The sequence below is a fragment of the Heteronotia binoei genome, chromosome 12 (assembly GCF_032191835.1).
Source record: "Heteronotia binoei isolate CCM8104 ecotype False Entrance Well chromosome 12, APGP_CSIRO_Hbin_v1, whole genome shotgun sequence".
Lineage (NCBI taxonomy): Eukaryota > Metazoa > Chordata > Lepidosauria > Squamata > Gekkonidae > Heteronotia > Heteronotia binoei.
Window position 1 is genome coordinate 79,187,882 of NC_083234.1, and position 65,966 is coordinate 79,253,847.

The following is a 65,966-nucleotide window of genomic DNA, read 5'->3' on the forward strand; positions in this document are numbered from 1 at the left end:
AATAATTCAGGAGGGGTCGCAATGTTGGTCTGAAGCTGCAGAACAAATTCAAATCCAGGCAGCCACCTTCAAGACCAACGAAGTTTTATGTAAAGTCTGAACTTTCATGTGCATGCACACTTCTTCAGATACATTGAAATGGAAGTTCCCAGGCCATACATATAAGCAGAGGGTGCCCATATATGTATGGCCTGTTATCTGAAGAAGTGTGCACCCGCTCAAAGGTTGGTCTGCCACTGGACTCAAACATGAATAATTGTGATTGTGGTTCCAAACGGATGGCACAGATTGAAAAAGTGGAAATTAGGGCCCCATAAGGCTCAGCATTCAGACCAGTGCTATTTAATTTGTTCACAAGTGATCAGGAATTGGGGATAGTCAAGCTTATGGGTGACGCAGAATTGTTCAGGATGCTGAAAAGCAAAGTGGATTGTGAAGAGCTCCAAGAGGATCTTGGCAAAGTGGATGAACGGACCACAAACATGGCAAATGAAGTTCATCATGGGGAGGAGGAAGGTGATACATATTAGGATTTTAAAATGCTACCTTTAAAGAAATGCTGATACTGGTTGAAAGAGATTTGGGGGTTACAGTGGATAACTCAAGGAGCATTTCAACTTTGTGTGCAGCAGAGATGAAAAATGCAAACCTTGCTTTGAATCAGTAGGAAAGGAACTGGAAATAAAACAGCCAATATCGTAAGTGGCCAGGCCTGCAGCCTCTATGTCCAGAGGCAGTCTGCTTCCGATTACGAATGCATGGAGGTAACATCAGGGGATCCATCAAGTCATCAGGGGAATTTAATTAAATTGAAAAGGCAATAAAATTTGCCCCAACTCTGCAGTCGCTTGCAGGCTGTGAAAGCTTATGCACAAATAAAAACTTCTTAGGCTTTAAAGGTAAAGGTAGTCCCCTGTGCAGGCACCAGTCATTTTTTACTCTGGGGTGACGTTGCTTTCACAAGGTTTTCACGGCAGACTTTTTACAGGGTGGTTTGCCATTGCCTTCCCCAGTCCTCTACCCACAGCAAGCTGGGTACTAATTTTACCGACCTCAGAAGGACAGAAGGCTGAGTCAACCTGGAGCCGGCTACCTGAACGCAGCTTCTGCTGGAATCGAACTCAGGTCGATTTACCACGCTGCGCCATGGGGCTCTCTTAGGCTTTAAGGTGCAGCAAAACTCCTTGTTATATTTGATCATTTTGGTTGCCCCTTTCTCCTACTTTCTGAGCCCTACAGCCTTTCTGGGGATAGGATCATCAGAACTGAACTCCAGTTTATAATATTCTGGGGGCAATCTCTGTTATCTTTCACGTCCTCTTCTGCCTTTGCCACTTTGCCAAAGGTGCTCTCTGTTACTTTTGCTCCCCCTCAGCCTTTCTTTGGACTTCCCTCCTAGTGTTCTAAGCAAAGTAAACAAGGGTCAGAGAAAAGAAAACAGGTGCATAAAAGAGCGAATCTCCCTGGTGTACTCTTGAAAATGTCACAGGCTGAAAGGAGACACTGAACTACTCAAGTGTCATTATTATTACTGAACAAAGTTGGAGCCCAGGAGCACTTTTAAGACCAACAAAGTTTTATTCAGAATATAAGCTTTCATGCGCATGCACACTTCTGGCCCCGCCTTAAGTAACTATAGAGCAAGGATGGCCAAACTTGCTTAACATAAGAGCATCAGATGTTTGAGAGCTGCAAGACATGAATGTCAGATGTTTGAGAGCCACAACAGAAGGAAGGAAGGAAGGAAGGAAGGAAGGAAGGAAGGAAGGAAGGAAGGAAGGAAGGAAGGAAGGAAGGAAGGAAGGAAGGAAAATAAATGGGAGAGGGAAGAGAGAGGGAGAGGTGGGAAAAAAGCAACTTTAAATGTATTCACCAAGCCGATTTCTCTAAGCCAGCAAATGGGACAGGGGGGGCTTTGAGAGCCACACAGTAGGTTTGAAAGAGCCACATTTGGCTCCTGAGCCTCAGTTTGGCCACCCCTGCTATAGAGCGATTAACAGACTCTGTTAAGTGGAACAGGCTTCCTCCTTGGGAGGTGGTGGGCTCTCCTTCCTTGGAGGTTTTTCAACGGAGGCTAGAGGGCCATTCCACAGCAATGAAGTTCCTGTGAATTTAGGGGGAGGTATTTGTGAGTTTCCTGCATTGTGCAGGTGGTTGGACTAGATGACCCTGGAGGTCCCTTCCAACGCTATGATTCTATGATTTATCGCCTGTGACACTCTCACCACCACTCTTCAATTTTGACATGTTTATTGACTTTGCTGTTTTCCAACACAACAAATGGAATTTAAGCCGAGCTGGTTGTTCTTTCAGTTTGTTAATTGTACTATTTTGGCATAGATTCTGACTGAATATTATTTTGCATGCTTAACCACTGCCCACCAGCTATATGTAGCTCTGCTCACTGCACACCATTCCTTCATCTGATGAAGTGTGCGTGCACATCAAAGCTGACATTCTGAATAAAATTTTGTTCATCTTAAAGGTGCTCCTGAACTCCAACTTTGTTGCTTCAGACCAACATGGCTGCCTGCTTGGATTTATTATTACTGCGTGAGCTGTTCCACTTCCTATTCCCTAAGAGACTCCTGCTAAGCCATGATAACTGTGGTGATTCCATTTTTGCAAAGTGGCTCTTTGGGATTGTAAAGCAAACTGCTCTTGTCTCCCATTTAGAAATCCAGGAATACTTTTCTTGAAAATGTATTGGACTTTTCCTCCTCTGCCCCTCTCCCTCTCCCTCCCTCCCTCCCCCTCCCTCCCCCTCCCTCTCCTTCCTTCCTTCCTTCCTTCCTTCCTTCCTTCCTTCCTTCCTTCCTTCCGTCCATTTGGTATAGTGGTTAAGTGTGCGGACTCTTATCTGAGAGGACCAGGTTTGATTCCCCACTCCTCCACATGCACCTGCTGGAATGGCCTTGGGTCAGCCATAGCTATTGCAGAAGTTGTCCTTGAAAGGGCAGCTGCTGTGAGAGCCCTCTCCAGCCCCACCCACCTCACAGGGTGTCTGTTGTGGGGGAGGAAGATATAGGAGATTGTAAGCCACTCTGAGTCTCTGATTCAGAGAGAAGGGCGGGGTATAAATCTGGAGTCTTCTCCTTCCTTTCTTCCTTCCTTCCCCTCCCTCCCCCTCTCCTTCCTTCCTTCCTCCCTCCCTGGATGTCTTTCTTTTTGTCCAGACATAATTAATGTAAACCAAATGCTTGGCAAACTGCTGCTGGCATTCTGGAATCATTGTGCGTGTGGTCTTTGTCTGACCAGAGCGGGAGCAGAGCTCTCCAACTTCTATTCCAGGCCTTGGTTGCAAAACAAGAGCCTGCAGCCGGTGGGGGGGGACAGGGGGGGGGGAACAGCCTGGGGTCAACCCTGGGCAAACTGGGTCAGATTTAATAGGGCAGAAGTTTTGTGCTTTGGCCCAGTGGTATTTACGCATTTGGTTTTATGAGGCCTCTGGAACACCAGGCTGCGGTGGCCGGGTAAAACGGGCCAAAAGGGAGGAGAATTCAGAGGCTGGTCCATCCTCAGAACAAAAGGGAATGGCATCATGCACTGCATTGTTGGGACACCTCCAAGGAGCCAAAGTGAAACTTGCACCCCAGGGTTTGATGCTGATTGTTTTCTAGACATTCACCAGGTTCACAGACAGCCAGATAGTCCCCAAACTGTAGACAGCTGTGTTTTACATCCAGTGATGTTTTAATTCAACAGCTGATGTGCAATGACATTTAAGATTTGATGTGTTTAAGATGACGTATTTGAAGTGTTGCTAGAAGCCAAAATATTGGACAGCTCAGTTCTAGACCCTGGGATAGAGCCCATCACCAGTGCTGGTGCAGCATGAGACAGGAAGGCTCTGGGCTCTGTCGGCAGAGAAAAGCAATTCCAAAAAAGACCTGGCTCAAAGGAACTGAGACCATAAGCGATGCTCTGTGACTGTAGAGAGCAGCATCCACATCCACCAATCAGGGATCAGCATGCTGACCAGGCCTCCATCGCATCCTTATATGGAAGCAGCTAGTACTGCTAGCAAGCCTCCCTGTCATCCTCTTCTCTCTTAGCAGCAGATCTCAGCAATGGAAGGAATACAGCGGCCTCTGCTGGATGGAGGACCGCAGGAATCTTGCAGTGGACAGGCTTCTGAGAATCCCACAGTGGTCACTCAGGGAAGGGAGCATGGACTCTCCCCCCACCTCTTGCAGACACCTCCACAGCTCAAGAGGCAGAGGAGACCTCCATGGGATGCCATGGCCTCTTCCAAATTTTAGTCCAGTGGGGCACCTTTAAGACCAACAAAGTTTTATTCACCTGTGCCCCCCCCATGCTTTTTAAAATGCCCAGGAGGGAGGGGGCAGCAGAGGCAAGGCAGCATCTGGGGGAGACCAGGGGTAGGGGTGCCTTGCCTGGGGTGCCTAATAGCCTAATGCCAGCACTGCACCTGCACAATCCAGAAAATTCACAAGTATCTCTTCCCCCCTCCCACCTCTACCCCAGTGACCCCTTCTCCATGCCCAGAAGATGCCAAAATCAGAAGAAGAAAAAACCCTCCAGAATCCCTGGCCAAACTGGCCTGGAGAAAAATTGCTGACTGATCCCAAAGTGACAGTCAGCATTTCCCTGGGCACATAAGAAGCGTCCAGGAGAACTCAGCACTGATGCTGCCCCTCCTGCCCTCGCTCTCACGATTTGCCTAATTCACAGAATCCTTTTCTTTCCTTTCCTTTTGTACCCTTGGAAGCTCATTGATTCACAAAACTTGAGCAGCAGAAGACCTTTCTTTCTTTCTTTCTTTCTTTCTTTCTTTCTTTCTTTCTTTCTTTCTTTCTTTCTTTCTTTCTTTCTTTCTTTCTTTCTTTCTTTCTTTCTTTCTTTCTTTCTTTCAGATGGCCAACTTGCCTTTATTTAAAAACCTCCAAAAAACTTCCATTTCCTGAGGAAGACCGTTCCATTGAGCAACTGTTCTAGCTGTCAGGAAGTTCTTCCTAGTGTTTAGCTGAAAACTTTTGATTTAATTTCAACCTGTTGCTTCTGGTCCAACGTTCTGGGCAATAGAAAACAACTCCACAACATGACAGCCCTTCAAGTGCATATCGCCTCTCAGTCGTCTCTTCTCCAGGCTAAATGTGCCCAGCTCCTTCAACCTTTCCTCATAGGACTTGGTCTCCAGACCCCTCACCATCTTTGTTGCCCTCCTCTGGACACTTTCCAGCTTGTCTACATCCTTCTTAAATTGTGGTGCCCAAAACTGAACACAATACTCCAGATGAGGTTTAACCAGAGCAAAGTGATACCATCACTTGGAGTGATCTGGACACTATTCTTCTCTTGATACAGCCCAAAATCATATTTGCTTTTTTAGCTACCACATTACACTGCTGACTCATGTTCAGTGTACAGTCCACTAAACCCCTAGACCCTTTTTGTGCATACTAGCAACAAAACAAGTTTCCCCCATCCTATAATGATGCATTGGATTTTTCCTACCTAAATGCAGAACTTTACATTTATTCTGATTAAAACTAATTTTATTTGTTTGGCGAGCCAGTTTGGTGTAGTGATTGTGTGGACTCTTATCTGGGAGAATTGGGTTTGATTCCCCACTTGCAGCTGCAGGAATTGTCAAGTCGGCTGAATTCAATAACGAGTCTCTTGATAAAGTAGCAAGTTTATTGTAATCAGAACTGTGGACCATGGCAGAGATTGAAGGACTGAAACACATATGCACTAATCCAGTATTTAAAGTATGAATCTAAAGGATTCCTACGGGGGGCAATCTATGCAACACATCTTCACACTAGGATGCTACTTCTTTCGTTCCCAGACCGAAGTCTTGACACCCCATACTCCCCACAGAGAACAAGGCTGGGAAGGCGCCACTATCTTGTTCACAGGTTAGCATTTCAAAGCAGGTTACACAACAAAGGCATTTCTAGAGAGGGGGCAGGAGAGTGAGCTAGCAGCCCCCGGTGTACACTGTAAAGTACCCAGACTCCTTCACTTCAGAACCAACCTTAATACAGATATTGAGTAACCCATAGCAGACTTGACATACTGCCCCCCCTAGGATCCCCCTCCTGCCGGGCGGCCTTGCAAGGAGGGCGAGTCACATTTATGGCTCCGGAACTCGGGCCCCGAGAGGCTCCGGCACTCCCCCTTCGAGGGGAGGGTTGGTGAATCTTGTGAATGCCATTTGGACGGCCCCGGAGATCTGCGCAGTAGGCTGCAATGAAAAACAGGGTGGACTTTACCAAGAGCAGGGGGGAGGTCTAACTCTACTGTCACCGGGTTGATTACCCGCTTGATTTTGAATGGCCCTAAGAACTTAAAAGCCAATTTCCTAGACGGTTGTGCCAGGGGCAGGTTTTTTGTTGACAGGTACACGGAGTCCCCCACCTTCAAGTCCCAGACTGGCACATGGCTTTTATCGTACTGTTTCTTATACGCCTCCTTGGCCAGCTTCAGGTTTTCTTGAATGGCTGGCCAACATTGGCTGGGACCTTGCCACCATTGCTCGAAACTTGAGCCCGTCAATCCCTCCCCCCCTGGCAGCATGGGAATCGGCTTTCCCTCATACCCGAACACTGTTGCAAAGGGAGATGCTTTTGTGGAACTGTGAGCGCTGTTGTTGTAAGCGTATTCAGCGAAGGGGAGGAGGTCCACCCAGTCCGACTGGCGTAGGCTCACAAAGCACCGTAGGTACTGCTCTAGCACCCCGTTCACTCTCTCAGTCTGTCCGTCCGTCTGGGGGTGATAGGCAGAACTTAGCCCCTGTTCCATCCCTAGTAACTTACAAAACTCCCGCCAGAAGGTGGCAACGAACTGAGGCCCCCTGTCACTTATGACCTTGTCAGGGATGGAGTGATGTTTGGCCACGTGGTCGAAAAATAAAGTCGCTAGTTTCTTGGCCGTGGGTAATTGGCTGCAGGGGATGAAGTGGGCTTGTTTTGAAAACGTGTCCACCACCACCAGTATGACTGTTTTCCCCCGGGAGGGGGGTAGCTCGACTATGAAGTCCATGGACACCATGGCCCATGGCCGTTTTGCTGTTTCCAGAGGCTGTAGGAGTCCCGGGGGTTTCCCCCCCCCTCCTTTTTGCCATCACACACACCGGGCAACCAGCTACAAAGTCCGACACATCCTTCTTTAGGGACGGCCACCAGAACTGCCGGTGCACCAAGTGCAAGGTTTTTACATAGCCGAAGTGCCCAGCTAATTTGGAGCAGTGACATAGTTGGAGAATTTCTTTCCTTAATATTTCCGGGATGTACAGTTTCTCCCCCTTGTACCAAAGAGCGTCTTTTCTTTTCTGCAACCCCTCCGGCCGCCCACCTCCCTCCCGTTCGGCCTCTAGGGTGATTCGTTCTTTGCTTAGCCCGCTCAATTCCTTTTTCCTCTGCGAGCGGGTAGTGACCATAGCCGCCACTTGTGTGGGGGGGATCAGGGAATCTACCACTTCCTCTCTCTGGCTCTCATGCTGTGGGAGCCTGGACAGGGCGTCTGCTAGGAAATTGCGGGTCCCCGGGATGTGTTTCAGGGTGAAGTCGAATCTGGAGAAGAAGCCCGCCCACCTGATTTGCTTTTCACTCAATTTTCTTTTCCCTGTTAGTGCCTCTAGATTTTTGTGGTCCGTCCATATCTCAAAGGGCACCCTGGCTCCCTCCAACCAGGACCTCCAAGTTTTCAGTGCAAACATGACAGCGAAAGCCTCTTTGTCCCACACTGACCAGTTCCTCTGCTCCTCCGAGAACTTTCGCGAAATGTAAGCGCAGGGTCTCAGCTTCCCCTCCTCATCCCTCTGCATGAGAATGGCTCCTACGGCGACGTCGGAGGCGTCGCATTGGACCACAAACCCCTTCCGCTCATCTGGGTGGCTTAAGACCGGCTCGCTTGTGAACAGTTGTTTAAGCCGGTCGAAAGCCGCCTGACAAGTCGGTGTCCAATTCAGCCTGGCCCCTGGTCGCTTTGCCTCCTCCCCCTTCCCCTTCGTCTTCAGGAGGTCTGTTAGGGGCAGAGCGATCTGGGCGAACCCCTCAATGAATGTCCTATAGAAATTGGAGAATCCGAGGAAACTTTGGAGCTGTCTACGTGTCCTCGGGGGGGCCCACTCTAGAACTGCCTGAACTTTGGCTGGATCCATGGCCAGCCCGTCCCCAGACACCCGGAAGCCCAAATAGTCTAGTTCCGTGCGGTGGAACTCGCATTTAGACAGCTTGGCGTAGAGCTGGTGCTTCAGCAGGGTGGCCAGCACTTCCCTCACTAGTTTCACATGGGATTGTTTGTCTTGCGAATAAATAATGATGTCATCAAGGTACACCACCACCCCCTTGTACAGAAATTCCCGCAATACATCATTTATGAAATTCATGAACACCCCCGGTGCCCCTTGCAATCCAAACGGCATGACTAAATATTCAAATTGCCCCATCGGGGTGTTGAACGCCGTTTTCCACTCATCCCCCTCCTTGATGCGCACTCGGAAGTACGCGTCCCGCAGGTCAAGCTTTGTGAAAATCTTCCCCCCCGCCACCGTGCTTAGCAAATCTTTGATGAGGGGGATGGGGTAGGCGTTTGACATGGAAATCGCGTTAATCCCACGAAAATCCGTGCAAAGCCTAAGACTGTGGTCCTTTTTCTTTCTAAACAACACGGGGGCCGCGTGGGGGGCCGTCGCGGGTCTGATGAACCCCCTTTTCAAGTTCAAGTCTAGGAATTTTCGCAGCTCCTTCTTCTCAGCCCACCCCATTTGGTAGAGCTTGGCCCTGGGAAGGCTTTCCCCGGGGATTAGTTCTATCGCACAGTCTGTGCTCCTGTGGGGGGGTAGCTGGTTGGCCTCCCGCTCACTAAATACCTCCATCAGGTCGCGGTAGGCGTCCGGGACATGGTGCACCTCTTCCACCAGGACGCACGCCCTCTCCCGAGCGGCTGGCGCTCGTGGCCCCCATGCTGCCTGCCAAAGGTGCTGGTTGCAACTTGGGTCGGGAAATCTGATGGTCTGGGCTCTCCAGCGGATGAGGGGCTCGTGCTTTTCCAACCACCCCACTCCCAGGACCACGGGGTAGCCGCAGGCGGGCGCGATCACAAACGTCTCTGAGTCCCAGTGATCCTCAATCCCCAGGGGGCACGGCTCAGTCTCTTGCGTGCAGGGTTCCCCCCCCATTACTGACTCATCCATCTGTTCAAAGTGCATGGGGTGGGGCAGTTGTAAGCGTTTCAATCCCAGAGCCTCCACCACCTTGGGGGAAATCAGCTCTCTATTACAGCCCGAGTCTATGAGGGCCCGGATCTGTAGGAACCTTTTTAGCTTTGGGTTCAACAATTTGACCACTATAAAGTACAACCTTCCCGTGGGTCTCACCGTGAGCGGTGCCTCCTCTCGGTCGACCTGCTGGTTGGCACCGTTCAAAGCAGGTCGGCGTCGTTTCCCGCCGGCTCCTCTTCCCACGCCAGCTCGGCCAGCTCCTCTGACAGACGCACCTCCTCCTCTTGTAGGTCGTCTTGCACCAGGAGCGCGCTGCTCTTCGCCGCGTCCTTAGGGCGGCCGGTGGTTTTCTTGGGGCCGGGGGTGCCCGGGCGGGTGGCTCCCTGCGGTGGGGCGGCCCCGGTGGCTGATTGGGGGCAGCCGGAGGCTAGATGGTTGGGGTCCCCACACCGAAAACAACGTCGGGGCCCCCCCGGGGCAGCCACCGCCTGCTTCTTGACTTTAGGTGGCTCAGCCTTCCCGGGGCTTGCTTTCGGCGTTCCCCTGCCGGCGGCCAGTGCTTGGCGCAGCATCGCCACTCGTTTCAGGTTGGTCTCCACCTCCCCTGCCAGCTGAATCCACCCCACCAGGGTATCGGGGCGGGCTTGCGTGAGCGCTCTATCCAGGATGCTCGGGTTCAGCCCATTGGTGAAGTGCTCGATCTTCATCACCTCGTTCCAGTTCCGAGCCCGGGCGGCGTTGGCCTGGAAGTCGGCCGCGTACTCCCGGATGGATCGGGCCCCTTGCTTCATGTTCCGCAGCGCCGCCAGCGCTCGGGTTTCTTGCAGGGGGTCCTCGTACTGGGTCAGCAGGGCCTGCACGAAAGTGTTTACGAAATGGAGGACCGGGCTGTTGGTTTCGCATAGGCTCACATACCACTTCTTCGCTGCGCCCCGTAGCTTCGACCCGAGGTAGTCCACGCGGCTCATCTCATCGGGGAATGAGTCCCCCCAGTAGTGCATGTAGCTGTTTGCTTGGATCGCGAAGTAGTTCACTTCCTCCGGGTCCCCGTCGAACGTGGCGTCCAGCTCCCGGCCCCCCCCCAGGTCTCTTTGTCTGACCGGGGCAGGGGGGGGCGCCGCTGGGGCTTGCGGGGCCGCTCCGGGTGGAGGAGCGGCGGGGCCCTGTCGAGCCGGGGGTCCCCGCGGGCCCGCCGGGGCTGGCTGTTGCTGGCGAGCCCCGGTCACCCCCAGCGCTCTGCCCAGCTGCGCGGTCAGGGTCTGCATCTGGTCCTTTAGGTCTCTCACCGCCCCGTCGATCTCCCTGCGGACCATCGCGCGAAACGTCTCGTACTCCTCATCGGTCTGGTCCTTGGGGCTCGCCCCTCCGTCCTCCGCTCCGCACTCGGCCCCTTCGCTTCCACTCTCGAGGTCCTGCGCCCCCGCGGCGCTGGCGCCTTCGCTCGCCTCGCCCGGGTGGACGGCGGCGGCCTCGGCCAGTTGGACCCGCTTGGTGTGGCGGGTCATGATCGCCTCCCGACGGACCGGGGCTTGATCCATCAGCGTAGTGGAGGTTCTTGGCTGGTATTGCCGTGGGGTCGCCACCAGCTGAAACTGTGGAGGGGAGGCCGCGGTCCTTCTGGCAGTATGGATGTGCCAGGGTGTCTCGGCCCCCTCCACTCTGGTTGGGAATCCTCCATTCTCCGGAGACTGTTCGGACATCGCCTTTTCAGTTGCCGGAAAGGTTGAACTCCAAGATAGGGAGTCCTTCAAAATGTCAAGTCGGCTGAATTCAATAACGAGTCTCTTGATAAAGTAGCAAGTTTATTGTAATCAGAACTGTGGACCATGGCAGAGATTGAAGGACTGAAACACATATGCACTAATCCAGTATTTAAAGTATGAATCTAAAGGATTCCTACGGGGGGCAATCTATGCAACACATCTTCACACTAGGATGCTACTTCTTTCGTTCCCAGACCGAAGTCTTGACACCCCATACTCCCCACAGAGAACAAGGCTGGGAAGGCGCCACTATCTTGTTCACAGGTTAGCATTTCAAAGCAGGTTACACAACAAAGGCATTTCTAGAGAGGGGGCAGGAGAGTGAGCTAGCAGCCCCCGGTGTACACTGTAAAGTACCCAGACTCCTTCACTTCAGAACCAACCTTAATACAGATATTGAGTAACCCATAGCAGACTTGACAGGAATGGCCTTGGGTTAGCCATAGCTATTGCAGGAGTTGTCCTTGAAAGGGCAGCTGCTGTGAGAGCCCTCTCAGCCCCCCCCACCTCACAGGGTGTCTATTGTAGGGGGAGAAGATATAGGAGATTGTAAGCCACTTTGAATCTCTGATTCAGAGAGAATCTGCAGTATAAATCTGCAGTCTTCTTCTTAGTCCAGTTTTCCAGCCTGTCAAGATCACCCTGTATCCTGACTCTGTTTTCTACTCTATTTGCTACCCCTCCCAATTTAGTATCATCTGCAAATTTAATAAGCATTCCTTCTATTCCTTCATCCAAGTCATTCATACAGATGCTGAACAAAACAGGTCCCAGGACAGATCCTTGAGGCACTCTACTTGTCACTCCTCTCCAAGAGGATGAGGAACCATTCACAAACACTCTTTGGGTGCAATCTGTCACCAGTTATAGATCCACCTAATGGTAACAGGATCCAAACCACATTTTACCAGTTTGTTAATAAGAATATGATGTCCCATGAAATCTCCCATGACTACTATGTCCCATCTCTTTGAGAACTTTTTTTATCTGTTCTAGAACCTGTTTTGTTTTATATCTAAACATTAGGGGAAACTTCCTGACAGAGTGGTTCCTCAGTGGAACAGGCTTCCTCGAGAGGTGGTGGGCTCTCCTTCTTTGGAAGTTTTCCAACAGAGGCTCAATGGCCACCTGACAGCAATGAAGATCCTGTGAACATAGGCAGATTATGAGAGGGAGGGCAAGATGAGTTCCATCTGTGCTTAGTTCGCATGGTCCTTTCTTACATGCCCAGGGGATGCTGTTCTGCCCTTTGGGGTCAGGCAGCAATTTTTCTCCAAGCCAGTTTGGCCAGGGATCCTTTTTTTCCCCCCTGCCATCTTCTGGGTGTGGAGCAGGGGCCACTTGAGGGGTGTGTGTGTGTGAGAGAGAGGTGTTTGTGAATTCCCTGCATTGTGCAGGGAGTTGGACTAGATGGCCCTGGAGGTCCCTTCCAGCTCTGTGATTCTGTTATTCTACCTCACTGGTTATGAGTAGAAAGTGAGGCAGAGAGAACAACGTACATTGCCAAGGAAGGGATGAAGGTGAAACAGAATCCTTTCTTCCTTTTGGTTAGAAAACTTGCATCCTTGCAGTTGGAAGGAGAGTTGGATGGAGAGGACAGGGCATTGGTAGCTTGTGTGGTGGGTAGAAACATAAATCTTGCTTAAATCTCGCATTCCCTTTCCCTCTTGTTGGGAGCCTTGGCTCGTGAAAGCCTGTGCCCCGGGAAATGTTGTTGTCTTTGAAGGCGCTACAGGACTTCAGTTTTGTTCTTCCACTACACACTGACACAGCTGCCTACCTGAAACAATGTGATTAGCCTTAGCAATTCTGCCATTGGGTTCTTCAAGCCTCAATTGTTTCTGAACATTTGGTTCCTTTGTCAATTTACAGAAGAATCTTATGGTTGTCAGATCTGGCACTTAAAAAAAAAAAAGCCAACAGCCAGTTATCATCTGTAATAGTAGGAGTGAATTTGCCACCAAATCCCTTCCAGATGTGGCTACTTGATACCTTAATAAGTTGATAAAAGAGCAGATTTCCTCCTCAACCCTGCATTTATAGTAGGGTAGTTTCCCCTTCCCCCTTTGAGTCTTATATATATATATATATAGCAGTTTTGCCCAGACAGCTGAAGCACAGCACACATTCCCCACCCCAAAATCAAATTTGGAGGCCCTCTTACAGTTAAGAAGGTTGGCTGTGAGTGAGGGCCCACTGACAGATTGCAAATTCCTGGTGTAGGCTGGGAAACAACACTAGGGCTTTGTGTCCTGTAGGCAGGGAGAGTTTTCTATTTGCCACCATGGCACACAGGGAGAAGCAGCTTTAGCCCCCCCCCCCCAAAAAAAACATCCCATGGAGCTGCCATTGGCTCCCCAGCAAAACTAATGCACACGTGATTTTTACATGGGGTGGTTTGTAAATGCAAGATCTCAAACAGAAAAGAGCCAGCGTGGGTCTTGGAGGTACAAAAGTCCCATTGCACATGTGATATACAAAGTCATCATGTTTTCCCACAACAAACCTGAAGAATTTGTACTGCAAGAAAGCAGCATGTGATGCAGCATGCACGGCTGAAGGGTACATGATGAAGCTCAGCAGGATGGGCTCTGGTTGGGAGACTCTAATTGCGTTATGGATGCTGCTGTGAGTTCCATAGCGGAAGAAAGAGGGGCTATAATCGCATATTGCAAACATAAGTAGCCGTGACTTAGATGGCCCAGGCTCACCCAATCCTGCCAGATCTTGGAAGCTACAAAATACAAATGGGACCATGGGGTAGAATATCAAGAAAAAACAAATAAACTCACCAGGTAAAGGATATCAAAAGAAAGTAGGTATCCAAATAAATTCTTTATAATCCTATATATACAAGCCCTTTTGTGGTGGCAAAATGGAGCACCCTGATTGGTTGGGACTCTGCTGCATCAAGCTTTGGCCCGTCAAACCATCAATCAAGGTCTGTTGCATTCCATTGGCTGAGGATTGAGGCCCTGCTTCACAGAGGAGAGGAAAAAAGTCTTCCCTCAGTTGGCTGAGGGTGGGAGAAGGAGGGAAACAGCACCAGAAAGCCTTCCTCCAATTGGCTGAGGGCTCTTGGGTCTCCCTGCTGAGTGTGTAAAAGACAGAACCCCCTCTGTTTGTCTGGAGATGCTCTGCTTTCATTTTCCTGTTAGTCTTAATTTATTTTATTTGATTTATATCCCACCCTCCCTGCTGAAGCAGGCTTAAGAAGTTGGTTGAAATATAGCAGATGGTTACATTCAGCAGTTCTGGTGAGTAAATTGCTCCAGTGAGATCACAAAAGTGTGTGCTTAAAAATGGTGTTTGTTTGGCTGCTTTGTGTGTGTGTGTTCACTTTCATTTAGTGGAAGTGCAGTAAGCTGCTGGGGGTGTGTGAAGAAATGAAGACTGTATCCAAGGGAATGGCATTATTGTATTTTTGGGGGGAGGGAGTCTCCTGGCTCCACCCCCAAAGTCAGTTTTGTTGCGCAGATCAAAATGGGGAAGAGGAGAATTATGTAAGTTGCTTTGGTCCCCACTGCAGAGAAAGACTGCACTTTTCCTAGATAGATGCTGCAGGGAAGGGGGAGGAGATGGAAAGCAATCTACCCCCATCTCTTTTGCCCCCATCCTTTCTCAAGATAACCCCCTTCTCTGATAACCTACCCCACATATCCCCACTTTCTCCATTTCCCTTCCCAACAGCTGCCTTCTTGACACACCTTGCCTCCTTCTATCTTTTCCTTCCCTCCCCAGCCCCCCCCCCCCCGAGTCTCCTCAGCTGTGCTCTGCTTCCTGACATGCCCAGACTCACTCAACTCCGCCCCCTGCCCAATGCAAAAGTCATCACTGGCTCTGCCTGCTGATCCCATGGGTGAGCAAATCTACTTAAAACAGGTCTCCCAGAATTGCAAGTGATCTCCAGACTACAGGGATCAGGTCCCTCCTGGCCCCAAACCCCACCCTCCCAGGCTCCAACCCCAAATTTCCAGGAATGTCCCAACCTGATGTTGGCAACCACACCAGAAAGGCAAGCCAGGGCCCTCCTTAACAATGCAGAAAAATGAATTTGTGCTTAATGTTGCATTACGAATTTGAAAAAGTGGTGATTCTTGCTGCTGCTGTCCTAGGCAAAGGCCTAAAAGAACGACAGCAGAGAATGTGTGGAGGGGGGGAAGCCCTTGTGAGCCTGAGGGTGAAGGACGTGCTGATTCTGCAAGCACCATATGTGGTCAGCCATGGGCTCTGCTGGGCTTCCATTTGCACTCCTCTTCGTACGGTGATGCGTAGATAAGTGTAGATGACTGGGGAAGGCAATGGCAAACCACCCCGTAAAAAAGTCTGCCGTGAAAACATCACGATGCGACATCATCCCAGAGTCGAAAACGATCGTGCTCGCACAGGGGACCTTTCCTTTCCTTTCATACGTTGCAGATGCAGTCCTACGCTACATGGTGCTTTGCTTTCCCTTGGCACTCTGATTTTGGCACATTGAAAAAAAGCTAGTCTTGCAAACGTTTCTAGCACTGAAGGACAAGCGCCACAGAATAAGACCCCCTCTGCAAATGGAAGGCAGCCTTAGGGTCCAGAGCTGCCCTGTTGTACCGGTTTTACTGTTGCGGAAGATACAAGTGAGAAAGATGGGCCTTAACACCAGATCCACTCCTGCTGCCCCAGAAACTGTGTGTGTAGATCGTTCTATCAGCTGCCCTTGTGGGGAATCAAGAGGCAGAATTTCTTGCACTCCCCCCCCCCAACCCCCACTACCCTGTTAATCTTTTTGAAGGCTGTGACAGACGTCCCCCACCTTCTCTTCTGTTCCTTTTTTTTTTAAAGACTCTGCTGAGACTCCAATGCCTTTTGCAGCCCTGCATGCAGATTCTCCTAAGTAATATTACAGCTCTGGAGAATCAGGCAGTATATGAAGTAGACGGGGAACTATAAAGCGGCTTTAAAGGGGCAATAAAAGTTTTGGGTTTCATCTCATCTTACCAAAGAGGAGAATAACAGAGAGGCAGGAAATTTCAGTAGCAGACCCGGGGAAGGTCACCGGTCTCAGACAGCACCTTAGACAAAAACATCTCCTCTTATGAAAACAGCCCGGGTTGCTGGCAGGCAATCAAAACCCTCTCGCAGGCAGAGCTCCCAGCAGTGCTGAAAGGTGAGAAGAGGCTGTTTTGTCTACGTTCCCTATAAATGTTTAGAATTATTCTTTGGCATTAGCTGCCAAAGGCTGCTTGGCCAGCAGCAGTGCCCAATCCCGCTACCATGACATTGCTTGGAGCCAGCATTCACATCTGGCATAGCACCCACGTGAAGGCTGGAGTGCATTTGGAGGGGCAGCCGACTTGGGGGAGCTGCATGCTCAGGAGCCAGGCTGCTTTGGGGGCTCAGCTTGTTCCAAAGGAGCACAGGAAGAAGGGCAGAAGGTGATTGGGGGGGGGGGGGACGCAAGCAGCAGCTTCTGGAGAATCTCAGCTTTCTTTCTTCTTTTTTCTAGCAAGTTCCTGTTTTTTCAGCCCTGCAGAATTCTCAGAACAATATTTCCAGTCGCCAGAGCCTGGCCTAGGCCACAGCTTGGCAAAATCAGAATCTTGGGCAAAAAAAAAAGGTTTGATTTTTTTTTTTTCAAAACGAGACCTGATGCTTGGGCTTTAGAGGATGCAGAATCCTGCTTTCCTTGTAGCAGTGTGCCTTCCCTGGGCAATAGGGTTGCCAATCCCCAGGTAAGGGCAGGGGATTTCCTGGTTTGGAGGTCCTGCCCCCGCTTCAGGGTCATTAGAAAGCAGGGGGAGGGGAGGGAAATGTCTGCTGGGCACTCTGTTATTCCCTGTGCAGACCGATTCCCATAGGGAATAATAGAAAGTTGATCTGCAGGTATCTAGGGCTCTGGAAGGGCTGTTTTTGAGTGTAGCATTCAATGCCTCTTCTTAAAAGTCCCTCCAAGTTTCAAAAAGATTGGACCAAGGGGTCCAATTCTATGAGTCCCAAAAGAACCCTAACCCCATCCTTCATTATTTCCAGTGGAGGGAAAGAATTTAAAAAGGTGTGCAATCCTTTTAAATGTGATGGCCAGAACTCCCTTCAGAGTTCAATCGTGCTTGCCACACCCTTGCTCCTGGCTCCACCCTCAGTGTCTCCTGGGTCCACCCCCAAAGTCCCCAGATATTTCTTGAATTGGATTTGGCCACCCTACTGGCCAGTCTAAGCCCCAACACAACCCAGAAGGCTGGGCAATGCTCAGTTCTCTTGGATAGGGGCAGGCAATGAGCAAACCCTGTGCACCATTGTTGTGCTCTTGTGCAGGAGTTCACTGGTCCTGGATTGGCTTAAGAGCTCCAGGTTGCGGGTTTTGTTTTGTTTTTTGCTTTTGCCAGTCCTGCACAATGCACGTGGCTTTTTAAGCATTTCATTTTGCTCTTTTCCAAAATGACAGACGTTAGCGCACTGTGCACTCTGAGTAATGACTTGCCACAGGACCCAGCCCTCCTCCCATTAGCAAAACCTTCCCTGCCTTGTTCCCAGCAAGCAGTTCTTTTTTTGCCACAGGGACCAAGGCCAGAGTCTCCTTCTTAGCCTAGCCTAGCCAAAGGCCTTCTCTGCAAGCAACTGGACTGGACCATTTCAGTTTCAGTTACAGTTTCAGCTGATGCCCTTGGAGCCTGAGCCAGAATTAGGAACATAAAAACATTAAAAAGTTGAAAGGGAGCTCAAGGGTCATCTAACCCAACCCCCTGCAAACACAGGGAATTCACAACTACCTCCCACCCACCCCCAGTGGATCCTGCCCTAAGCCTGATGGAAGGCAAAAAAAAAGTCTCCAGGATCCCTGGGCAAGCTGGCCTGTAGGAAACTCCTCTGCAGTTGGCTGATTACCTGCTGTAGCCCTTTCCCATCATTGCATTCCAAGCACTCCTTCCACATTTGCTGATAAAGCATGCTGTATGCGATTGTGTCTATAACATACAACCATCATTTTGTCTGAATAGGATAACACCCATATAGGCTGACTGTGGTTCCCTGATTTCTTATGGTGTTCTTCTGCAAGTACTGAAGCTGGAAAATCTGCATGTTGCTGAATGGGGGAAAAACCAGCAATCTCAAATATCAAGATGATCATGCACAGCTCACTCGCCAGGTGCATGCATTATGAAAAACAATGTCCTGAAAGGGATGGTCACTCTTACATATGATTTTGTGTGCCATTGTGAATGTGCAAACCCTGGTTCCTTCCCCCCTCTGCTGCCCTCACAGCTAGGGTGGCCATAATGTCTGAAGGCCAGCCAGGGACACCTTGGGGGGGGGAAGGAAGCGCGTGCGCCGCCGGAAACAGGAAGTGACGTCACTTCCGGCGACGTCGCTTCCGGCGACGTCATACCACCGCCGGAAACAGGAAGTGACATCACTTCCTGTGACATCATTTCCCCCGCGCCACCTGCCGGAAACGGGAAGTGACATCACTTCCTGTGACATCATTTCCCCCGCGCCACCTGCCGGAAGCAGGAAGTGACATCACTTCCTGTGACATCATTTCCCCCAAATGGCATCATTTCCCCCAAATGCCACTGCCGGAAACAGGAAGTGACTTCACAGCACTTCCTGTGACGTCCCCAAAAATCCCCCAAATATCACCGCCGGAAACAATTTTGTTCTCAAATCCTGTATATACTTCATCAGTATATGGGATAAGGCACTTTCTCAACTGTGCTGCATAATGCAGCCTATTTATTTTGTCCTGTTGGCTCTGTTGGCTCTATCTGCGCCACCTTCATCACTTTCGGGGTGTGGATCCCCCAGTGGGGTGGGCTCCCGACTCCCTCCGCCGGCTGTTTCTGATAGCCCTGCGCCCCCTCTTTCATTTGATATGTGTCCCGTGCGGGTGCCACCCTCCTGCCGGGAGATGCCGCAAAATGAGCCCCCTTGAGGCTTATGGCGGCAGGGCTCGGGGGAAGCAAGCTAGACTGCTGTTCTTTTGAGGGGTTATAGAGTGTTTCGAGCCCCTCCCTGTGGCATTGGTCCCATCGTCGTGGGACCCAGGGGGCCGGCGCAGCAGCCTGCCGAAGCAGCCTGTCACTAATAACACAGGTCGAGATGCGGAAGTGACTGACAGGCTGTATTGTCACATAAGAACATAACAGAAGCCCTGTTGGATCAGGCCAGTGGCCCATCCAGTCCAACACTCTGCGTCACATAAGAACATAAGAGAAGCCCTGTTGGATCAGGCCAGTGGCCCATCCAGTCCAACACTCTGCGTCACATAAGAACATAAGAGAAGCCCTGTTGGATCAGGCCAGTGGCCCATCCAGTCCAACACTCTGCGTCACATAAGAACATAACAGAAGCCCTGTTGGATCAGGCCAGTGGCCCATCCAGTCCAACACTCTGCGTCACATAAGAACATAACAGAAGCCCTGTTGGATCAGGCCAGTGGCCCATCCAGTCCAACACTCTGTGTCACATAAGAGAAGCCCTGTTGCATCAGGCCAGTGGCCCCTCCAGTCCAACACTCTGCGCCACATAAGAACATAAGGAGGGAAGGAAGGGAGGAGGGAAGGGAGGAGGGAATGGAAGGGAAGGGAAGGGAAGGGAAGGGAAGGGAAGGGAAGGGAGGAAGGAAGGAAGGAAGGAAGGAAGGAAGGAAGGAAGGAAGGAAGGAAGGAAGGAAGGAAGGAAGGAAGGGAGGGAGGGAGGGAGGGAAGGAAGAAAGAAAGGAAGGGGGGAGGGAGGGAGGGAAGGAAGGAAGGGAAGGGAGGGAGGGAGGGAAGGAAGGGAGGGAAGGAAGGGAGGAAGAAAGGAAAGAAGGGAAGAGGGAGGGAAGAAAGGAAGGCCGCCCCCCCCCCCCGCTTTCGGCCCCCTTACCTGCGGTGGCGGTCGGCGGCGAGTCGGGCGGCGGCGGCGGGTCGGGCGGCGGGTCGGGCGGCGGCGGCGAGTCCAGCGGCGGGGGCGGCGGCGAGGCCAGGGAGGCGTCGGAGAGGCCTTCCTTGGCCGGCGCTGGCCCGGGAAGGCCTTCCAGAGGCTCTGGAAGGCCTTCCCGGACCAGCGCCGGGTGCTCCGCGGCCTCCCCGCGGCCTCCGCTGGTCGCTGGGGGCCTTCCAGACACTCTGGAAGGCCCCCAGCGACCAGCGGAGGCCGCGGGGAGGCCTTCGCTGGCCGGCGCTGGCCCGGGAAGGCCTTCCAGAGGCTCTGGAAGGCCTTCCCGGACCAGCGCCGGGTGCTCCGCGGCCTCCCCGCGGCCTCCGCTGGTCGCTGGGGGCCTTCCAGACACTCTGGAAGGCCCCCAGCGACCAGCGGAGGCCGCGGGGAGGCCTTCCCGGACCAGGCCTTCCCGGACCAGCGCCGGGTGCTCCGCGGCCTCCCCGCGGCCTCCGCTGGTCGCTGGGGGCCTTCCAGAGTGTCTGGAAGGCCCCCAGAGACCAGCGGAGGCCGCGGGGAGGCCTTCGCTGGCCGGCGCTGGCCCGGGAAGGCCTTCCAGAGGCTCTGGAAGGCCTTCCCGGACCAGCGCCGGGTGCTCCGCGGCCTCCCCGCGGCCTCCGCTGGTCGCTGGGGGCCTTCCAGACACTCTGGAAGGCCCCCAGCGACCAGCGGAGGCCGCGGGGAGGCCTTCGCTGGCCGGCGCTGGCCCGGGAAGGCCTTCCAGAGGCTCTGGAAGGCCTTCCCGGACCAGCGCCGGGTGCTCCGCGGCCTCCCCGCGGCCTCCGCTGGTCGCTGGGGGCCTTCCAGACACTCTGGAAGGCCCCCAACGACCAGCGGAGGCCGCGGAGAGGCCTCCCCCACCGCTGCCGGCCCCGCGCGCGGGCGGGGAAGGCGGGGAGTGAGGGAGGGAGCGTCCCTGCGCGTGCGCAGGGGCCCTGCGCAGGCGCAGGGACGCTCCCTCCCTCACTCCCCGCCTTCCCCGCCCGCGGCCCACCGGCTCCTGGGCTGCCTAAACCGGGACCTTTAATGGTCCCGGTATAGGCAGCCCGGGATCCGGGATTGGGTGGCCAGATCCGGGAATGTCCCGGGAGACCGGGACGGTCTGGCCACCCTACTCACAGCAATGCAGGTTGGGATACCAAATGGGTTGCCAACACTGGCTTGACACACTCCTTGAGATTTGGGGGCTGCGCCTGTGAAGGACAGAGTTGGGGGAAGGAATTCAGCAAGATGGGCTTCCGTAAAGTTCAAAGCTATGACTTGTTCTGGGGGAACTGACCTCTTCAGTCTGGAGGCCAGCTATAATTCTGGAAGAACTCCAGGTGGAGCCTGGAGGTTATGACAAAACTCAGAAGACCACTGTGTATTTAAGTGTTGATGTGGGGTGTGGTACATGAGAACCTTACTGCCGACATCAATGAAAGGACAATTTGTGTTGCACGATTATTTATTGGAGCAGTGGATAAGATCTATAATGATTATTGAATTATTGGCTCCAAGAACATACAGCTGTGTATATTCTAGTGCTACGATGTTGTTTTGTCTTTCTCTGACAGTTCCGCATTAAACAAAGCAGGAGTCAAGTCACACCTTTAAGACGAACAAAGTTTTATTCAGAATGCAAGCTTTCATGTGCTAGAAGCTTCTCTATAAAAGCACCCCAATGGTGGAACCAGCTGCCGGAAGAGGTGCGGGCCCTATGGGACATTAGCCAATTCCGTAGGATGTGCAAAACCGCCCTCTTCCGGCTAGCCTTCCAAGATGAAACCTGAAATGAACACTATGCCATCACTAACATCAACAATCGAGTTAGCAATAAGATAAGATTATTTTAGATTGATTTTAGATTTTTATATTATGTAAATTTAATGGTAATTTTAAATGGTACTGAAATGTATAATTGTTTTATTGTTTAACATGGCTTTTGCCACACTCTGTAAGCCGCCCTGAGCCTGCCTCGGTGGGGAGGGCGTATAAATAAAATTTTATTATTATTATTATTATATTATAAGCACACTTCATCAGACAATAGGGTGGAATGGCAAACAGTCCTAAATATAGAGAAGGTGGGCAGTGAATTAGTATGCAAAATCATGGAAATGTTTTTTAGCAGATTAAAAGAGTCACAAATTGGGGTCTGGTGATTGTTAGTTTGTGTTGACTGGGCTAAAACAACAACAAAGGCAATATAAGTCGGAATAGCAGATTGATGCCTATGTCATTAGGTATGAACTATGTGCAATAAATAAGAGTCTGTTGTAATGTTAGCTCTGGGTTAAAACAAGGGCATTAGTTTCTCAGAGGTATAATTTAAACATGTAACACACATATAAACCATTCTAGTTTGCCATTAAAAAAAAAGAATACACTAAAATATACTGGAAGATGGGTATGTAATGAGATAAACAGCCAATATCCCTTATTTGAGTATGTTAATTAAAAAAACCCCATTATTCTGATACACTATTCTAAAAGAGAAATACATTGGAATACTGTGGATATATAGATATACTTGGTGAAAGTGGGTTTAGTATATGAAATGAGATAAAAACCCCCCAATATCTCTGTTCAGTTTTGGAGAGGTGTTTGTTCCAAGTTTCATAATAATTTGTAATTCAGCAATTTCCCTCTCCATTTTGTTCTTGAAGTTCCTTTGCAGCAAAACAGTTACTTCCTTGTTTACCTATCTCTTTTAAATAAGTCATATCCCTCAATCCTAATATTCCAGTTGTGAGTGTCATCCCACCAAGTTTCAGCAATGCTTATAAGGTCATAGTCCCCTTCCCGTATTAGGATTTTCAGTTCCTCCTGCTTGTTTCCCATACTCAGTGTGCATTAGTGTAGAGACATTGGAATTCATGTTTTACATTCCCTGAGGTTCTGACTTCTGTAACTTGAGAATTAATGTTACTTAGCCTATGTGCCACTCCCTGAAAAACTTCACCGTTCTTATCTTCAGTGTCCCCACACTGGAAAGCCAGTTTGGTGTAGTGGTTAAGTGTGCGGACTCTTATCTGGGAGAACCGGGTTTGATTCCCCACTCCTCCACTTGCAGCTGCTGGAATGGCCTTGGGTTAGCCATAGCTATTGCAGTTGTCCTTGGAAGGGCAGCTGCTGTGAGAGCCCTCTCCAGCCCCACCCACCTCACAGGGTGTCTGTTGTGGGGGGAGAAGTTAGAGGAGATTGTAAGCCACTCTGAGTCTCTGATACAGAGAGAAGGGCGGGGTATAAATCTGCAGTCTTCTTCTTCACGAGCTTCTAGGAGAAAAACAGGAGATGTGGCAATGCGGTATTGCCTGCAAACAGTAACACAAGATTGTCTGCAAATCCATCCAACAGGAAATACTCCCCGATGTGCTGATAGTGGCAGTTGGTACCCAGATTAATTTTGTTATTCCCCAAGCTATAAAGCACCCCGGTGAGGCCCCCCCACCCTCCCTCATTCAAGAGAAATGCACACCCCCACCCCCCTGGTCTCCCCCTACAGTCACTCAGCCAGCCTTGCCTCACCTCAGCCACCTTACCTGAGAGGCGGGGTGGAGCTCCCTTCCTGGTTGCATGCGCTGCAACCCGGACACATGCAAACATGCTGTCTTCACCTCTGCTGCCCTCTCCCTCCTGCGTGATTTAAAATGTGTGGGAGGGCCCAGGTGAAAGGGTCCGCGGATCGGCTGATTGGCAGGGCCTTTGCAATTAGGAAAGGCAGCAGCCCTCCCTCGCTTACTCTCCCCACCCACTGCCTGGGAGAGGGGGCACCCAATTCAGTGCCCAGGAGTAAGGGAAAGGGGCAGCAGCACCTGAGGGGGGACTTGGGATGGTTGTGGGGCTTTCTGACCACTCAGCCCCCAAAGGAAGACAACTCCGAAGCCTCTTCTTCCACCCTGATACTCCTAATTTGTAGGGATTTGGTGACCTAACTGGAATCTGCCCAGAACTCTCGTGCAAACATGTTCCAGGCTGAAGGGGGATTAGTGCAGGCCTTGTGAGATGACTTGCCGTGGACGCCCGTCCTGCTGCAGTCGTCCCTGACACAGAGACCCCCTGGCTTTCTTCCCAGACAGTATAGGTAAACCGCACACTCCTGCAACACGAAGTAGTCTGTCTGAGCTGCGATGGGGCTTTCAGGCTGCCCCTTTGGGGAGCTCACATCTTTCCTTCTCTGTTTTCTGTGAACTGGCAGGCTAATGAGGTCACCTGCCAAAGGTGGGGGGCACAAACTGGCTGATATTGCTGGTAAACCAGAAGCACGGGAGGGAATACATATCAGGATGGGTAGCTCAGTGTGCGGCAGTTAAAAAGGGCAAGAACAAAAGTTGTGGCAGGGGAGGAGCTTTTGTGAGTCATTGCTCAAGTCTTCAGGTACCCTTAGGCAGGGCAATTTTTTGTAGCAGGAACTCCTTTGCACATTAGGCCACACAGCCCTGATGTAGCCAATCCTCCAAGAGCTTACAGGAGGCCCTGTAATAAGAACCCTGTAAACTCTTGGAGGATTGGCTACATAAGAGGGGTGTGGTCTAATATGCAAAGGAGTTCCTGCTACAATAAAAGCCCTTCGCCTTAGAGAACATCTCCTTGGGGAACACTCAAGGAGTTCTGTTCAAGCCAACACTGCTTGAAAACAGCTTTACTCATTTGACGTTTTGCTCCTTCTAGAGACTGAACTTTCCCGGAAGCCCCTCTTTTAGCTGAAGACTGCCCCCCACCACAATTCCATGTGAGTGTGAGTGGGAAGACCGGCACACACACACACACACACACACACAGCCCTTGTCATCAGTTCTAGATTTGCTTTCTGGTCATTTTGTGATTTGGCCTGTTTATGCTGACATTAACTTCTTTTTTTTACATAATAACTTTTATTTCTATCCCGCCCTCCCCGCCTTTGAATGTTGTCGAATGGAACTCTATTGCTGTGTGTCGTCTCAGGCACTGTTTCTGGAGGCAGTAGCAGCACATAAATATTTTGAAATAATCAAAATGAATATTCTTACTTTACATAATTGTTGTTGCTGTTCAGTCGCACAGTCAAGTCCAACTCTTTGCGACCCCGTGGACAAAGTCACGCCAGGCCCTCCTGTCTTCTACCATCCTCCGAAGTGTTACATAATTACATAACTTGAGGGCAGTGTAAATAGGTCCAGGAGCCCGATATAGGGGGCAGTCAGACAGGCAGGTTGACATGGTAGAATCTCAGTTTTAAATAAGGCGCTTGAGTTTGGGGCAGTTTCTGTTGATCAGACAGCACCCCCTAAACTGGCATTGTTGTGCTGTGGGCCCATGGTTAGTCATTCACATTGCTGACGTGCCACACCCATGGGCCCACAGCCGAGTTGGGTTTTTTCAAATTCTGCTTTGTGTGCACAGAAACTGACAAACGCACATGGGTTCCTGGCTGCATTCTATGGTGGCGCTAAAGTGTATGCTGGAGTGGGGTTTGGGGGAAAGGACATGCCAGAAATGGAGTGGAACAATCACACTGCTCATGTGTTTCCATGGTGTGCCTGGAACCCCACTGCGGAAGTGCTTTGGCGAGGTAGCCATCAGAATGTGCTGGTAGCTATTTAAACCTCAGGGGAGTTGTTTTAGCGTGAGGTAGGGCCGAGTGGGGCATGAGAGCCAGAGGGGAGGGGTGGCTCATGCTATGTCAGCACCCATAAAGTGCGCTGCTTGCCTGAACCAACGTTGGGTGAATTGACCTTGCTTTGGCATCTTGTCTTTTAAAGATTTTACAGCATTAAGCACCCCCTCCCTCCCCTACAAAAGGGATTTTTCATTTTGGATTCAAAACTTGCACATTTTTTCTTGGAAAAATGTCTGGATTGCACAAACGTTCATTTTTATTTGAAACATGTTTGGCACCATCATTTTCTTGGTCTCATCCCTCTCTTCCTTGAATTAACAGGATGTGACTGCTGCATTTGTGTTGATGATATTCTGACACATCAGTTGTTAAAATCCCGTGGGGTCATTACAGCTCATCTGATCAGGTTACAGGACGACACCCCTAAAGGCAATTTGGGGATGGGGAGGGGGACACATTTGAACCAGAATTGTCCAGGCTGGGCAAGTGAAGGCACAAAACATCAATCCCAAATAGGTCTGCTCAGAATCCTGTTTGAGTTTCTTCGGTGGGGCTCACCCCCTGCAAAGTCTCTCTAGGAGTGCCGTGTCAGACAAAGAAGCAATTTTTTTCCGAAACAGTGCATAAAATTGTGGTAAACGGGATGTGTTTTTGAGCTCTGCTGAAAATGTTCCATCAAACAATGTTGATTGGTTTGGCTCTGCCCTGCTTGGTTTTAAAACATTTTAAAAACTGGCAGTTCTTTTATTAAGCCTGTTTCCCCATAAACAGTTTTTAAAAGCTGAGTCTGTTCTCTGGGTCTTTTCTCTATTTCAAAAGATCCTTTTCCTTACCATTGTTTTCCCCTTCCTTCTGAAATCCACCCTCTTCTTAACAGCTATCTTGTCCTATGTTGGTTTTGCCTTATTTAGAGAGCAAAGCGATCTCCAGTTTCCTCCACAAGATGGCCAGAACTCCCCAACGCTTTGTAAAACTTTGGAATAAAGGCCCAGGCAGCTGTGAGACTCCAAGGTCTATCTTAGTTGTTGAGTGTGAGTGTGCTTGTGTGTGCGAGACTTGAGGTTTGTGTGTCATTTCCATAAATCTGTGACTCAAAAGATGTTTATTTAGGTGAGGGGTTATAAATAAGACGGAATAATAAAAAATACAAACTGTTGTTTTTTTCCTTACTGTACAAAAAGAGAATAAAGCCCTGTCCCACTGCAGTTGTCCTCACAGTAAAGACATTGCTGTGTCCTCAGACAGACGGAGGGAGACACACTCCAATTGAGTTTAATTCCAGAGTGCAAAACTGTAGTAACTTCTACAAAGCTGACTATTGAGGGGGGGGGGGGGGCGGGCAGCAACTCTTGGCATTTCAGTCTTGTTTCTATATAAGTCCTTGGAATCTAATCCAGCTAGGGTTGCCAAGTCCAATTTAAGAAATATCTGGGGACTTTGGGGGTGGAGCCAGGAGTATTTGGGGGTGGAGCCAGGAGACATTGGGGCGGAGCCGAGAGCAAGGGTGTGACAAGCATAATTGAACTTCAAGAGAGTTCTGGCCATCACATTTAAAGGGACTGCACAAATTTTTAAATGCCTTCCTTCCATAGGAAATAATGAAGGATAGGGGCACCTTCTTTTGGGGCTCATAGAATTGGACCCCCTGGTCCAATCTTTTCGAAACTTGGGAGGTGTTTTGGGGAGAGGCACTAGATGCTATACTGAAAATTTGGTGCCTCTATCTCAAAAAACAGCCCCCCCAGAGCCCCCGATACCCGCGGATCAATTCCCCATCATTCCCTATGGGAATCGTTCATAGAGGTGCATGATGGCTCCGGGGTGGGGCTTCCCCGCCGGCCAGCTGGCTAGGGGAGGGGGGAAGCCTGTAAAACCGGGGGATCCCCCTCTGGGACCTGGGGACTGGGAAGCCTAAATCCAGCCCCCAAAGGCTTGACTGATGGAACAGGCTCTTGGGTTGTCAACTCCAGGTTGGGAAATTCCTGGAGATTGGGGTTGAGGAGGGCAGGGTTTGGGGAGGGGAGTGGAGGGGCCTTGGCAGGAGCCCGCCCTCCAAAGCAGCCATCTTCTCCAGGGGAACTGACCTCTGAAAAGTGGAGATCAGTTGTAATTCTCAGAGATCTCCATCTGGAGGTTGGCAGCTCAACTGATCCCAAGCCTTCCTTAAAAATATACTCCATTTACATTCTCCCCAAATATCTTTGAAATCTTGCCTGTGAGGTCCTGACTATCACTTCCTTGAGGCACTCTGCTGGCTTTGCCAAGCCCTGGAGATCTTCCGGAATTACAACAGGCCTCCAGAGGGCAGAAATCAGTTCCTCCGGAGAAAATGGCTGCTTTGAGGGGTGGAGACTGTGGCATTAGACCTGCCCCAAACCCTGCCCTCTCCAGGTAGTCTAGAGGTCAATTGTAATTCTGGGAGATCGATCACCAGGCCACATATGGAGGTTGGCAGCCATACGTTCCACTGGGAATATTATTAACATCACTCAGCTGACCCATTACTGGCAGTTTGGAGTTGGGTTGATATGATTAATTTCTGCAGAGCTACAGAACATCTGGGGGGGCTGGGCCAGATGTGACACAATCCTCTCTGCTTGTGGGTTCTTCTCAGTTCCCCCACGTATGATGCCCAGGACCAGAACCATCATGGCACATGCAGAGAAGGCCCTTCAGCCTTTCCTTCTGCACCGTTTCCCTAATCCCAAAGAGTCTGTTTGGCTGGCTTGGGGAAATGGAGTTTTTCTGTCGCTCATTTTTGTTGTTGCCATTTGCAATTTGTTCATCTCTTTTCGACTGTTTTTTCCCTCTCTGTTTTTAATATTTCATATGTTCTGTGCCAAGTTGCATGCCACTTATATGCAACTGAAGTGAAAATAATATTAAAATTGCATAAATCTAGCTGGAACAATTCTGCCCTGGGCAATACAAATGTAATGGCAGCCAATGCAGCCTCGGGGGTTCACTCTGCAGAAAAGGGAAGCGTGGGTATGGGGGGGGGGGGCTGAGTGGAACCCTCCTGGTTTTGCCTGTGCCATGGGAATGGGGAGGAGGCTCTGGTTCAGCCATGCTTTCAGTTCCAGTGGGGTCTCTTCAGTGCCCCCCTCCAACAAGGGCAGCTGGAATCAAACACAGCAGCAAAGCATCGAGCAGTCCAGTTTGGCCGGGGCTCCCCCATTGCCTGCTTTCTTGTTCACTTTGGGCAGCAGGAGGACGAAGGACATGGCCAAGGCACAGTGGTAGAAGCTGTGGACATAGGTGTAGTCCCACTCCTAGGAGAAAAGACAGCAGCAGCAGCACTTAGTGGGGAAATGAAGCAGGGTCTGCCAGAGCTCCCGGGAGCCCCCCTCCCCTTAGTGCTGGGTTGGTGGGGAGGAGTGGAAGGGAAAGAGATGTAGCGGATCTGGGTTCAAATCCCTGGCCAACCACCAGGCCACGGATTCAGCAGGAGCTCACAGGAGCACAGCTCCTGAACCTTTCTGAAGGTTTCCCCTCTTCCTCCCCACCTACCTTGTCCATTGAATAGTAGGTGCAGCTGCATTAAGAGAGTGGACAGCCAGCCAGCCACCAGGGGCTTTGCCACACACCCAGCAGCCCTCATTAACCTCTGGAGAAGCCCACGCCACCCTTTCTCCACTTCTTATGTGATTTTGGGTGGCAGGTGGCTTGCTGACCTTTTGGCTGGGGAAGGGGGTGGCCCAGGAGAGCCCCAGGCAAGCGAGGCCTGCTTGGGCTGGCTGGATCTCTAGCCAGCCCATGCATGCCTCGCTCGCCTGGGGGTCTCCCTTCTTGCTTTTGGCTGGGGGGGATATGCTAATGAGTTATGCTAATGAGCTCCTCCCCCTATTTTCCCACAAAACAACCTCTGCCAACCACCAAGCGGCCTTGGAGCCATCATAACCTTCCTCACAGATTCAGGTGGGGAAGCCATGTTGGTTGGAAACAGCAGGACAAAGTAAGAGTCCAGGGGCCCCTGGAAGACCAGCCGTGTTTCGTTTGAGGCGTGCGCTTTCGTGTTCCGGTGTCTGAAGAAGTGTGCACGGACCTGAAAGCTGCACTCGAGTCCTGGAGCACCTCAGAGACTGACAAGACTTTTGGGGGGTGGGGTGGGGGGTGGGGGTGAGCGAAAGCTGTCTGGCAAAGGGAGCTTTGACTCCTCAAAACTCCTGCTGCACAAACCTTGTTGGTCTCTGAGGTGTTGCTGGACTTGAATGCAGCTCTTCTGTTGGGTTGAGGGGAGTGTCTGGATCAAGGCCCGTTTCTCAGGATCTAGAAGAAGACAACTTTATCCAGCTAATTGCTGGTGAAACATAGCTGCTAAGAGTTGAGTCCCAGATTCAAATCTCGCTTCAGCCACTCCCCCTGTAGCTGCAGTTCCCCATCTGCAATATAGGGGTGTACTAATATCAGCCTATGAAGAGCCCCGTGGCACAGAGTGGTAAAGCTGCAGTACTGCAGTCCAAGCTCTCTGATCATGACCTGAGTTCAATCCTGGCAGAAGCTGGGTTCAGGTAGCCAGCTCAAGGTTGATGCAGCCTTCCATTCTTCCGAGGTCGGTCAAAGCAGTCCCCAGCTTGCTGGGGGGAAAGTGTAGATGACTGGGGAAGGCAATGGCAAACCACCCCTTAACAAAAAGTCTGCCACGAAAACGTCATGATGCAACATCACCCCAGAGTCGGAAACAACTGATGCTTGCCCAGGGGACTACCTTTACCTTTTACCTTTAATATCAGCCTACCTTACAGGGCTGTTGGCAGACTTGCAGTATGTATGGGAACTCAGAAAGCACTAGATGAGTGCTAAGCGCAATTTTCATTTGGGGCCAGCAATGGTGGATTGGTGACTCTGATACCACCACGGCCCTGCTGAAAAGGCCCCCCTCCAATTTCAGCTGGCCACTTGGCAGCTCAGGGGTGTGGTGGGCTGAGAAGACGCTTCTCTGGCTGGGCTTCTTCCCTCATATTTTCTCTTATAGTCAGAAGCATCCTGAAAATGTATTTGTGCGGAGAGCTTGGGCAGATGCAGGTGGGGAGGGGAGGGGACATAAATTTGGTGGGCGCAGTTCTCTCAGCTGCAGTCTGAGCGCCAGGATCGGAGTCTGCAGCCCCAAAGCTGCCGCTGAGCAGATAAGTGAACTCTCTTGCACTGCGAGTGACTCAGTCACAAAGCACTTTCAAACCATCCCTCCAAGTGAGGAATTTCAGGACCTAAAATGGTATCGTTGCTGCTAACCCACTGAGGATAGAAGAAGGTTCATCCAGGAATTGGAAGACTGCTACCCTCCCTTTCCTTCCTCTCCCCCCCGCCCCCAGCCCCGGTGTGGAATGTGTTCTCGCTGGGACTCGTCTCTTGTGAGTGTTTGCTACATGGGGGTCAGCCACAGAACTGGATTATTCATAAAGCTGGACCCAAGTATCATTTCCCTGTGTTGCATCACTAACAATGCACGCTCTCTCTCTCTCTCTCTCTCTGACTGAAATTATTCCAGGATTGCCATGTTCTGTTCACAAAACCAGGGACTTCAGCAGAGTGCCTTTTCCCTCAAAGGGAGAAGAGATGTTTCCAAAAGACACCCCCCCACCCCCGCAGCATGGCTGAGAGACAGCCAGGATGGCAGGATGGCTGTTGCAGAGGGGGCTCCTCCAGGTGAGCGGGTTCAGCTGCAGGGCAGTTTGCCTGTGGCACCAACAGCACTGTGCATGGGCTCTGGCTTTCAGGGCACACCCCAGTTCAATACACTCCCAGATTCAATCACTTGTTTTACCTAAACACAATATCTGCTCGAGGAAAGCAGAAACAGGTTGGCTAGAAGGCAGGGCAGAGGATAAAAGCCTGGCCACCTGGAATTCTTAAGCCATCGCGAACTTTGATTCTCTGTCCCACTGGTGCCTCTGCTGATGTGAGAAAATCCAGGTGAGGTAGTTCTGAGTTCCTCCTTTATACTGATTTAGATCCAAAATGTCGACAACTGTTCCTCTGCCTTCCTGATTTTCATTCTGCCCTTTGTACAGCTCTGCTCAGAGCACCTGCCCACAGGGCTCACTTCCTGCTAGGCCCTTGTAAGCAGGGAGCCAATCATTCATCAAGCTGTCTGGATACATCTGAGAAAATCTGGACACATCTGATTTGCACAGTCAAACTCCTTTCTTGCAACTGCCACCCTGACATCTGTCTGACAGCCACACAGTAAAAAAGGAGAAAATCTGTTTTTTCCTATTGAACCTTGCTACTTAGGTGTCTCTGTGTGCTTTAGATGACTACCCATGAGCCCAGCTAAAAGTCTTGTGATAACTTCTCAAACTGATGCTGCTTTCTGCACGTGCAACACAATTTATCCAGTGCTGGTCATTTAAGTCAGTGTTCCCCCAACCTTTTTGGCACCCGGGACCGGTTTTGTGGAAGACAATTTTCCCACAGACTGGGGATGGTGGGGGAGTGATGGTTTTGGGATGATACAATTGTGCACTTTATTTCTATTAGTTTGGTGTGGTGGTTAAGTGTGCATACTCTTATCTGGGAGAACCAGGTTTGATTCCCCACTCCTCCACTTGCACCTACTGGAATGGCCTTGGGTCAGTCATAGCTCTCGCAGAGCTGTCCTTGAAAAGGCAGCTTCTGAGGAGAGCTCTCTCAGCCCCACCTACCTACCTCACAGGGTGTCTGTTGTGGGAGAGGAAGGTAAAGGAGATTGTGAGCCGCTCTGAGACTCTGAAATTCAAAGTGGAGGGCAGGATATAAATCCAATGTTGTTGTCTTATTATTATTACACTGTAATATATAATGAAATAATTATACAACCGGAGGTTGGGGACCCCTGATTTATGTGATACACAGGCGCCAAATTAGATCATTCTGTGCCTATGGGTTGGTCAGCTTAACAGCTGTCTCAGACATAATCTTGGGGAATACTGCCTCTTTTCCAGTGGATTAAATGATCTATTTCTTGGGCTGGGCAAAATCAGCCTCAGGTTTCAGTGGCCTACCCTGCCCTCTAGCGTGAGGGGTAACTGCACTGGCACAAAGCTGATTGATTGATATGAGAAAAATGTTGACATGGAAGTGATCCAATCGGGAGCTCCCCTCATGAGAAAGTGAAGAAGTTTGGTGGTGGAAAGTGCTATCAACTTGCAATTGATTTATGGTGACCCAGTAGGGTTTTTCAAGGTAACTGCAATAAAATGGCAAATACTATGCTGGGGATTATTAGGAAAGGGACTGAAGAAAAATCAGCCAGTATTATAATGCCTCTGTATAAATCTACGGTGTGGCCTTATTTGGAATACTGTGTACAGTTCTGGTCACCACACTTTGAAAAAGATATTTTAACATTGGTTATAGAGGTTTACAAAATTGTGCATGGGATAGAGAAGGTAGAGAAGGAAGTACTTTTCTCCCCTTCTCACCATGCAAGGACTTGTGGGCACTGAAAAGAAGTCCTTCACCCGAAGAGAAATTAACACGTAGAATTCACTGTTGCAAGAAGTGGTGGCGGCTATAAGCACAGGCAGCTTCAGGATGGGATTGGATAAACATATGGAGCAGAGGTCCATCAATGGCTCTTAGCCACAAGGTCTAGAAGATGGGATACTCCGTCTGGGGCAGTGATACTCTGTATTCTTGCTGCTTGGGGGGTTTCTGGAGTTCTGGTCCTGCTGCTGGACTTCCTGATGGCACCTGCTGTTTGACCATAGTGTGGCATTGAGTATTGGACTGGTCTGATCCAAGATGAATCCTCTTAAGCTCAACAGACATTCAGAGGTGGTTAGCTATTGCCTTCCTCTGCATAGTGATCCCGGACTTGCTTGGTTGTCTCCCATCCAAGTACTAACCAGGGCTGACCCTGCTTAAAGATCTGATGAGATCGGGCTACCCTGGGCTGTCCTTACAGGTTCCTTTACAGGTGTGTTTATACTATGTTCTCAACGTTTATCTTTATGGCAGGAGTCTCCTCGCCAACCTTTTTGAGCTTGCAGGCCCCCTTGGAATTGTTGGGAGCCATAAAATGGCTTCCAGGTGGGCTATGGTCAGACTGGCAGCTTGGGGCACTTAGGAAGCAGGGCATATCTCTCTGTTTCAATCGGGAATGGAGAATCTCCATCACACATTGCAGCCCAAGGCACCTTATAATGCATGAGGGCTGTAGTGGATCATTCACAGTGTTGCAGTGCACCATCCACATAGTGCAGTTTGGGTTTTTAAAATTTCCTGCGGCACATATCATAGAATCATAGAGTAGGAAGGGACCTCCAGGATCATCAACCCCCTGCACAATGCAGGAAACTCACAAATACCTCCCTCTAAATTCACAGGATCTTCATTGCTGTCAGATGGCCATCTAGCCTCTATTTCAAAACCTCCAAGGAAGGAGAGCCCACCACCTCCCGAGGGAGCCTGTTCCACTGAGGAATCGCTCTAACGGTCAGGAAGTTCTTCCTAATGTTGAGCCAGAAACTCTTTTGATTTAATTTCAACCCATTGGTTCTGGTCCTACCTTCCAGGGCCACAGAAAACAATTCCACACCACCCCCTATATGGCAGCCCTTCAAGGATTTGAAGATGGTGATCCTATCACCTCTCAGCCACCTCCTCTCCAGGCTAAACATACCCAGCACCTTCAACCTTCACTCGATGCCTATGGGGGCACCTGGGTGCTTATGCACACCATTGAGCAAAAAATCCCCCACCTGGAATGGATTGGTGTGTTCGCACTGTCAATCTGTTTTGTATGCACTCCCCCACATCCAAATGTCAGGCAATGTGGGGTGCATGCATGGGGATCTGTCAGCACCAGAATTCACCTGGTGGCTATTTACTCCAACTTGTTTTATGACAAGGTGAATGTGACTGGGGAGCAGCTGCCAGATGTGGCTGTGGGTCCGAGCCCTTTTAAACCATTAGGGAAAAGCAACTATATCAGGCCAAAATGCCTGTCTGACCGCAGCCACAGAATGGCTCCTGCAGATCACCTTCTGTTGTGAAGAGCTGTGTGCTGTGGCGGCAGCTGCTGCCAAAGCAACATTTTTTAAAAAATCTGTACAGCCAATAAGAAGCCTGGCTGGAGAAAAGAGCTACCTGGCCCTGCCCACTTTGTGAAATCACATGATGGGCACCCTGAAAGGTTTCAGCAGATGCCTGAGAGGCAGCAGCCGACTGGTGGCCGTTGGCTACAGGAAGTGCAGGATTGCTGACGCATTTCGGGTCTGGCCAAGCAAGGCGGCAGCAGAGGATTCCCGGGTCTCCTGCAAAGATTCAGACCATTTGCCGTGCCTGAGTGAAGTCTGCCATTTCCTCATGGAGGACCAGCACATGCATGTTGCCAAAATGCCAAAGAAGGAGAGCACGGGCTTCTACTAAGTGACACTTTTATGTTCTGTTAGGACATGCAATTATTTTCTGCTTTGAAAACTAATCCTCATGGATCCCTGTGAAGCCGTATCTGCTTCCAAGGCACATGGCAGAGACCATGTGAGAGCTGAGCGCATACATGGATAAATGCTGGAGCCAGTCCATTCTTCTGACTTCTTCCACCTTTCTTTCAGCAAAATTGGAATATTGTCTATTTTTCATGCCTGTAATTTCTGAAAAACTAATCTGTCTGTACCTAAGAAAACGCAGTTTTAAATGATCAGATACATTTTGCTGGAAAGATCTACTCTCCCCCCCCCCAACTGAAAACCTCATGGGACGTGTTACTTAGTTTCCACCCCTCTTAGAAAGCAGAACTTATTTGCAGAGGTTTCCTAAACCAGATGTGCAGCACAATCTTCTCATTTATATTTTTATTTTATATTGGGATCTCAGACGCAGACCAGAAGCAGGGGTGTCCAGAGATCACCCATGTTCAAAGATCTCCTGCTCTGTTTGGGGAGCAGCCAGTTCTGCCTTTGCTGCCTGCAGCTCTTTCCGAGAGGACTGCTGTGCTTCCCCCTCCCCCCTTCAAATCCTTCTGCAGAGCCCTCTCTTGGAAGCCTGTTGCTTAACGCTTAATCCTCATTAATGATGTGCTCAGATGGCAATTTGATGGCAAAATGAGAGCAATTCCTTTGAACACTTGGGGGAAAGTTGCTTTTTATTGAGACTGTTCTAAATTGTATTGCAATTTTTTTTTTTTTTTTGCACATGGACTTTCTCTTGCTGCTTTTCCACGGCTGCCCCTTTCCCTCACCTATCATCTTCCTGAATCCTCCCAAAAGAAAAAAAGACTGACTTGCAAAAAAGAGGGATTTTACTGTGGCACATATTCTAGAGCAAAGGAGCATTCCCAGCCTGAAGTTTCCTGTTTGGGCTGTGCTGAGGTCCCTGTAAAGAAGGATCCAAAAAGGATCACAAATTCAGCTATCAGTACAGAGAAAGGGGTCAGACATAATGTCAAACCAATCACGTATTCAATAAATGGAAGATCTCACACACACACACATATAAAAAAGTACAGAGAAAGGAGCCCAGAGATGGATGGCTCAGGCTAGCCTGATATTGTCAGACCTCAGAAGCGAAGCAGGCTGGCCCCGGTTCACAGCTTGGATGGGAGGCCACCAAAGCAGAGTTGCTCTGCAGAGGCAGGCAATGGCCAGCCACCTCTGTTCGCCTCTTGCCTTGAAAACTCTGTATGGTTGCCTTGCTGTGACTCAGCTGTGATTTGTCAGCATTTCCCACCACCACAGAGAGAGGGAGCTATATTAGCAGAAATGGAGGTCACGCAAGCAAACTGGCTTGTGATAGAACAGACCCGGCACATCATGTAACTGGTGGGATTTGTTGCCACCAACTGCACCAATTATTTAAGATTACTTTGTGAAATCGGACAGATCTTTGGAAGAACTTCCTAGGAGTTATTAGTCATGATACCTCTGTAACCAAAGGCACTTTACCTTTGAATAGTAGGTGCTGGAGGCTGATAATTTTCATGTCCCATTTATGATCTTCCAGGAGTGCATAACTGGAAGCCATTTTGGATGAGGAGGATGGTTGCTCTTATACCATGGGCAGACCTACCTCGAAAAAAAACCTCAGCATCAGTGCCAGAGCGCCAAAGCAGAAGCCGGGTCCAATCTGCTGGGTGTAGATGCTTCTGTCAGGATACAGACCTTTCTTCTCTTTCATCTTTCGCAGCTGGAAGGAAAGAGACCAGCTGGTGGTGGATACCTGTAGTGGCTTCACTAGCAAGTGCTTTTTCAAAAGAAAGCCCATAGGGATGCATGAACTCTTCCACTCACCCCAGAGATATTTTCTTTTTCTTATGGAAACTGTTTCTGCTTAGTGCCTTACATTGCAGCAGGAACACGGACCTTGCATATTGTACTGGGTGAGAACAGCTATAATTATTCATGGCCTTACCCATTTTATGGTTATCACCAGAACAGCTGTCCCGATTGGTCCTGAGTAAACACCGTATCCACACCGGTCGTGGTAGATCCTGACGGCAATGGTGAGCACGCCAAACATCAGGAAAGTGGACCTTTTGGGCTCATCAAACTCTGCCAGGGCTGAGGAAAGGAAGCCAGAGATGAGGATTTGGGGCTCTGTTGGGGCATAATGCAAAACCAGGGTACACTTTAACAACCCTGCTTGATTTGTGATTTGGCTTATACATATTCCTTCAAACCTGAAATTTTAATCTGATATTTAGACCTGCAGTGATTGAATAAGCCGCCATTGAGACTGAAATTGCTTTTATCTGAAATCTGGTTTTATTTATTGTTTTATCTACTGTTGTACATTGCCCAGAACCCAGCTTCAGTCAGGATGGGGTGATTAAGTCAAATAAATAAATTTAAAAACCCTAATTTGTCTTGACAATGGCTGGTTTTGTCACTTTCTTTTTTCTGTCTTCCCCACAAAGGCCTGGCAGGCATCCTAACTGTCAGATACAATCCCTGACAAGGACCTGTTTTAAATTTGTGGTCCAGAAACAGTCTGTTGATATTCCTAGTGGTATTGTCATTGCTGATGAGTGGTCAATTATCCAAAGCATATTCATATATCCATAACTATATTGTTTTATGTATTCACTAGGCCCATTGTGAAGAAAAATACAACAGGCTCTAGAAGGAGGCTCTGGGGGAGTGCCTCTCCCCACTTGCTCTCTTCCCACTCATCAAGGTGAAGGCATTCACCCCCCCCCCACCTCAAGGGGAGTTGATTTCTGTCATCTGGAGAGCAGCTGTAATTCTGAGTGATCTCCAGCACTCACCTGGAGACTGGCAACAGTGGTTCCCTTGGAGGAAATGGCATTATACCTGTCTGAGGTCCCATTCCTCCTCAAACCCCACCCTCTCCAGGACCCACCCCTTAAATCTCCAGGAATCTTCCAACCTGGAGCTGGCAACCCTATCTCCTTCCCTTTATCTGCCCCTCTGAGTTCAGCTTGCCATCGTTCCCCCCTTTCTGCAGCCTCTACATAAGAAAAGCACAGTCTTTCTCCACAGAGTATGTTGGGGGAACCGAGGCAGCTTACATCATTCTCCTCTTCCCCTTTGACCTGAACAACAGCACTGTGAGGCAGATTAGGCTGGAAGTGTGTGACTGGTCCAAAATCACCCAGTCAGCTTCCACAGCAAGAACCTGTGTCTGGCAGACTCCATTCTGAAGCTCTAACTCGCATGCCCTCCTCAAAATCTACAACAGAACCTTCAGGGATTTCCCACCAATCAGGAAGGGTATCACTAAAGGCCTCTGGGTGAGTTTCCCCCCTTGCTGTCTTCCTACCCATCCAAGTGAAGGCATTCACTCCTCCACCCCTCAAGGGGAGATGATCTCTGCCATCTGGACTCCAGACAACAGATCTATCTCCCCATATTGGAGAAAATAACTGATTTGGAGAGTGGACTATTCCCCCGAGGCCTCTTCCTTTCTGACAAAAGCAGCCTGAATTGCCTAGCAACAGCCTCTGGCTAGCACTTCCCAGGGGGCAGCCATGGGCTCTAAGGAAGCACTCCCAGCAGGGTCTGGCCTCCCTGGCTATTTCTGTGGCCCTTGGTGGCTGTGTGTGCTGGGAGGCCTTTCGTGAGGCCACAGTAGCTCTGCAGCCCTTTCTGAGGCCCTTTCTGACAGAGAAGGCTTCTAGCCTCATTGGTGGACCTCCTGATGGCACCTGGTTTTTTTGGCCACTGTGTGACACAGTGTTGGACTGGATGGGCCATTCGCATGATCCAACATGGCTTCTCTTATGTTCTTAGGGCACAGAGAAGAGTTGGAGATGTGGCTGTCTCTGAGGTAAGACTGCTTTTGGCAGTGTGTTCAACATTCCTAGGCAGGGGAAAGGGGAGGGGAGTCAGGCAATGGGAGAAGAAGAAGACTGCAGATTTATACCCTGCCCTTCTCTCTGAATCAGAGACTTGGAGCAATTTACAATCTGCTATATCTTCTCCCCCCACAACAGACACCCTGTGAGGTGGGTGGGGCTGAGAGGGCTCTCACAGCAGCTGCCCTTTCAAGGACAACTCCTGTGATAGCTATGGCTAACCCAAGGCCATTCCAGCAGCTGCAAGTGGAGGTGTGGGGGAATCAAACCCAGTTCTCCCAGATAAGAGTCCACACGTTTAACCACTACACCAAACTGGCTCTCTGGCCAGAGACAGTGACTGACGTGTGATGAGTCAATAGTGTGTTCCCACAGTAACTGCCAGAACTAAGGTTGTGTTTTGCTGACAGAATCAGCTTTGCTGGCTAGCAAAAGCCACTCGGGCAGGAGAGAGGAGCAGACTCAACCAATAGCACGCAAGTATTCTTGACTGATAGTTTGATGGGCCAAAGGCAGATACCCCACAGTCCCACCAAGCCCCAACCAATCAGGATGGTCAGTTTTGCAACAGGAGAATTATTACTAAAAGATATATGCATTTATATATATCATGCCTATATTAATAATATCATTATATCAATGTTATTGTATTATAATATCGATATTTACTAACCTTCATATATATTCATTATATTCTTTTATGGATTTATATGTAGAATAGTGTTGGTAACAAATGAGGCCACAGTAGGGGGTAGATCATTGTGGGAAACTAAGGCCTAATCTTGTCTCCCTGGTAACAGAAGATAGGTACCGATGGAAGATGCCTACAAAGCTGGAATGCGACCTTGGAGAAAAGCAACACTGGGGTCTGGGAACGAATTCAAAGACTTTCAGGCAAGAGATTTTAGGTGGGAGAAATGACGAGCCGTTAACCTGTAACCTGTATTTGGGCTGTACCTTTTACTTGTCAGCTTGGAAGTCTTGCGTGCACCTGCTACAAGTGTTTGCTACCTGATTCTTCATTAAAAGCTTTTTTTCCATTTACTCAAGAAACCTTATGATAGATTCTAGACAAAACCTTACACTAGCCTGCACAGCACTGAGTCAGGATTGACAGGATGTTTGCATTTGTATGTCATTTAATTAGCTGTGGCTAATAAACCAACTTCAAACCGTGGCTTCAGGTCCTGGTTGATGTGCCCTAACCACAGTTAGTGGAGTGGCCTGAGCTTGAATGATTACACTAACTATAGCTAGCTTGATTAAAGCACAGTTTCATGTGATTTCCAAACTGAGCCATGGAAGAATGCTTGTTATGCTTTTTTGAGGCTTCTTTGTATTGGCTGGGGATCTGGGACTTTCAGATTGGTGTGTGGTGTATCAAGACCCTCGTTATACTTCAGGCAGCTCCAAATATTGTTTTCTTTCACTGTCTGGGGAGGAACAATGACAAAGTCTGCTTTTGCACAGAGGTCTTGCCCTGGTTTGTCAACCAAACTGGAGTGGGTTATTTTTTTTTTAAAGCATCCGCAAGATGTCCTCTTTTCATCCGCTTCTGCATCTGTCATGACTCAGGGGGAGTCTTACCAAGTGCTGCCACCACTCTGGATTAAGGGTTCCCCTTGAGAAGGCCCAGAGTTCCCTCCCAAGCCCTTCAGGCCTCCTGTAGCTTAGGCCAAATAACAGGCGTGGGGACCAGGCACAGTGAACAACATAGGCTTCCCACCCCCCCCCAACCTGGCGGGGGACCCCCGAATTTGCAGCCTCCTCCCCCGCTCTCAAAAAATCTGGAGGCGAGAGGGGGGCGGGGGGGAGAGCGAGAACATACCTGTAGGCATCATGTTGTTGTACAGCTTTTGATCCATTTTTAAAATGTGTGCCCCTTTAAGGCTGTACAGGAAACAGGAAGGGATTCATGGGAAAGGGTCAGTAACAGTTTCCATAGAGAACAGCCCCTCCCTTTCTTTTCCTGTGCAGCCTTGCTTTCGTTTTCACAGTAAGCAAAGTTCTGCAGGAAGGAGACCCAGTAAGTATTTGTGTGTGTGAGAGAGGGAGGGGGCAGGGGATTCCCTGGTTTGGGGGGTGGCAGCATATGCTAATGAGTTATGCTAATGAGCTCCACCACCTATTTTTCTACAAAACGACCCCTGTGGAGGAGGTCTAGGTTCTTCCCTTCCCTTCTGTCCCTCTCTCCAGTTGTCTGAAGATGATTTCAGCCATGGTACTTTGGCCAGGGTTTCTTTTCAGAAACCTCCAGGTGGGCAGCCGTGTTGGTCTGAAGCAGCAGAACAACTTTTGAATCCAGGGGCACCTTGAAGACCAACAAAAGTTGGTCTGAAGAAGAAACGTGCTTGGACACGAAAGCTCATCCCTTGAATAAACTTTTGTTGGCCTTCAAGGTGCCCCTGGACTCAAACTTTGCTCTTCAGAAACCTGCCTGTAGTCTGCACACTCCACACTTCTGTCAATGAGGCTGTGAAATACTGGAGGTCATTCTCAATCAAGCACAGAACGGGGTCATTGCTGATCAAAGTTACGGCTCCCAAAGGGCTCCCCTCCGTATGCTTCCAGCTCACACAGCTGGATCATGGCTGTCCTGGATTTGCAGTCCTGGGAAGTGTGCCTGCAGGGACTGTGCGCACACACGGATGCATTCAAGACTCTGCAAGCTACATGGGGAGAGGGTTGCTTCACGTCTCAAGCACCACACCTTCACTGTCCTTGGATCACATTTTTATTAGGGTTTTGGGGGTTTTTTGGCTAAGGCATAACATCCAGTTTTTAATTTCTACTGCATGCCTTCTGAATTGACATTTTCAAATAAGTCTGGAGTTGAATGGCTTGCAGAGCCAATTAACAGAAAGGTTGAGATTTTGGGTCACCTAACTCAGTGGGGTCAAAGGCACATCTGTTAGATGCTGGGAAAGGGGTGGGGCAGGCAGCACGTTTCTTTGTTTAGAGTATTTCTAGGCCACCTCTTCAGAGACCTGCTTGAGGCAATTTACAATTAAAAACTCAGTATAAAATATAAGTCATAAAACCCCCAAATCATTAACAATGGGAAGGGAATGTTGGGAACTTGAGGTTACCTGTATTAAACCAAGATTATCAGATTCATTATCTATATTAAACAGTGCCAAGCATGATATTTCTGAGTGTTGAATCAATGTATGTAATGGAAGCCATTTCCTCTCTGCCTCTAAATTCTTCTCTCGTAGTTGCATTTCAAAGCTTGCCTCTTTCTCCCCCCCCCCCTTTTCTCTCCTCTCCTCTCTTTCTCACCTCTGGATAAAAGATTTAGAATATGCAAATAACCTTGATGCTAGAAGTGAGGCGCCTCCCCCGACCAGTTTCCAGCCATACATCTTATCAGAAAGACAGGAATGTCTGGGAACCGGGAGAAGTTGTAGTAACATAATGGTAGTTGATAGTACCCTTTGAACCTTCACTGCAATTTACATCTGCATGTTATGTTTTGAAGCTATCTTTTCCAATGCCTTTGAAGTAGCCTTTAAGAGTCTATACCGTGTGAAACTGTATCACTTCCAAGGTATCGCACCTTGGAGCAAGTACCGGATTATCAATAAAATGAGTCTTTGTATTAAACAATCGCTTGCTTATTCGAAATACCAATGCTTGACAAACAGAGATTAACAAATTATCAAGGAACAAAAGTTTACTTGTACTAAACAGAAGTTATCAGTTGTCTTGATCATCTCCCTTTGGTTATATATTAGTAACCACACACTTATGTTTGTACTTATTAGTAACCACACGTTTATGTTTGCACTTATGTTTATTCATCACTAGGAATAAAGTCCATCGTGAGGAAAAATACAACAGGCTCTAGAAAGAGGCTCTGGGAGAGTGCCCCCCACTGCTGTTATCCCACCCACCAACCCAAGTGAAGGCATTCACTCCCCTCCACCATTTTCTCCAGGGGAGCTGATCTCCGCCAACTGGAGAGCTGTTGTAATTCTGAGTGATCTCCAGCCCTTGCCTGGAGATTGGCAACAATGGTTCTTCAGGAGAAAATGTCTGGTTTGGAGGGTGGAGTCTATGGTATTGTACCTGTTTGAAGTCCCACCCCTCCTCAAATTCCACCATCTCCAACCTCCACCCCTCAAATCTCCAGCAATTTCCCAACCTGGAGTTGGCAACCCTATCTCCTTCCCAGCCAACCATTAACCTGGGTCTCCCAATACTTAGTCCAACCACCACCCCACACTGGCTCTTTCTTTTGCTTCAAAGATATAATAATAATGATAATGATGATGATGATAATAATAATAATAATAATAAGCTTTTATTTCTATCCTGCCCTCCAAGGTACAGCAGCTTTCGAATCCTCAAATAAAGGCAAGTCCTTACCCATCAGTGACACCCACATAGATAACGCCGTCCCATAGATGCTGAAGTACTCGAGGATGTCGTATTGCATGAAACAGAGGATGGACAATCCTGGGCCATCACATGCATGGTAGATCTGTGGGAGAACAGGGTTATGCAAAGGCCTCATGAAACAGCAACTGGAGCCTGTGAATTGCTGGAGCATGCCAGCTGTCGCCTCCACTAATCTCTTTGTTTGGATCTCTGCCCTGAGCAGCTTCCATTCCTCAGAGATGTCCTCCTGTGCAGGCACATCACATGTTGTGACCTAAAGCTGGTGCAAATGTTGAAAAGGGCACAGTGAGGTTGGGAACTCCAGTGGTTCTCTCTTGTGATGGCTCTACCTTCACCTCTCAAAACATATCCCACAGAGATGTCATGGTATTTGGCCTCACCCAGGTCCTCGTGAAGAAGAAGATGATGACGATGATGATGACTGCAGATTTATACCCCGCCCTTCTCTCTGAATCAGAGATTCAGAGCAGCTCACAATCTCCTATATCTTCTCTCCCCACAACAGACACCCTGTGAGGTGGGTGGGGCTGAGAGGGCTCTCACAGCAGCTGCCCTTTCAAGGACAACCTCTGCCAGAGCTGTGGCTGACCCACGGCCATTGCAGCAGGTGCAAGTGGAGGAGTGGGGAATCAAACCCGGTTCTCCCAGATAAGAGAGCTCTGGCTGACCCAAGGCCATCCCAGCAGCTGCAAGTGGAGGAGTGGGGAATCAAACCTGGTTCTCCCAGATAAGAGTTCGCACACTTAACCACTACACCAAACTGGCCACAAGGGTCCTTTGACAGGCTATTATCAATCAGTAGGGGTTAATATTGAATCCATTTTTGAAGCTAAAAGTTGTGGATTTGAAGGCTGTTTTGGTTTTGGAATGAATCTTAAGGAACAACAATGCACATACTCAAGACAACCTTCCCCTGACCTGCATGGCCCAGGTGAGGCAGGCCATGGCAAACCACCTCTGAACGTCTCTTTCCTTGAACCGTCGACGGCTTGACAGTGCTTCCCATCTCCCAAGACAGAATGAGAAGCTGGCCAGGGAAGCCTTCCCAAGGCTGGTCTGGGCAGGGCCAAGAAGGAAGGGCTCCACCACTCTCTGGACAGCACAAGGGGAGGACAAAGGCTTCCACCAGTGCTGGACTGGGGAATACCTGGAGATTTGGGGAGCGAAGCCTGAAGAGGGCAGGGCTGGGGGGGGAGGGGACTGTAATGGGCATAAAGCCGGAAAGTCCGCCTTCCAAAGTGGCCACTTTCTCCAGGTGAACTGATCTCTGTTGCCTGGAGAGCAGCTGTAATACTAGGTGATCTCCAGCCACTACCTGGAGGTTGGCAGCCCTACGTGACAAGCAGGCCTGAGAGGGAGGGAGCTGGGTGCGAGTGAAACATCCTCTCCTCTAGGCCTGTCTGAGGCTCCTGCAGGAAAGAGGGCATCACCAGCCAGAGGCACTGGACAAGGGGGCTTTGTGGAGGTCTCTGGACTGGAGTCTTCTGAGTGTGCAGACACAGCTGTCCTCCCTGCTTGTGCCCCTGGGCAAAGCTCCAGACAGGTAAGGCCTGTTTGAGGCATGCCCGCCTACCTCAGCCAGGGCAGCGGCAAAGCTGTCTCGGGAAGGGATCTGTGCCTCACGCACACTTGACTAGCCTGCCTTGCCTGTGCTGTGTGGCCACGTCTCCCTGCAGTGGAAATCTGGGCAGGCAGTGGAGTCGGTCGGCATGTGTGCAGATGTTTCTGGCCGTCACTGGCACCCTTGTCTGAGATGGCCGCATGCTTTTACAGGTCTGAAGCATTTCCTGTTGGGGAGGAGGAGGAGGAGGAGCAGGGCTGCAGACCGCTGAGGCCGCCCTGGCTGCCGCGTCCTCCCCCTCCTCCTCCTCGGCTCAGCCAAAGGGCCTGCAACAGCTGCGCGGCTCTTGTTCTTGCTTCTCGTCCGGAGATGCGGATCCTGCCAAAATCCACTGGATGCCCCACCAGCACGGAGGGCAGGTTTCCTGCAGGATCCCAGCAGGGTAAGAGATGGCAGCAATGGAAGCAAAACGGGGCAAGTGGCTGTCATTTGGATCTGGGAACCTGAGCCAGGTTTGAGGGTCACCTCTGCCTTGACGGAAACCCCCCACAAAGAAATGTTTGTGTGTGGGGGGGGCGGTAGATGACTGTTATAAGTGTTAACATAGGTAAAACACTTTGAATATTCAGAAGTGCTGCCTGGATGCTCGGGGTCTATAACAGGGATCCCTGAGACGGTGCCCATGGGCACCGTGGTGCCTGACACCTTTCCCGTTGCCCCCCCCCCCAACCAAGCTCTTTTAGAAAGTGGGCAGGGCCAGGGGAGGCTTCTGCTTGATTGGCTGTGCCGCTCTTGCTTGGGGAACAGCTGCCCCCGCAGCACCAGGGTCTTTACTGCATGGCCGCAGGTAAGCTGTGCCAGCCTCTGGCTCTGTCCCCTGCAGCAGCCATTTTGTCAGATTTCTCAAGGGGCCTGCAGGCTCAAAATGGCTGGGGATCTCTGGTCTATAAGAATGCAGAACGTGATTATTTAGAATCATAACAGAGTGGGAAGGGACCCCCAGGGTCATCGAGTCCTACCAATTCACAAATAAAGTAGTTGGTGTTCAAAGGAGATGCTGAAAAGAAGGCTACTGCAGTGGAACTGGTTTTTGGCACAAGGCAGCCACCTGATAGATAATGTGTACTCACTTGGCCAGCTCCTTTCACCTTTCCAGTGAAACACCTGCACCTTGGGTGCCTTTTGTGACACCTTGACAAGAAGTGTTAAGAGGAGAAAGCTGCTGTGCACTGGCAGAAGCAGAAAAGATTTGCTTTTTGCTCCCTGCTGCAGGGACCTTTCCCCTCCCCTGGGTGGCCCCAGCCAGCCCAATCTCATCAGATCTCGGAAGCTAAGCTGAGTCAGCCGCACTTAGGACTTGGGTGGCAGAGGCAGGCTGTGCCAAACCGCCTCTGGCCTTGAGAGGGCTGCAATTGAATGGCACTCTCCGCCACTATATGGACCCATCGAGCCCCTCACCTTTGGCCCATTGATGAAAAGTGGCCTCCTTTGAGAAGTCAGAAAACACCCCTGAGGCTGTGGGGACTTCCCCTGCCTTTCAACAGAGTCCTACAGTGCCCGTGCTTTCCTTATTTCAAAGCTTCTGCTTCATCTCACTCAGAGGACACCAAACACCAGAGGATGGAAGGACTGCAGGATTAGAAAGCGTTCGGCTCCTTCCCCCTCTCTGTGGAGGACTTGCTTCTTCCCCGTCTTTGCAGGCTTCTTCGACCCTTTCAAGTAAGCCACACTTTCTGACAACCAGCGGCTCATTCCAGGAAGCCCAGCCAGAAGCTGCCTTATGTCACCCTCGACATTGCCCAGTCTTTTGACTGACAGCAGTTCCCCAGGAACTGGTATGGGAAGCAGGTGCGAGGCCTCGGAGCTCTGGCCTACCCAATGGAGACTCAGCAGAGGTCTCCTGAGTCCAAGTAGGATTGCCGGTCGGGGGCGGGGGGCTGAGATCTCGGGGATACTTTGGAGGATGGCTTTTGTGTCATGATTCCCCACGGAGGTCCTTCCCCTCCCCAAACCATGTCCTCCTCATCCCCACATTCCCAGGAATTTCTCAACTCAGAGTTTGCAACCTGAAGTTGAAGGCTAAGAAAGCTCCTGGAATTTTAAAAAACAACAACACCTGGATAGTCTTTAAAATGCCCTCTGAGACCGACTGACTCTCTCTCTCCACACAGGCCCTGCAGATGAGAGTTCAGACCGAACTCCCTGGAAACATGCAAAACGGAAAGGAGGTTCTTACCGACACAAAGAACATGGTGAAGAAATAGACCATCGCCTCCATGTGGAACTGCCTCTTGGCTGCGATGCTGATGGTTGGAAGAAAAGCCAGGCTGCTGAGAGTTGGCAGAAGCAGCTTGGCAACCAAAGAACCCATTGGAAGGAGGAGGGAAGCTTGCCCAGGAACGGACCGTTCAGGGGAAGACAATCCCAGAGACAGCAGAGCTGGGAGCTGCGTGCTCCTCCAGGGCCATGAATCGGTGTGGTGAAGACAGCTGGGGCAAAGGGGCTGTCCAGCTTAAAGGCCTCAATGCTGGTTTAACTCCCCTGTGACATCAGCAGATGACAGGTGGCAGAAGGCCAGGGGCATGTTGGGCACAGCTGACGGCTGGGGCTGAGAACAGCCTTCGCTTGTGGCATTTTGAGCCATTCTGGGCCCCTCTGGAACAAATGGCCTGGCGTGAAAGGCAGCATGAGGACTGAAGCTGAGGTCAGTTCACCTATGGCTCACTATCAACAGTGGCCAAGGTGAGTGCCGGAGTTCTGGACAAAGAGGAGGTGCAGCCAGGTTAAAGGCCTCACTCGGCTAGCTTTGCGCCAGTCACTTTCTTGTGGCCAAAGCTCCCTCCCTCAGAGGGGGAGGAGGAGGGACCCGGTTGGGCGGGGGGGAGGGCAGGAGGAATACATGAAACACACACAGGAGGAAGCTGTTCCTGAGGCCTCCTGGGAATTCTGCATTCAGAGCATCCAAGAAGGGAGGCAGCAGGACACCTTCCCACTCCGAGGTCCTGATCAGAACAGAGGCCTCCCATTCCTGGATAGGGTTGCCAATCCCCAGGTGGGGGCAGGGGATCCCCCCGTTTGGAGGCCCTCCCCCCGCTTCAGGGTCGTCAGAAAGCAGGGGGAGGGGAGGGAAATGTCTGCTGGGAACTCTGTTATTCCCTATGGAGATTTATTCCCATAGAAAATCATGGAGAATTGATCTGCGGGTATCTGGGGCTCTGGGGGGGGCTGTTTTTTTGGGTAGAGGCACCAAACTTTCAGTATCGCATCTAGTGCCTCTCCCCAAAATACCCCCCAAGTTTCAAAAAGATTGGACCAGGGGGTCCAATTCTATGAGCCCAAAAAGAAGGTGCCCCTATCCTTCATTATTTCCTATAGAAGGAAGGCGTTGAAAAGGTGTGCCGTCCCTTTAAATGTGATGGCCAGAACTCCCTTTGGAGTTCAATGATGCTTGTCACAGCCTTGATATTGGCTCCACCCCTAATGTCTCCTGACTCCACCCCCAAAGTCTCCTGGGTCCACCCCCAAAGTCCCCAGATATTTCTTAAATTGGACTTGGCAACCCTATTCCTGGAGCAGGAAGCATAAATAAAATAAATAACAGAATATATTAAAGTTTAACAATTGCCATGGAATAACATTCCCGGCATGTCCACTACATCCCTTCAGCATTCAGCCTGTGGGTGTAGCGCAGGATGGAGCCAAAACTGTGGAATTCTCTCCTTAGAGCATCAGTCTCCAACATGGTGCCCATGGGCAATGTGCTCTGTCAGCTGGGTGGTGCCAGATGGGGAGATCTGGTTGGTTGCGCTGCGTTGCCAGCAGCTGCCACCAGACCACAAGGATCTTCACTGTGTGACTGAAGGTAAGCTGTGGCAGCCATTTTTTTTTACTTGGCTCCATTTCCTTTAGTGGCCATTTTGTGGCTGTGCCCATCATGCTGTGTCAGAGTTCCAAAGGTGCCCCCACGCTGACAAAGGCTGGGTTGTAAAAGGCAGGGGCTTCTGCATTTTCAGAGAACATCCCAGGTATGCAGGAAAACATGACCTAAATTAATCAACAGGGAATCTGAAAAAAACAACCAGCACCTCCAACAAGTATCCCGATGAGGGCCTGTTTCAGCAGGCCGGGCATGGTGAGAGCAATTGAGAGCAGTTCCAGGTTGGGAAAATGGTGTCGCTGCAGATGGTTGCCCACAGGGTTACGGCTGTTCTCCAGACCACAGAGCTGGAGAAAGGACTGCTTTAGAGGGTAGTCTCTCTGGCCTTGCACCCCCCAGAGGTCCTGGCCTTCCTCAAGACTTGCCCTCCCCAGGCTTGGCCCCCAAATCTCAGGAACTTTCCCAGCCGTGGCACTAACCTCTGAAGGCCTCTGCTCTCACCACGGCGGTGCCCTCAGCCTGGCTCTAGATGCGAAGTAAAATTTTACCTCAGGGCTGTAGGCCCTTTTGACCCACAAGCACAGAGGTCTCAGAGGAGTGAGTCTGTCACTTTTTGCACACGGAGGGACTGACTGGGGAAGCATTCTGTGCTTGGATTGTCTCTGCACTGGGAAATTTCTGGGAGGGGGAGACTGGAGCCTGGAGGGAGGGGGTTTTGGAGAGGGAAGAGACTTCAGCAGGTGATAATGCCCTCCAAAGCAGCCCTTTTCTCCAGGGGAAATGACTTCTCTAGTCTGGAGATCAGCTGTAATTCCAGGAGATCTCCAGGCCCCACCTGGAGGTTAGCAAAAAAGAGGAGGGGAGGGGCGGTTTGGCCTGAAATAATGTCTCTCTCTCTCTCTCTCTCTCGGCTTGGCTTTGTGAACGAAGATTTAAGAAGGGTGCAGTAGTCCACGTCTGCTGCAGGCTCGCTGGTGGCTGACAAGACCAATGTGGGACAGGCAGGTCCGGCCATAGTGGCTGCAGGGAAAAGTCTGATTTAGGGTTGGTGCTGTAGCAGTGCGATTCTTCCTCAATCTCCTTTTGTCCTCAAGGCCAGCTATGCGTGCGTTCTCAAAGGAAGAGACAGCCTGGTGGATGGTGTGTCTCCATGCTTTGCGATCTGAGGCTAGGTCAGACCACTGGTGATGGTTGATGCAACAGGTGCCAAGGGATTTCTTCAAGGAGTCCTTGTACCTCTTCTTTGGTGCCCCTCTATTTCGATGGCCGGTGGAGAGTTCACCATACAGGGCAATCTTGGGAAGGCGGTGGTTTTCCATCCTAGAAATATGCCCTGCCCAGCGCAGCTGCGTCTTCAGCAGCAGTGCCTCGATACTGGTAACCTCCGCCCACTTGAGGACTTCAGTGTTGGTCACAAAGTCACTCCAGTGGATGTTGAGGATGGTGCGAAGGCAGCGCTGATGAAAGCGCTCGAGGAGTCGCAGGTGATGACAGTATAAAACCCACGATTTGGAGCCGTAGATGAGGGTTGTCATCACAACCGCTTTGTAAACATTGATCTTTGTGCCTTTTTTCAGATGCTTGTTGCTCCACACTCTTTTGTGCAGTCGGCCAAATGCACGGTTTGCCTTTGCCAGCCTGTTGTCAATCTCCTTGTCGATCTTGGCATCTGAGGAGATGATGCACCCCAGGTAGCTGAACTGCTGGACTGTCTTCAGAACTGATTCACCCACAGTGATGCAGGGAGGGTGATAATCTTCCTGGGGTGCAGGCTGGTGGAGAACTTCTGTCTTCTTCAGACTAACTTCTAGGCCGAATAGCTTGGCAGCCTCTGCAAAGCAGGACGTCATATGCTGCAGAGCTGATACCGAGTGGGAGACGAGTGCAGCATCATCAGCAAACAGTAGCTCTCGGATGAGTTTTTCCATCGTCTTGGAGTGGGCCTTTAGTCGCCTCAGGTTGAACAGGCTGCCATCGGTGCGATAGCAGATGTAGACACCATCGTCATCATCTAGATCTACTGCGGCTCTTTGAAGCATCATGCTAAAGAAGATCGTAAAGAGAGTTGGCGCGAGAACGCAGCCTTGCTTTACACCTGTGCCTATTGGGAAGGGCTCCGAGAGGTCGTTGCAGTGTCTGACTTGGCCTCGCTGGTCTTCGTGTAGCTGGATGATCATGCTGAGGAACCATGCTCAGGAACCCCTGAAATAATGACAACAACAAGAACACACAAGAGTATGTGTTCTTGTTTTTGTCATCCCAGCTGAAGGTTGGCAACTGTTCTGAAGGGGAAGGAAGAAAACAAGAATGAGTGGGTTCACCCTTTAGGACCTAGATGTTGGGTTGGGGTTCCACAAACCAGCTTATTGACAAACCCTGGGAGGTGAATGTTCCTAAGCACTGCTGACCCCAATCCATTTGGAGAGCGCAATGTGCGGAAAGAGGGATTTCTGCCTCATTTTCTATAATATAGAGGGTTCGATGCATTGAAGAGGCAAAGAGATAGTGAACATCAGCTCTTTATTAGATACAGCATTAGGTAGGCTGTGCTCAAAAGACTGAAGAACTGGGCCAGTGGGGCCAACCTCAGGGTTCCCGCACAGGCACGTTATTGGGTCATTCAAACCAGCAGGGGGCTCATGATTGGGGCAGGGCAGCAGGGATTTGTTCCCGAGTCCCCAAGCTCCGTTCTTATGGCTTCTATGAGCCAGGCGGGAACACCCATTACAGTCTTCACTTTGGTCCACAAACACAACATTTCCCCAGGTGACATGGCTGCAGAGGGGCTTGGTTCACTCAGCTGTGGGCGCCCGTGTGCACCAAGATCATGGCAGAGATCAGGCCTGGGCGGGCCTTCGACTGACGCCTCTCCAGGAGGAGGGCTGCCAGGAGGGCCAGGACATGAAAAGTTATCACCTGCAGCCTGCCTTCTGCAGGGTCCTCTGGCACACAGGTAGGGTTGCCAAGTCTGGGTTGAGGAATGCCTGGAGATTTGGGAGGTAGATCATGGGGAAAGCCGCCGCCCCCCCCCCCAGCCTGGAGAGCAGCTGTCAGTCTGGGAGACTGCAGGCCCCACCTGGAGGGTTAGCAGCCTTGGTGCAGTCCATGAAAATGTCAAAATCCCCATCCAGCATCAGGGCAACAGGGAGTCTGCTGGCCAACAGCCTCTCGGTTGACTTTATGATGCTTCGAGCAAACAAGCCAGCCTTTGTAGCCGACCTCCTGCCTTTCCCCTTCCTTGGGATTAATATCTTTTCCTTGGAAGCTCCCGCAGATTCTTCGCGTCTTTTTGAAGACAGCTGTTCCGATGAAGCAAGGCGAAGGAATGCGAGACAGGAGGGACCAGCAGCTGGCCCTGTGGTCTGGGCCCTGGGAGGGTCACGGTGATCGCAGCTACTGGCGGGGCAGAGTCCGTCTCCCCTCCTGGAATAGCCTTGGGTGCTTCTCTTCCCATATTAGGAGAGCAGAGGCCATAGAAAGATCTGCGGCTCTGGACTGTCAGGAACATGCCATTTGCTCCTCCTCCTCAGAATCCCTAGTGCAACCTTCTGCCTTTATAGAGGGCTTCAGAACGTCCAGAACTCTTCATGCTCATCCTTGTAGCAGTCTTCCCAACAGCCCTGCAAGGTAGGGCCACTGCCATTTCCCCTATCCTTCAAACCAGGGGATGGAGTTGAGTAAGAGCAGCTTCTCAGCGGCCACATCTGGAATTCATGGCAGAGGAGGCATTTGAACCAGCAGTGCCTTGATTCGCTTCACAGAAGTATAATACCATTTATATAACAGGATCAACACAAACTGTTGCAGCCTTTCCTTTTGGAGGCAAAGGGGCATCTCAGGAATGATCCAGGAGTGGTCCAACATATCAGGGCAACAACTGTCCCCTGGCATCTACCTTGGGGACCCGGATTGGGTGAAAAGGTGGCATGAAAGTGTTTCAAAGCACTAAATGGCTCCCTTGCATGTGCCACAGTATGGGTATCAGGAATGAAAACTCAACAGGACTTTTCATTCCTGTGCCTGCACACTGGCTCCCCTCCCCCCCCCTTTTTTTTTTTGCTGATTCACGGTACGGGTATCAAGCAGGGCGCATAAGCCCAGCGGCAGGTCACACACTACCGAGAGCATAGCTGTGCTTGGCTTCCTCACCTCTCTTTCTGCCACTTGTGTGGTGTTCAGTTTGGATCAGGACCACAACGCACAGGGCTTCAGCCCACTCCCCCCCACCCCACAAGCAATTATCTTGACTGGGGACGATTGGGGGAGGGAGACTTTCTGCTTGCTGCCCATCAGGAAGGCCTGCCTGCTGTGGCCCCAATCCAGATCAGACAGCACGTGTACAGGGACAAGCAGGGCTGCCAGCTGCAGGCTGGGAAATACTTTGAGCATTTGGGGCTGGGGCCTGAGGAGGGTGGGGCTTGGGGAGGGGAGAGACGTCTGTGGGGAATTATGCCATTCAGCCCACCTTCCAACGTGGCCATTTCCTGCAGGAGAGCTGATCTCTGTCACCTGAATCAGAGAATCACAGAGTTGGAAAGGACCTCCAGGGTCATCCAGTCCAACCCCCTGCACAATGCAGGAAATTCACAAACACCTCCCCCTAAGTTCACAGGATCTTCATTGCTGTCAGATGGCCAACTAGCCTCTGTTTAAAAACCTTCAAGGAAGGAGAGCCCACCACCTCCAGAGGAAGCCTGTTCCACTGAGGAACCACTCTAACGGTCAGGAAGTTCTTCCTTATGTTGAGCTGGAAACTCTTTTGATTTAATTTTAATCCCTTGGTTCTGATGAGTTATAATTCCAGGAGATCTCCAGCCAGTATCTGGAGGTTGGCTTCCCTGACTAGATCAGAGGGCTGGAAGCTCACAGAGCAGAATGCTCCTTCGTCCCAAATAATTCCTTGCAGAGTGAAAACCAGCATGTCAGGGAGAACACCAGGTTAGAACATCAGCAGTTTGTTGTCAGGGGCTGCAGTTGGAAGCGGTACAGTCCAGACATCAATGGGCCATCGGGAGGACTAGACCACAGCACCCCAGGTGGCAGAGTTGGATGCCAATGTGACAGACAGACAGCACCAAGGGGCAGTTCTTCTGCTCAACCCCTCATGGACTGATCTGGAGCCTGCCACTGAAAACCTCCCGCATGGTGGGGCTGGGGGCGCCCAGTGGGTTTCCCCCTGGAGGCCTCTGCACCCCTTGGGCTGGCCCTGCTGACAAGGACCCTGCTGGGGGAGGGGTGTTGTAAAGAGCTCCTTCCCCCCCAAGCAATAAAAAGAGCGATAGTTCTCAGAAGTGAGGAAACATTCCTGAGGGCTTTTTAAAAAATCCACAGCTGTGGACCTGGACATGGAGCTGGGACAAAGCCAGAGTTGAGGCTGGGGGGCGGGGGGAGGGACCCGCCAGGTTTGTGCACATGTTCTAGCAATTACTGAAAATGGGTCACGTGAAAAGTGGCTAGCCCCGGGGAAGGCAGGTGGCTGGGTATTATATCTGGCATGGCAGCCTCAGGCTGGGTCAGAAAGTCTCTTACAACCAGGGCTGGTGCGGTGTGGTCCCCCCTCCAGCCCCCGGGGATTGCTAGTGTTTCAAAGGGCTTTAAACAATTTCCAGAGCAAGGGCTACAGGGCGACTGGAGAAGGCCTCCGATTCATTTCCAAAGAGGGCAGGCACCCCCTGGTGTGCCTTGGGAGAGGGCTGTCATCAGAGCACCCTGGTCCCTCTTGCCCGCTGTTGAATCTCCATTTCTATGACTGCCGCAGAAACCTCAAGGGCAGATTTTAGAGCCACCAGGGGGAGACGGCTCAAGTGTCAGACGAAGAACTAGGAGACCCAGGTTCAAATCCCTGCTCTGCCATGAAAGCTTGCTGGGTGACCTGGGACCAGCCACACACTTGTGGCCTAGCCCACCTCACAGGGTTGTTGTGAGGATTAAATGGAGGAGAGAGGAATGATGTCAGCTGCTCTGGGTCCCCACTGCAGAGGAAGGTGAGGCAGCAATCAAGTAAATAAAGAACTAAATTCTGCACTTAAACCTCTTCATTCAGCTCCACACTCAGCCAGGAAGCCTCCGGGGTCACCCTGGGACAGTTACTTTTTCGCTCCCCAGTGGGGAGGGGAGCCATATTGTGCTGCCTGCAGCTCCGTGGAAGAAAGGCAAGATACGAAATGAATACAAGAGCAGGCCGGTCGGAAGCCCTGGGTCGCCCATGTGGGGTAGGGCTCACTCTGTGTGCTCAACTTCATGCCCCACGTTTGGACTGCCAGACAAAGCTGGAATCCAGGGGCACCTTTCAGACCTGCAAAGTTTTATTCAGGGCATCAGCTTTCAAGCGCAAGCACACTTCTTTGTGCTGGATACACAAAGTTCCATTTTCAGACAGGTCTAGGAATGGATGTGCCTTGGGCTGCTGTTAGCTCAGCGGAGGCTTGCAAGTGGCCTGGAATAAACTTTAACTCTTTGAAGGGTCACCCTGTGCTCCCATTTATAGGGAGAGACCTGCCGACGTCTTCCTTGCAGACTGTTTTCATAATCATGTCTTTTGAGGAAGTGCACAGTGAAATTTCTGGGCCGCCTGGAAATTACGTAGCCCTTTGAAGAAGCACGCTTTTGAGTCCTTATTTGAAGGAAAGTTGGACAAATACCCCGTTTTTAGATCCTTCTAGTAATCTGTTTTCTGTGGTCCCAGAAGGCTGGAGCAGAACCAACAGGTTGAAATTAAATCAGAAGAGTTTTCAACTAAACATCAGGAAGAACTTCCTGACCATTAGAGCAGTCCCTCAGTGGAACAGGGTTCCTCGGGAGGTGGTGAGCTCTCCTTCTTTGGAGGTTTTCGAACAGAGGTTTGATGGCCATCTGACAGCAATGCTGATTCTGTGAGCTTGGGCAGATCATGAGAGGGAGGGCAGGAGGGGTTGCATCAGTGCTTAGTTCTCGTGGCCCCTTCTTACAAGCCCAGGGAAATGCTGATTGCCACTTTGGGGTCAGTCAGCAATTTTTTCCAGGCCAGCTTGGCCAGGGATCCTGGAGGGTTTTCTTTCTCTTTTGCCATCTTCTGGACATGGATCAGAAGTCAGTGTGTGTGCGTGTTGGAAGGGGGAATTTGTGAATTTTCTGAATTGTGCCGGGGATTGGACTAGATGACCCCAGAAGTCCTTTCCAACTCTATGATTCTAGGGTGTCTTGGATTAAGAAATGCCAAACGTGATGGAGCCTGTTCCCCTGAGACGGCCCCTAGTCTTTTCAATACCCTTTGTGTAGTTGGCAGTGAGTGAGATGGGAGCAGCTTTCTGTACATCAAGTGGGAGCTACAATATCTTTTTCCAAGCTTGCATTTAGTCTCTGCTCTTGCAAGCCCTCCCATGCCTCCTGCTGCACCTGTATCCCGTTTATTTTATTAACAGAATAAAGAGGCACTTTGGAAACATCTGGCCACCTTCTATGTGGTTTCAGCAGAACACCTGCCCTCAAAGCTCCCCCCCCTCCCCCAGTCTGTAGTAAGACCATTATTCCTTCCTGGAAACTATTTCCTTGTTCCAAGCCTCAGTTCTTTCTCTCTCTCTCTCTCTCCCTCCCTCCCTCTTCCTTCCCTCCCTTGTGTTTCATTCTCTGGTGACTACTCGCCCTGTTCATGTTTATCAGTGGACACACACATGATCTGCATGTGCATGCATTCGCCTGTTTGTGCGAAACAGCCACCCTGTGTTCACTTTGCATATGCAATCAGAGACCAGTTCCTGGATAAATGTGAGGTTTCATCACACATTCATCTGTATATGGGTTGAATGTAACGTGAGAATTACTCAGCACACTTAGAAAGAAAAATCACCTGTGCACTGTATAGGGACTGGAGTTTTTTTTTTCACATGGCAACTCCCAAGTGGCAGAATCTTGGAGTATAGTACAAGGGCAGGACCCCCCAAATTCAAAGTAATCCTCCTTGCATGTAGCTGGGAAGAAAGTTTGATGTCTTCTTGAGGCGCAGGCAGGAAAAAGTCCAGCAGGAACTCATTTGCCCATTAGGCCACACCCCCTGATGCCAAGGCAGCTGGAACTGTGTACTTGTGCATTCCTGCTCAAAAAAAGCCCTGGGTGCAGGATTACTGCGTGGATAAAGGCTGGGTTTTAAAATTCAAACATATCCCCACCCCCCGGTATCTGAAGCAATCCAGTGTTCATTTTCTCTCTCTCTCTCTCTCTCTCTCTCTCTCTCTCTCTCTCTCTCCCTCTCTCATCTATCCACACTAGTTACCTACCCACCTACTTTCTATCCCTCCATGCTCTCAGAGCCACACTCCCTGGAGCCCCACAGCCATGTTCTGGTGGTGCCTGGGAAGATGTCTCCTCCATGCACAGATTGGGTGTGCCTCTGCCACACTCTCTGAGCCACGAGAGGAGCTGCTGCAGAGCGGCTGTGGATGGCCAAGCTGGGGGTCTCCTGCCAGGCCCTGGGCCTCAAAAGACACTGCTGCTGCAGGCCCTTCCCCTCCAGGGGTCTCCTTGTCAATCACATGACATGGGGAGCTAGGGCTGTCCATCTCCTGGGAAAAGATTTATTGAAATGTTGACATTTTGTGTCTGCAGATCCATAGAACTCCAGCATTTATGGTTATATGAATTAATTTATTTATAACGGTCATGGACCAGCAAACAATTGATAAAAGTCCAGTTCATAACCAACAAAAGGCAATATAATTATACAACAGCAGCATATGATACTATCTAAAATATACATAAAATATGCATACAAAATTTAAAACTCAGAGGATCTAAAATTAGTGTTAAAACCAAGGATAAACTAAAAACCCAATCTAGACCTCTTCGTTTCTTCCCTATTTCGATAAGCCATCCAGCCAAATTTAGCAACCCTCCTAGTCCAATTTCGATTATTGCCTGCAAACATAATTGCCATAAGTATCACTCTGTTGTGACCAGGATAGGCACTGACAATTGGCATGACCAGGACTCTCCTGAGGTCAGGTTTTGCTAAAGTAAAGCTTGTCAGTCTCTAGGTGGGACCTGGAGATCCCCCAGAATTACAGCTAATCTCTGCAGCCCTCACCTTCCCAAACCCCCCCTCCACCAGGAATTTCCCAATGTCTCTTCTGCAGACTGGCAGGCAGGGGGAAGTAGCATGCTGGCCACTTCCTCTGCATGGAGGCCCCACCCCCTCCTGTGTGCATGATTGACTCGCCAACTGATGACGCCTTTGCCCCCTCCCTGGTGCTGGCCGTTCCGGTTCACAGGGGTGGAGCCATCGTGCACAGCGCTTGTTCATGCATAAGTGTACAAGGGGGCAAGTCTGGCCCAAGTGTTTCCATTCTCCCTCTGCACACAATCACCCTGTGCATGGATGTGTTATGGGGGGAAATTCAGCACAAGAAAACAGAAAATGGTCAATTTGATTTGCACACAGATGACACTGGCACAGGCATTAAGGATGAACATAGCACCTGAAGGGGATATAGAGTTGCCAGGTCTGTGTTAGAAAATACCTGGAGGCTTTGGGAGTGGAGCTAGGAAAGGGTGGGGTTTGGGGAGGGGAGGGGAGGGGCCTCAGCATGATCCAGTGCTCCAGAGTCCACCCTTCCAAGCAGCCATTTTCTCCAGGTGTGACCTAATATGCAAAGGAGCTCATGCTGGGCTTTTTCGACAAACCCCCCCCCCCTGCTCCCTCCTCTTCTTTAACAGTTTCCGATCCAGCCTTCCTCCCTCATCTTCCCAGGAGCTGACCTTCACCCCTGCAGGCTGCCTGGACTGCCCCTGTCAACAACCTCCTCGCTAGCTGGGGTGGGGGTGCAGTACCTGCCTGCCCGTGCCCCATTGGACTCTGGCCACTGCTCATGCGTGCCTTGCTGCCTCCTTCTCTGGGGGCACTGGGTTGTGTAGAGGGGGGTGCTAAGTCAGGATTAGGGAGCTGGCCCCCAGGCAAGAAGCCATATGCCACCAAGCCAGTTTGGTGTAGCAGTTAAGAGCGAAGCCACAGAACTCTAGAATGAGAAATTCCTGGAGATTTGGAGGGGGCGGGGTGTAGGGAACTGAGGGGAAGATAAAGTCGTAGATTTCACACTGAGAGCTGCCATATTATCCTGCACTGTGCAGGGGGTTGGACTAGATGACCCTGGAGGACCCTTCCAACTCTGTGATTCGGTCTCTGTAATCTGGAGATTAGTTGTGCTGGGAGATGTCTGGGCCCACCTGGAGGTCAGCAACCCTAGGTGGGGGCAGACAATAATGGAAGCATCTGCTCTTTTTGTTCTTTCAAGAGCGCCTCAGCCAAGCCCCTGTCAGGCAATGGGGCCAAACGGATGGTGCAGGATGCCATTTGGCAGCAAATCTCAGTGCTTCTGTTCCATTTTGAGTCAAATCTATTCAAGGCCTGTGAAGATAAACATAACCCCAAGGCTACAATTTCCTGTCCAGTCATTTAGCTCCTTGGAGTTAATTTCAAGGCTGCAATTACCATTTGGGTGGCTCAACAGCAGACAGAGATGGGGCTGCTTGGTGTCAGGATGGTTATCGGTGGCTCAGGCTGAGAGCCATGTTTTTCTCATGGCCAAGCACAGGCTGCCTCTCTCTTTCTGGATGTCTTTTGGGTGCTCTCTCTCTTGGGGGCCTCCTGAATCCAGAAAACCATGAGGTAAAGCGGGAACTGGCTGTGCTGGAATGTTCAGCTTTCCATTGTTTTCTGGTTCGGACAAGGTTGTCAGCTCTCAGATACTCTGAACGCTAGTTCAGGTTTCAAAGCAGGCAGGGATGAACATATGAAGCTGCCTTATACTGAATCAGACCCTTGGTCCATCAAAGTCAGTTGTCTACTCAGACTGGCAACGGCTCTCCAGGGTCTCAAACTGAGGTTTTTCACGCCTATGTGCCTGGACCCTTTTGAGTTGGAGATGGCGGGGATTGAACCTGGGACTTTCTGCTTGCCAAGCAGATGCTCTACCACTGAGCCACCGTCCCTCCCTAATGTCCTCCCAGCTTCACTGTTTCAACTTGAAAACCTCTGATCCCACCCGGGTCACTTCTCCCTTGTGCCGACCTAACCTGTGAATCTTTCGTTTCAGGTCATTTTCTGTTTCCTTGAGTCATGTTTTCCCATTGAATGAACAGTTTTAACATTTTTTTACATCAGTTGCATATTTTTTTTTAAAAAAGGTAAAGGTAGTCCCCTGTGCAAGCACCAGTCGTTTCCGACTCTGGGGTAATGTTGCTTTCACAACTTTTTCACAGCAGATGTTTTACAAGGTGGTTTGCCATTGCCTTCCCCAGTCATCTACGCTTTCACAACTTTTTCACAGCAGACTTTTTACAGGGTGGTTTGCCATTGCCTTCCCCAGTCATCTACGCTTTCCCCAGCAAGCTGGGGACTCGTTTGACCGACCTCAGAAGGATGGAAGGCTGAGTCAACCTCAAGCCGGCTACCTGAACCCAGCTTCTGCCGGGATCAAATGCAGGTCATGAGCAGAGCTTGGACTGCAGTACTGCAGCTTTACCACTCTGCGCCGTGGGGCATTAAAAAATAAAAATAAAAAATGGCATTAAAAAGATATTAAGAAGGTCAGTTAAATTGGCATGAAAGTTCCATAAAGGAAACAAGCCAGCCAGGAAGACTGACAGTGACTATGAATGAAACAAACTGATGTCTGAAACCCAAAAGAACTGAAAAGGGAAAGACTCAGGCATCCCTAGTATCCCCCCGTTCAATAAATCAGTTGTTTATACTCCACCTTTCTCTCACATGAAGCTGCCTTCTGCTGAATCAAACCCTTTGTCCATTAAGCTTAATACTTGCTGCTCAGACTGGCAGCAGCTCTCCAGGGTCTCAGGCTGTGAGATCTTTCCCTTTCACCTCCTAGCTGGTCCTCTCAACTAGGGATTGAACCTGGGATCTTCTGCATGCAAAGGAGGTGCTCTTCCAACCAATTTGGTGTGAGACAGTTTGGTATAGTGGTTAAGAGTGCACGGATTCTTATCTGGGAGAGCCGGATTTGATTTCCCAGTCCTCCTCCATATGCAGCCAGCTGGGTAACCTTGGGTCAGCCAAATGTTCCCTCAAAGCTGCTCCTTTCAAGAGCAGTTCTCTCAGAGCTCTCTCATCCCCACTTACCAGGAAAGTTGGTAGAAAGCATTATCAAGGACAGAATGAGTAGGCACATTGATGGACACGGGTTATTGAGGAAGACTCAGCATGGGTTCTGTAAGGGAAGATCTTGCCTCACTAACCTGTTATATTTCTTTGAGGGGGTGAACAAGCATGTGGACAAAGGAGACCCGATGGATGTTGTTTACCTTGACTTCCAGAAAGCTTTTGATAAAGTTCCTCATCAAAGGCTCCTTAGAAAGCTTGAGAGTCATGGAGTAAAAGGACAGGTCCTCTTGTGGATCAAAAACTGGCTGAGTAATAGGAAGCAGAGAGTGAGTATAAATGGGCAGTCTTCGCAGTGGAGGACGGTAAGCAGTGGGGTGCCGCAGGGCTCGGTACTGGGTCCCATGCTCTTTAACTTGTTCCTAAATGATTTAGAGTTGGGAGTGAGCAGTGAAGTGGCCAAGTTTGCGGATAACACTAAATTGTTCAGGGTGGTGAGAACCAGAGAGGATTGTGAGGAACTCCAAAGGGATCTGTTGAGGCTGGGTGAGTGGGCGTCAACGTGGCAGATGCGGTTCAATGTGGCCAAGTGCAAAGTAATGCACATTGGGGCCAAGAATCCCAGCTACAAATACAAGTTGATGGGGTGTGAACTGGCAGAGACTGACCAAGAGAGAGATCTTGGGGTCGTGGTAGACAACTCACTGAAAATGTCAAGACAGTGTGCGTTTGCAATAAAAAAGGCCAACGCCATGCTGGGAATTATTAGGAAGGGAATTGAAAACAAATCAGCCAGTATCATAATGCCCCTGTATAAATCAATGATGCGGTCTCATTTGGAGTACTGTGTGCAGTTCTGATCGTCGCACCTCAAAAAGGATATTATAGCATTGGAGAAAGTCCAGAAAAGGGCAACTAGAATGATTAAAGGGCTTGAACACTTTCCCTATGAAGAAAGGTTGAAACGCTTGGGACTCTTTAGCTTGGAGAAACATTGACTGCGGGGTGACATGATAGAGGTTTACAAGATAATGCATGGGATGGAGAAAGTAGAGAAAGAAGTACTTTTCTCCCTTTCTCACAATACAAGAACTCGTGGGCATTCGATAAAATTGCTGAGCAGACAGGTTAAAACGGATAAAAGGAAGTACTTCTTCACCCAAAGGGTGATTAACATGTGGAATTCACTGCCACAGGAGGTGGTGGCGGCCACAAGCATGGCCACCTTCAAGAGGGGTTTAGATAAAAATATGGAGCAGAGGTCCATCAGTGGCTATTAGCCACAGTGTGTGTGTATATATATAAAATTTTTGCCACTGTGTGACACAGTGTGTTGGACTGGATGGGCCATTGGCCTGATCTAACATGGCTTCTCTTATGTTCTTATCTAAGGGGGTGTCTTGTAGGAAGGGAAAGGAGATTGTAAGCTGCTCCAAGACTGAGTGAAGGGCAGGGTAGAAATCCAATTTCTTCTTCTTCTCTGAGCCACTCACCTCCCCAATGCTGGATTACAAAAATGGAGAAAACAAAAAAGCCAATAAATATGATAAAAACTGGCAGTAAATACAATAAAAACTACACAAACATTTCCACAAACATTAAAACTACACAACCTATTTTGTGCTGGAGGTGGGATTACCGGTTTTCTGCTCACCCCGTAGCCTGATCCACCTGGCACCACTTTCTGTCCTAAGAAAGTATCATTGAAATGTGTCTGGATAGAGGCGGCTTGGCAGTGCTGATGTTGTTAGACCTATCGGCTGCGTTCGATACGGTCAACCACCAGTTACTGATCCATCGCCTCGCCAACACGGGGATTCAGTGGTTGGTCTTGCAATGGCTTTCCTCTTTCCTTGATGGTCGGGGACAAAGGGTGGCGATTGGGAGAGAATTGTCCCAGAGGCATCCACTTAATTGTGGGGTGCCACAGGGGGCGATGCTCTCTCCGATGTTGTCTAACATCTACATGCGGCCCCTTGCCCAGATTGCCTGGAGGTATGGGCTGGATTGCCACCAATATGCTGATGACACCCAGTTCTATCTACTGATGGACGGCTGGCCTAGCTGTGTCCCACAAAATCTGGACCTGGCGTTGCAAGCTGTGGCAGGATGGCTCAGGCTGAGCAGGTTGAAGTTGAATCCAGTGAAGACAGAGGTCCTTTGCCTGAGCCATGGTGGCCTGGGAAGGGAAATCCCCCTACCAGCTTTTGACGGTGCGCCATTGGAAACGGTGCGCAAGTCAAGAGCTTGGGGGTGCTACTGGAGCCTTCCCTGTCAATGGAGGCCCAGATAGCAGCCACTGCTAAATCCACCTTTTTTCATCTTAGACAGTGATCCATGCAAGGCAGTTGGCCCCCTTCTTGGAGCGTGGCAACCTGGCAACAGTGATCCATGCAACGGTCTCCTTGGGGTTGAACTACTGTAATGCCCTCTACATGGGGCTGCTCTTGTGCTGAACCCGGAAACTGCAGCTAGTGCAGAACGCGGCAGCCAGGCTGCTATTGGGGCTCCCTAAGTGGGCGCACATACAGCCGAGCCTGTGAGAACTGCACTGGCTGCCAATTGTGTACCGGATTCATTACAAGGTGCTGGTTAATATCTTTAAAGCCCTATATGGCCAAGGACCTGCCCACCTTAGGGACCGTCTCTCCCCATATGTGCCCCAGAGGGTACTGAGATCTGGTTCACAGAATCTATTGACAATCCCTGGGCAGAAGCAGGCCAAACTGAAAGCTACAAAAGAAAGGGTCTTTTCGATCACAGCTCCCCACTGGTGGAACCAATCACCAGAGAAGTCTGGGGAGTCTTGCCCAATTCTGCAGGGCCTGCAAGATTACCCTCTGTCAGCTGGCCTTTTCCTAACGTGGAATCTATTGTACCGTGGTCAGGAAAAACTGTGAGATGAGTACCACCGGGAATGTAGCAGCGAGAATGCGGGAATCGAATTTGACGGTTTTAATGTAATAGTATATATAAGTGAATTGCAAAATGTTGTGTAATAGCTGTTTTTATGATTGTAATCCTTGTATTTTATGTTATGCTATGTGAGCTGCCCTGAGCCTGCTTCGGCGGGGAGAGCGGGATACAAATAACAAAAAAAGGAATGAAATGGCCGGTCCCTGACAAGCCTTCAAGAAGAAGATGGGGAATGAAATTCGGTCTGCGTGTGCAGGATCCCATTGGCTGAGCCACGCCTGTGTACTAGGTCAGCCCACACTCAGAAAGAAATACTTTCACAAGATGAGACAGGAGAATACCAACCGCATTGCAGGGAGACCTCTGCCTTGGGGACGAAGATGTCTGAAGACACGTTGGTGGCCCATATGGGGAGTGCAGTTCTACAAAGTTGGAGCTCTGTCCCCAAAAATGGTGCTCAACTAGTGCTGTTAGAAAGAGGGCATGACCAGGTGGGGCTTTTGCCCAGCAGGGCTTCTGGTTGGAGAGCTGGTTGGCTGTGCAGATTTCTTAAAACGTTTCTTCCACAGCAGCTGCCACCGCAGCATAAGGATCTTCTCCGCATAACTAAAGGTAAACAAGAAGCCATTTTTAAGCCATATGATCATTCCGAAAGAGAGCAGAGCTTCTGCTTGAAATGTGGAAGAAATACTATTCCAGTTATGTGTGGCCTGAGCCCCTGAGATTTTGTGCCTGGCTTCACCTCTTGTGGTAGCCATTTGGTGGTTGTGCCAACCATACTGTGTCAGAATTGCAGAGATGCCCTCAGGCTCCAAGAAGTTGGAGGCCCCTGCCCTACTTGCTTTCAGGGAGCAGAGCAAGTGAACAGAACATGCATGCGCTCTGCAGTCCCTTCTTGCAGCCACCTGGGAAATGTTGCACTGAGGATGAACTCGCTGCCTGGCTCCTGAGTGTGCATGTGTGGGGTAGCACAGTTCTAGCATGCACAATAGGCAAAAAAGGAACTGGGACTGGTCAAAAAGCATAACTCAGAACTGTCGGAACATCTTGGCTAAAGGGCCAGAATTCCAGCTTTTACACAAAAGATTCTGGCAGCTGGTCCAGTGGACAGAACGGAGCTTGGCAGGCAGACTCAGGACGTAATTCTGTCTGTGACATTTGAATGTGAGTCTGCTCTGGAAGGAGCAGTAAGGAGCTCATGGAGGAGGGGGAGTTGGGGCATGACTTTGCAGGAATTGAAGGAAACGAGCAACATCAGTCACTCTCCCATTCAAGACAAAAAGAGTTAAAATATATTTTCAAGCGTGTGCTGAGGAACCTGCATATGAGAAACACTAATTGCTCCCCCCACCCCCCCACCCCACAAATTAGTCAGTATGTTATGCTTTCACTATGTTGTGGAACAGCTGACAACAAGCCACCTGAGCAGCACAGAAATGTCTCCTCAGCACAAACAACATTTTTAATGTGGTGGTGGCGGCAGGCACATCTCCTGGCAGAAACATGGCGTCACGAGGGTGCCCTGCTGCTTCTTTCCTGTCAGAGAAGGAGAGCACAGACCCACACGAGGGGCACTGTGCCGCCTGGCTAATTGTGACGACAGAAGTTCAGTCAGAACTGGGCTTATGAGAAGTCAGAATGGGGAGGGAAATTTGCACTCTTGGAAAAACTCCTTTGGGTCCCCCAGACATTAGTGAGCTCAGCCCAAAGGCCCCCCCTCCCCCCAGCTGAGGTGCATGGCTTACTTCCCCAAACGGCAGGAAGAAGCACCTTGGGCAATCAAGCCAGGCCTGAAGAGAATCTTCTCCGTGGTTTGGACTGGAGGATGAACTGCATTCAGGCCTCTCTGCTTTCCACTCGATCCTGTAATGTAGCCTCCCTCTGCATATTCCTCACATTATCACAGGCTGATCTACTGGCTGGTTCACTTCTAACAACTCTCTAAGCCACAACTTGGAGCGTCGGAGCTGAGCTCTGGGCTCCTTCACTCTACCCTTTCTCCTCTCCCCACCCTGTTTGACTTTTCCGTTTGTCGTGTAATGCCAGCCTGTCCTAATTTGCTATGATGAATGTATATGCAAACTCTGGTTTGTACTTGCCAAAGGGCTGTATGTTGTTCCAGCTGGGAGGCTAAGCACAATCCAGTGTTCAGATATTATAGCAAACTGTAGCTTGCTTAAACAGTAACCAACTGAAAGGACATCCCTTGGGAGAGGGGAAGAAGGAGTGCAGGAGTGGCAGGTTGCTTCCAAACTCCAAAAACATGGTTTGGAGGAGCTGGTTGGCCCCTGTGTGAGACAGGATGCTGGACTAAATGGACTACTGGTCTGATCCAGCAGGGATCTTCTGATATCCTTATTGAACTGAGTTGGAGCATCCGGGTACTACTTCAAGGAATAGGGTTGCCAAGTCGACTTCAAGAAATATCTAGGGACTTTGGGGGCTGAG

The 65,966-nt window shown here is 50.2% G+C and overlaps 1 protein-coding gene across 1 annotated transcript; it reads right to left on the reverse strand.

Annotated features, from left to right (window-relative positions):
• Positions 1-28,520: 28,520 nt before the first annotated feature.
• On the reverse strand, positions 28,521-47,061 carry MYMK (myomaker, myoblast fusion factor). The gene is made up of 5 exons (XM_060251054.1): positions 46,877-47,061; positions 43,047-43,161; positions 36,770-36,918; positions 36,428-36,544; positions 28,521-28,707 (listed from the first exon to the last, which is right to left on the reverse strand). The coding sequence occupies exons 1-5, from the start codon at positions 47,009-47,011 to the stop codon at positions 28,561-28,563; spliced, it is 663 nt and encodes a 220-aa protein (XP_060107037.1). The 5' UTR covers positions 47,012-47,061; the 3' UTR covers positions 28,521-28,560.
• Positions 47,062-65,966: the final 18,905 nt, after the last annotated feature.

Coding starts and splice junctions, on each gene's coding strand:
- MYMK (XM_060251054.1), bottom strand. CDS start 47,011: ATGGGTTCTTTGGTTGCCAAGCTGCTTCTGCCAACTCTCAGCAGCCTG. Junction 43,162..46,876: donor TCACCATGTTCTTTGTGTCG/GTAAGAACCTCC, acceptor GTTCTCCCACAG/ATCTACCATGCATGTGATGG. Junction 36,919..43,046: donor TATGTGGGTGTCACTGATGG/GTAAGGACTTGC, acceptor TCCTTTCCTCAG/CCCTGGCAGAGTTTGATGAG.